A 72,089-nucleotide genomic window follows, 5' to 3' on the forward strand; every position below is an offset into this window, starting at 1 on the left:
TAGAATACAATAGATGGTTTTCATTTTGTATTATAAAGTCACACACTATTTTGGGATTTGACCCAACTATTCAGATTTTTTTACTTTTCCAATAAAGACAAACAGGGACTTTTTCTATTATCAACACAGGTTTACACTTCCAAAATTGATTAAACATTTCATTCCTTATACTAAGCTAAATAAGTAAAGATTTCTTTTATGTTTTCCTATTTTTCTCAGGAACACTTTACATTTTTTTTCATCATGTCACAACAGAAAAGTTAGTGTTTTATCAGGTTGTAAGCAATCAGTGACTATACCTTAAAACCCTGGAGAGTTCTATGTTCAAAAATCTTTTATAATAGTTGCAGAAAAATGAGTCTGATGCTATATCAATATACAAATGCCTTTGACCCAGTGCTTTCCCTTTTATACTTGTCTTCTGAAATTGCTCAGTTGACACTGTAGAAATGCGTATGTCATAGAGCAAACAAGCATTTTAAGCAATCACAATAATGTGCAAATGTTAAACTCTACAGACCTATTAAAAACTGCATTGCCTTTCTGTTTTCCTTCTATAGTGCACAAATGAAGGCTTGAACTTCCTCTCAGTTGTTTTGGCAACAACAAAATAAAGGTAATAAAACATTTAGGCTAACTTTGAGTGTCTTCACTTGCAAAATTATTGGGCAGATCTGAAAAGACCATTCAAGTTCATTGCTGTTTCAAGTACTGACATTTAATACAAACGTATGTTGTATCTCGAAACCAAACCTACCAAGAAATTCATTGCAATATTTCATGTTCACTACAACATGAACTTACTATGTAAGCATTATTTAAATCCATCTTTCTATAATGATTTTAATTTAAGAACTTCAGAGTATACAGTCTAAATGACACGTAAGTTATACATCACTTCTGAAGACATTTTATGTATTTCTTAGCAAATACTGCTTATTAAATTTTGCATATCCTTTTCAGGGAAATATTCTGACTGTAAAATCTCTTGCAAGTTTACAGTAAGCATTTAATGTAGAATCTGATAGTCAAAATTAGTTGAACTACAGGGCTGCTACAGAATTTCACTTTTCTAAGTGACCTTCTCTAATCACCAGTATTTTTGTTGGTGCCTCATCATAATAAAATTTGAATAAGGAGGCTAAGAAATGTCTTATTTCTCCTTCAATTTTTGCACACATTTTTTGGTGTCCAACATTGTCAGAAAAATACCACTCTATTCCAAAGGCACATTTAAAGTTTCTGGGGGTGTTTTTTGTGCAACTATTGCTTTCATTTTACATACAACTCTTTCTATCCATAGAGAAGGAATTAAATTTTATAGTAAGACATACGGTTATAAAAAAAGATATTTGCTAGTTTGAATCAATATTTTCTATTTATATAATTCACACAGCTCATTTCACATCAGTAAAATCCTTACAGTTTTACATTGTTTATTCTTAAAATTGGTTTTTGAATTTTCTTAAGTGGTTTCATTTTCCAGCAAGAAATTCTTAGTGTTCTTCAAATTTATTCACCTTGCCAATCTTTTCATTTTTCAAAGGCTGGGTTACCTTTATAGACTATCCTAGAGCGAGTGCTAATCTCAATCCACAAATATTATGAGAATAATTAATGACAGCTCTTGGATTCTAATTAAATTCTTAAAAAAATTCCAATCCTCTGTTGCCTGTATTGCTTCAATTGTCTAAATAGTGAAATTAATACCAACTTCCAATTTAATGTACATTTTACCTAACTGTCCTAGAATCTTTGGAAAATACTCCCTATAAAGGATGCTGTTGTAAAAGATGAAGATTCTGTAAACTCTTTCCGGAAAGGATTGATGGTAAATATTTCAGGCTCATTAGGACACACAGTCTGTCACAACTATTCAGCTCCACACTGTTTCGCACAGAAATAGTCATAGATAATATGAAAATGCACTAGCTTGTCTGCATTCCAATAAAATTTAAAGACAATGATGTTTTCATATCATCTACTTTTTGCATGTCACAAAATATGACTTCTTCTCTTATTTTCATCCATTTAGAAATGCAAAACCCCTCTTAGAAGCTGACCCACCTAACAACCAGTTGAGTCCAAAAGCTCTACTTTGCTAACATAAAAAGAATCAGTATTTTGTAACAAATACAGAAGAAAAGATATGTAGACCAAACAGTAGACAACACCACTATGAGAAAGTAGCATAAAAATTTCAGTATTCAGGAAAAACAAATAAAATTTATAAATAATTATGTGGCTACATCTGATGACAAATTTCAATGGAATATTTCTATTAAAGTAAAACATTGTAGAGTTGTGTTAAAATAACTTATACTTACAATAACTACAGTCTCACAAATTACAATCACCAAAAAAGTTTCAAGTCTATTAATTAGAAAGACACAGTCTGAATAAACAAAGCAGGAACAACAGAAACAACTGAAAAGAATGCCATGTAAGAGCAGGCAGAATAGGAAGTGCTAGTAAACACACATCAGGAAATAACTCCTGAGTCTATCACTCTCAAGCAAGAAAAGAGTATCAGAATAGTATTAGGATAACAAACAGGTAAAATGCAATACAAATCAGTAGAAAAATATTTAAACAAAGATTAATGACCCCTCTTAGTACCCATAAACAATAACACTGTGCCCATTTCCCTGCACCTAAATATTGCCCATACTTTGTTGAAAAAATGCATTAATACAGAGATCAACTCAGACAACCCAAGATGGATTGGTATCACCATGTTGCTTATTAAGGTGCCCCTTGGGATATTTGTATAACCTATCGGAGTCCTGGTTTGACTTCCAGCTGCTCTGCTTCTGATGCAGCTTCCAGCTAATACATCTCAGGAGCCTGTGGTAATGGCCGGGACTTGGGCTCTGCTACTGACATAGAAGACCAAGATGTAATTCCTGCTTCCTACCTATTGAAGGCATTTTGAGAAGCAGAGGATAAAGGATGCATTTTCTTCTCTCTTACTCAGTCTCATTGTCCTTATCTCTCCTGTTTCAGTAACACAAAGTAAGATGGATGTCTAATACTGTCAAAAGAAACCATGCTCAGGAGAAAAGGTGTGAATTATTTAGGTAAACAACCGAGTCAAAAATCAGTCCAGACACGATTTTCTTTTTGATATAATACATCTCTTGGCTGATTCTCAGTGGTACTGTGGAGACATCATTAATGAGCAATTTATTTATGTATGTGATTATCTGCTCTATTAAAAATATCTTTAGGGCTAATCAAGGATCGTTTCCATTTATTATAAATGACACTAAAATGCCACTGGAAATTTTAAGCAAAAGAAAAAAAATCAGATTGGCTTTTATAAGCCAGAATTTTGACTTTCTTTCGGTTTGCAGTGGATCTTTGGTTTGACATTTCCTCATCCCAAACCATCCATAGACTCCTGAGGCTGGAAATCGTCTTCTATTTTAGTGCAAAAAAAAAAAATGTAGTCACATTTGTGAATTCAGTACTTCCAAGTTTGGCCTATAGCAGGGAATAGCTAGTTCTGTTTGCTTCCCTGTTCCCCAAATTCACAATGTACTGTAGCTGAAATCCAGAAGAGCGACCTGACTTTTCTTCAGATGAAATAAACTTTCACACAGTAAAAACAGAAAACACCTAACAAGCGTAATTAGCTGTCAATTAGATGTTATCAAAGCCTAATTAGGGTGAACGAATTTTAACATGTGACCTAATTTTTAAGAGATTAATTGGGAGAAAAACATTGTGTCCCAGTAAATGTAACTATTTGCAAAATCTTGAATGTTAATTCTGCATAAGTACCACCTTTTAAACCACTCTCTGTAGAAGTTGGCAATTTAAAAAAAAATGAAACAGGCCTTTTTCTTTGGTCTCTAAATATCATCAGCTATTTTGTTATGGTTTTTGATTACATGAATTTGGGTTGGATATCAAAGCTAATAAAATTCTTGAATCTTACAGGTATTTCCATGTAAAAGCTTATTCTCTTTACGAGGTAGTTATTTAGAAAATCAAATTTCAAGAAAACTTTAGTCAACAACTCAGCACATCCTAAATAAACTTCACAGTGAAGCCACTGAAACAAAAGGGAGAAAGAAAAGGATATAGCATTTGTTGTATTGCTACAAAATCTTAGAACCTGTAATTTTGGTGCTTCATGTATGATTCACTATTTGATATTTTCAGCCCCATTAGACAGGGGCTATTACTATTTTACAGACAAGCAGAGATTGATTTTCTAGTTATTCAGCTTCTCACTGGCAGGACGATTTCCCATCTACAAGCTTTCCACTACCAAAACACTGTTCTGCTTATTAAATTAAAGGATTAAAAATAAGATGAACATCGAGTAAAAAGTTTTTCTTTGCAAAACGTATCTTTAACATCCCATCCAACCTTCCAAGCCTACATGAAATACCTCTGCATCTGTTCTCTTTTCTTTAGCTGATTCACTTACAAGAAATGATCTCTCGCTTTTGAATGCTCCAAATATTTTCAGTCTGACCAAATCATCATAGGTCCTGCTCATTGCACAGCACTAAATGCCATATGGCACTCTTATAGCCCCTCCCTTCTCACAATTCCTTCTTTAGTTCAGTGATCTTAATGTCCATTGGTCAATGTTCAGGAATCCTGTAGTCCAGGCTCAGTATCATCTATGCTTGTTCTCATCCTTTAGTCCTCTTTTCTATCCTCCCCACCCCCTCAAAAAAATGGAATGAGTTTTGCAAAATGGTAGAAATTCGATAAATTTAATAGCACTTATGTTTCTATTTCTAAACATGTTCTACAAATTGAATCCATAATCCATCATGTTTAACACATAAGCTGCCTGTTAGATTTGTGGAGTCAGAAATTTTAGTGTATTCCTGAGTCCACTTAGGTGGAGAGAACCTGACACCACAGCATGCCTGCAGCAGGAATGGGGGAAACAGACTCTGCACAAAGGGAGCCCCAAGCAGCCACAGGACTTCTCTGAATGTCCAAGGATATCTGACATGTCTCAGATGACCTAGAAGGTGAAGACAAGTCGCTTGATGCAGTTAATCTCAGTAATCAGTGTTTGGGCAAACACACTTAAATTCAGATCTGCTGTGCTCAGCACCCTTGACCAAAGTCCTAACACTCTAAATTCTTGAATATAAACTCTTTCCTAAGATGAAGGAACAAGGAAAATCCTGACTGGATCACATGAAGCATTGGCTAAAAGACTAAATTTCGTTTAACAGAAAAACAAAACAAAAAGCAAGTATTAAATTATTGTATTTTAAATCATGTATATGAATTCAACCAATGGATCTTCAAACAAAACTACCATTTCATTGCCAGTTTACCATATGTGCATAGCATAATTTTATAGAATAGGAAACAGTCAAATAACATCCAAGGTCTCACAGCAAAATGTGATCTATTAGTGTGACTATTACTAGTATTAATAACAAAATACTTAACTGCCACCTTTTGTACATATTAACACACAGCATTATCTGTGTACATTGACAATAATTTCCTAGTTCTTTTAACTTAAAAATATATAGTAACAAATAAGTTTATGGAACTAATAAATTGGTTGGTGGAGTATTTCTCTCCTAAATGAATTTAATTAGCAGCATATTCATATGAAGCAAAGCAATCATTAACAACTACTACAGCCAAGCAAAATTCATGTTATTGATGTGTTCAATAGTATTTTATAATTTAATACTACCAGTTTTACTTTTTAATTACATAAATAAAACTACTATTAATGTCAATTTTTATTACAACTTTTCAGTCATCTACATGGGATTATATTTGAAAAGGTAGTTTTGCATTTCAGGACAAGAAAATGATGTCCTTCAATTAAAAGTCTATTTTTCAAATGAAGCTCTTGTCACTGCCTATCTTTTTTCGAAAGGAAAAAAGAAAATCCAACATTGCTATTGTTATCATTATTACTACTTAAGAGACAGAAACTGAACATTCTTATCTCCTGATTCACTGTCCAAATTCCTACAATAGTGGTTCCAGGACAGACCGAAGCCAAGAGCTGGGAACTTCATTCTGGTCTCCCATAGGGTAACAGGAGACTAACTGCTTCAACCATCACTTACTGTCCCCTACAGCCCAGATGAGCAGGAAACTGGAATCAGGAACTGGAGCCAACACTTCTTCCAGGCACTCTATTTTTGGGATGCAGGCATCTTTAGATAGTGCTGCATTGCCTTCAACTTTATATAACCATTACTTGCTATATCTAAATGGAAATAAAATATTTTCTGAATCATTGGTCTCTAGCAATACAAAAGACAAGCAGAATAAAATACTGTTTCTTATAAACTTAACAAAAACATGTTTTGTTTTCACCAAACTGAGTTAGAATTGCTGATTGTAGGAGAAATAGAAATTTCAATTTACCTTAAATATTTTCAACTCTCTCACTTTTTCTTAACTTTTTCATAAATAATAATTCACAAGGTCCATATTGGTTTCACAAAATAAAATGAATATGCAAGAATACCATCAAAGATAAAGGAGTTTAAATTTGGCTATTATTTAACTTAAAGCACGTTTCATACTGAACAAGATGGACACATCTCAACAACAGGAACCCAACCTTCTCTTTCATGACCTCGATTTCTTCTGTTAACTGACAGACTAAAAGTTCTCATAGCAGGAAAAAGAGGGAAAAAATGAAAAATCCAGACAGAACGTAGATCTGTGAAGTATGGTGTAAGCTGGATTAGGTGGCACAGAGCCAGTTACAGAGAACCACTGTAGCAAAGCACTCCCCTGGGACCTTGAGGAAAACAACAGTGATGTGCACCGGATTGCTTAGAAGTGTTGCAGAAATACGTGAAAGCAGATGTCACCTCTCTCTCTGCCATTAATGTATATTTCATGTATGTCTCCTACGGAGGCTTAAAACTCCCAAATGAAATGTTTCAGCACTCCATATGTTATAAACAGACTTCCATTCTAAACAGGTTTTATTTGGATTTAGGGATTTGTTTTCTCACAGAAATATTGATATAAGCCTATAAACTTATAAATATTCAATTTAAAGTATTACAGAAATGCGATACTGATGATGTGCAACATAAATTTTTTAAAATATTCAATATTATCAAACTTACTACAGAATGTACCAAACTCTTACGTATTTCTTGTGATAATGCAGTAGTAATTAAATAAAAATATGTGAAAATATATTTATGTTCTTTCAATTACACTGGAGAAAGCAATATAAGAGGCAAAATGAGGCTTCAATTTGGCATAAACAGAAAAGAGAAGCCAAGCATTTTAAAGCGTCTTAAATGTTCTACTCCTATTTCAGTAAGTACTTTGAAAATGCTCATTAAAAGCAGAGTTCTTGGCTGGATTTGCTATGTACTACGCAGGCAGCTAGGTAGCTGTTTGGCACAAGCCCCTACCCAAAGTGTAATTTAGCCTCCAATTTTTCAATCCCTCATTTCCAAGATGCATCTCCTCCATCAGGGTCCTGGGAGGCAGGGGTCACGCAAAAGCCATCACGCTTTCAACATAACAGATGCTGACACCTGGGAAGCTCTCCTGCACTGGTGACCATGATGGGAGGAAGTAGTGAGGGCCTTGCTCTCCACCCACCCAACTAACCCCTTTTCTCCCTCAGGATCACTGCCCACCCATGACGGGCATCTCTCAGTCAAACAACTCATGTTCCTGTGTGTGTGCTTTCTCAACTTCAGAATAAAATTTCTTTTCTATATTCCAGCATTAAGAATTCCTCTTTTATGCATGGTAAGGATCTGGAACAAAAATGGAACTCCACTCCCCAACTTCATATTCTATCATAATACCAATTGCTAAGGAACTCAGTTGTTTCAAATTGTTTCAGAATAATATCCATAATAATGTCAGTGGAGTATTAAACTAGCAAAAAGCTAAACTGGTTGTTACAAGATCTTTTAATTCTATGTCCAAGTTACTTTGTATTTCTACCATAATGCTCTGAAATGACCTACCATTAAACACAGTAATAACTTTCTCAAAAATAAACAAATGCTACCTGAATTTAAAATGTGTTGACTGACAGAGTCATTAAAATTTGCTAACAGAATTTGTTAGGGAAAATGGCCTGGGTGTACTGCTTAACTTTCTTTTTATACATTTCTGCTGTGTGACTTTAAATAATGAGTAGATGACTCATAATTTAAGGACCTCTACTAAAGAAAAACAAAACCGGATCTCTTAAGGCAGGAAATCACCCATCCTCTATATTGAATCCAGTGCCGCCCACAGCCAACTACCCTGTCACTCAGACCAGGAGGACTGCAGGAACATGTAACCAAAATAAGATTTGGGCTTTACATTTAGGGCAACTTCTATTTTTTTCTCATAATTTTCAATCTTTTAAAAGTTTCCATTTTTGCGCTACTATAAATTTACATACGTAAGCAACTGTCAGCACTTAATCTACCATAGTAAATCCCTTGTTGCTTAAAATGCCAGATCACTTCTTACTTTCGTCTTAAAATAGCTCCAAGCTTCACTCTATTTCACTAACTCTGTATTTATTAGTCTTGCAATAGTATGATTTTAAACTTCAGAGTATGTCATTTTTCTTTACAAAAATTTTTAAGTTTATTTTCATTTTACTTGAAAGGCATAAAGACATACATAAAGAGAGGGACAGAGAAATCTTTTATTCAAAGATAAGTATAAATTATAACAAATTCTCATCTTGATAAGCACAATCTTTCTTAAGAAGAATGTTTTCCTTAACCTGCAGTAAGTTCTGGGCTAGAATATTCTGACCCATAAATAGTGTAATGTACTATTACCTAACCAACACTGATTTAGAATTTGACTTCATGGACCCAGTTGGTGGCATAGTGGTTAAACCTTGCCTTGAATGAACCTGGATCCCATACAGGCACCAGATTGTGTCCCTGCTGTTCCACCTCTCATCCAGCTCCCTACTTGTGGCCCAGGAAAGCAGAAGAGCATAGCCCAAAGTCTTGGGACCCTGCATCCACGTGGGAGACTCGGATGAAGTTCCTTGCTCCTGGCTTTGGACTGGCTCAGCTCCAGCTGTTGTGGCTACTTGGGGAGTCAACCAGTGAGAAAAGGATCTTTCTCTCCATCTCCTAACCTCTGTAGAATTGCCTTTCCAATAAAAAAAAACTTCAGAAAAAAAAAAAAAAAAGAATTTCACCTAGTACTATACAAAGAATTAAAAGTGCAATGTAAAGGCTATCTTTCTGTACCCATGGGGAGGGCAATGGACCTGTGTGGGCATGGGGGTACGGGATTGTGGGTGGTCTGAGGGATGGAGCTCTGGGAGTGTGCTGGGATGTGGGGGCTCAGGCCCAGGTAGGAGGAGTGAGCATGGGGATTCCCCGTGTCCTGATCCCAGGCAAGGTTGAAGAGAGGGGAGAGACCTAGGTTAACATGTTGGCATGGTGTGCTGGTGGACAAGGCTTAGTGAATTTTGATGGGGCCTGGGCCTGGGCCTTGGGGTGTGGAGGGTAGGGTCCCAGGTCAGCACATTGGTCCAGAGCTTGGGACCCTGGTGGGCACACAGAGCTCTAGGCCAGCATGCTACCCCAGCAGAAGATCCAGCTTTAGAAAGCTAGGCTGGGAAATGCAAGAATGCCTGGGCACAGAACTGTGGATTGATAAGGGGAGGGAGATAGGGGGATGTGTGGGACCACTGAGGGAGCATGTTGCAGGTAAGGAGTGATTTTTGAGGCAGCATGTACAGGAGCCAGGATGGAGTGCGGGTCATGTGGGCTAGACTATCACACTTACAAGTTGCATTAGCTATAAACTGGAGCAGACTGGGCAGGGCTGAGCTGTAGCACCCACCAGCGAGAGCTTGGACTACAGCAGGCTGGATATGTGTTTGTGTTTGCATGTTAGTCTATTTTGATTCCTAGTTGTTTATAAGATTACATTCAAATAATATCGGTAATATAATGTATAGGCAACATAATTTAGAGGAAAAGAATGTTTCCAAAATCAAATATCATGGGTTTATATACCTAGCTATTGGACTTACCAACCTCAAGGATCTGGATTACTTAATCTCCATGGGTTTCTTTTCCTCGAGTACAAATTATGGATGTTAGTAGAGTTGAATGGATTAAATAAATTACCACATTAAACATTTAACAGAATGCTGGGCTCACAGTAAGCACACGATAAATGGTAGCAATTATGACGTTGTAGTATATATAACATACTGACAATATTTACACACCATCTATAGCACAGGCTCCTAATAAACTTCCTGTTGGAAACTAAAACTCAGGCCTGAATCAAGACAGATAGAAAAAAAAAACAAAAACAGGGTGAGGGAGGAAGAGGTTAAGGGAGGGATAGAGGGGGGAGGGAGAAAGAAAGAGAGAAAGAGAGAGAGAGAGAGAAGGGAGGGAGAGAGAAAGCAACAACAAATCCCTTCTTATTAGGTAAGGTTGGCTTCTTTGCCCTGACCTGCAACGCAACACCTAGTTTAGTTGAGTAACCTCTACCAATTCCCATTATTCCCTCACAGTCAGAAAATACGTGATAGAAATTACACAAGCATCTATTTTCAAATCTGTTTAAAATCCACTTATTTACAATGCTCTAACTCATCTCCCATCTTTAAAGAAAACAGAATTCACACAAACTGAATGGGTAAAGTCACTGAAAAATAATGTTCCTTATACTTTCCCCATGCATCTTTTCTGTTTAAGAAATGAGTTCTTCCCATCCTTGGAAAGTTTTCAGAAGCACAGTGACTTGAATAAAATCAATTTTCTAGATCAAATATTGAAATCTGGAAGAACACATAGCCATGATTTTTAATTTTCTACCTAGGTACAAAGGCATATAACACCCTATTAGTGTTATTTTTAAAGTCATTGAATAAAATTATCATTAATATATTCAAGGTAAAAGAACATACAAAGAATGATTCTAAAACATAACTGTCCACAATAAAAGCCTGGAGAGAAAAGGAGAGGTGTAGTATGCCTTTAGAAACATTGTACATTTAGCATCTGGGGCTGGCACTGTGGAACAGCAAATTAAGCCATGGTTTGCAGAGCTAGCATCCCACACGGGCGCTGGATTGAGTCCCGGATGCTCTACTCTCCATCCCTGTGGTGTGCCTGGGCACATCAGGCAGCAGAGAACGGCATAAGCTCTTGGGGCCCCTGTAATCATGAGAAACACCCAGAGGAAGTGCCTGGGTCTTAGTGCCCAGCCTGGGCCACTGAAGCTAACTGAGGAGTACACCAACAGATAAAAGATCTCTCAATCTTTCTCTCTTCTGTCCCCTGTTCCTTCTCTGTTAACTCTAACATTCAAATAAATAAGTACATCTGAAAAATTCAGAATCTTGCAAGTTTGTTTTCTTTTTACCTCTCATTTTTGTCTTATACTTTCCATATGTGAAAAACGGCCCTTCTATGCTTCGGTTGTTTCTATCAGCTCCACTGGGTTCTGGGAATTGGGTAGAGTGTGTTTACACAAACAGAATTTAAGCAGTATCTATTTTATTTCCAAACTATTAATATAATCTTTAAATTATTGGAGAAATTTTGAATCTGCACATAATACTGATATGAGTTCTGAAACACTTTGCAAAATTTCTTTCCCCAAACCACAATTACATTCTCTTTAAGCTTTTCTAATATACATTCACTAGTTTATTCTAAACCCCTCAAGTCTTTAGAAACTCTTGAACCAAAACTATTATCAAAACCAAATATTTTTAAATATTTCCACAAATAAAATCAAAATATAAATCACTAAATTCAATGTACTTGAAGTACACTGAATTACAATGTTTATCACTGTGTTCAGTTTCCTTATACAGTTTCCCTACAAAAATTTCTCCACAATTTGAAAATAAGGACAGATGTCTACACTGTACAACCACACACCCACATTCAACTTTTTATTTATTGCTGCTCCTGGAAGAAAGTTCTACATAGAGGTAACAGCATTATTTTCCAATTAGAAACCACAGAATAAAAGTCTTAAAGAACAATGATTTCACCTTCACTAAATGATTCTTCAGCTAACATATAAGTCTATCCATTCATGAATGTACTCCAATGTTATTTGCTTCAGATGCCTATAACGTATTCACTAAATACTGTTATTGTAACAAACTTTCTCTGAGAGTGCTTGACAATCAGATTAGTCCAACATTAGCATTTATGCATAAAGATGTCTGAATAGCACGGAACAGACTAACATTTCAAGGCCTTTGAATTCCTCAGAGGTTCCACGTTTAGCAACGTGTACGAAAGGTCAGGGCAGTGTTTTAAGATCCTCCCCTTGAAAACACCTGGATTGGTGGAAGGGTGTGCCTAAGTACAGAGATGACCACAGAGGTGAAGAATGCTTTGGCTTCTCTCTATTTCACACACTTACAGACATGATCGTTCTGGAAGTCAGGCTAATTGCCACCTTTGTTCTCTTACTCAGCCTTTGTCCATCACCTTATCTTTCTTTCGTTTACAATGTGGGAAGCTAGGCAATTTTGTCAGATTGTCCCTGTACGCATAAGTTGAAGAAGACTGAAAAGCTTCATTGTCTTTAACCATTTTATTTTCTTTCATACAAAGAAAATGAAATGCCTGATCAGTTTTTTTGTTTGATTTTATTTTGGCAAATGCTATAATTGAAAGTGTGAAACCAATCAATGACACCTCTGGTTAAAATTTATTTCTGAGAAATATCCCAAAGGAGTGATTTCAGAGGAATAATATGCAGCCTTCAATTTACTTTATCACAGCTGGATATGAAGTTAAATCCCTGGCTGGAATTTAACCATCCAGAACCAAGTGCCAGATGGCTTATCTGCACCTCAACCCAACAGCTGTGTCCTGATATGCACAGCTGGTCTTCACATTTGAATGACAATATTTAAATGATAACATTATGTAATGTAGAAAAATGTGTTTGGGTAGCATGGGTCTTGAAAAACTAGATTGCACAGTTGCTCTTAATAGTAACTGCACAGCTCAACAGCTAATTCACATTCCTTCTATTTCTGTTGATGGGTCTTGGCTGGAGAAAACAGTTTATTGCCACATGGAAACATTCCAGTGACATTGTATTATGCTACTATCTGTCCATAATGACTCTCCTGGGTACTCACATGTAGATCTTCCCTTCCCATAAAAAATAAGTGCAACATAGTTTCCACTGCGAAGCAGGAGACTTCTAAAACTTTGTCATAATTAATAGATATTGCATTGTGCCAAGATAGACAAATTAAAAGGTACTTGGTAGAATGCAGCTCCTATAGAAATTCTTCAATAGCACCAGGATATTACTACTCATTTTTTCTTTGAGTCACAAATATCATCAGGTCACCAAACATAACAAAGTTAACATCAAAATCTAGCACTCTAAATAATAATAATAAAGCTACATGAAGGGCAACTCAAGGAAAATATATTTGAACATATTTCAAACATGACTGAAAATTAACAAGTTTCAGAAGTGAGATGTCTGAACAAATGTTCAAGGTTTTAATAGAATATGTTGTGGCAAGTTTCCTATTTTCATAATTTGACAGAGGGCGTTGCCTATGTTTCTGTTCAAACTCTGATAAATATATGTATTACCCCAGTGATATAAACAAAATTATCCATTATATATATATCCAAAGCAGTTATGAATATGAAACCATTATAGAAATTAGATTTGGTATCTCATTGCTGATAGTAGCCATGTCACTTAACACCCAAATTTCAATTTTTCACCTGTAAACTGAGTGCCATAGACAACACTACATGTGTGAATGTGCTCTATAAACTGCTATCAAACAGAAGGTTATGTGACTATTGTTTATGATTTATTTATTTATTTATTGGAAATATGCAGCGATAAACAGAAATTTCCCATTTGCTAGTTCGCAAACGGCCACAACAGCTGCGGCTGGGCCCAGGTGAAGCTGGAGAAAAATACATCCAAGTCTTAGCTGTTACACATGGTGGCAGCAATTGAGCTGTCACCTTCGGCTTCCCAGGTGCATTATCAGGGTGTTAGAGCAGAAGCCAAGGAGCCAGGACTGAGGCAGCAGTCTGAAAACAGATGCAGGCTTTCCAAGCAACAGCTTCACCTCTTTGGCTATAAGGCCTGCACCCAAAAAAGGTGTGACTATTATTGCTGTTAGTTTTTCTAAAAGACTCAATAAATAGTTCTCTTCACCAGGGATCTGATTAACTGAAATATAAAACAAGGAAGGGTATACAGAGACCTGAAGAGCACTCTTGTAATTAACATAAAGGCTAAAGCAGAGACCATTATTCCTGTATATAAAAAGTTCCATAGATTTCCCAGTTTTGAACCCTGTAATTGGACAGACTCACACAATGAACCCTTACGAAGCTGACAAAACAGGGGCAACAAACCTACTCCTTCTTGAGTAGTTCAACCTCAAGAGGTGAGGATCAGTCAGGTAAGATGAGCCTTTACACAGTGATCAGATAAACAACTTGGAGTGAAGGAGTAGAAAGACTGGGGTTCAGTAGGTGCGCTCAACAGGAAAGGAAAGAGTTGAGAAAAATGTCTTCTAACATTCCTCAGCATTTTGCTATCTACCTCCAGATCACTTAAAAATTAATGCTTGGTCAACATGATCATTCTTCCTCGAGCAAAGGCAGTAATTGCACACTAGTCCTATTTCACATAATTACTTCGTCACAGTAATCATTCTGGGAGTTTTCTCATGAGAACACTGAGCAATGTAGGAGTTTGCCCTATTCAACAAGACATGTTAGAAACCAATAGTAATTAAATCACACAAACATCACCATGAACCCAAAGCCAAAAGAGTATCCTTAGTCCACTTCCTATAAATTGTATATTCACATTGTATAATACAATTACTCAAATATAAGTGCCAGAAGTAACTCCTCTCTCTTGTACCATATTTTTAAGTCATTGCACATCCCATAGTTGCATCCTTTGTAACCTCTTCCCACTTCTTCCCCCATTTTCCTCCATGGCATCTACTACTCTAAAACACTTGACATGTTTGCTTGGTTGTTCAGTAAGTTCCATCAGAGTAGGAATTGTGTCTGATTTGTTCACTACTCTATTTATAGCACACAAAAACCATTGCTGATGCCTTGCAGGCAATCAAAATATATTTTGAAGAGATGAGTTTAAGGAAGAGCAGAGGGAGAAGAGGAAGAAAGAAAGAAAGGAAACAAACAAAAATGGAAGGTGACACTTGTGACAGTTTCTAAGGCAAAGGTCATGCTAACCGTAAGATCCCCTTCCTCAAGCTGGTGATTAAACACGCCTCTGAAGTCTAGAATAAGGCAGTCAGCAGTAGAAGGGAAACACTGCTATCATTTATTACATCTTTATTTTTCAAGGCTCCATAGGAACTGCGCCATTATCAGCAATACTAATAAATTTCCCATCAGCAGCAGGGAATAACTCCCACTTTTAATGTTATAAATTAGATGCTTTAAAATGATATTTGAGAAAAACTGGACTATAAGCAAGCAGGATTCAGCAATATCAGGCAGTCTGATCTCACAGGCATATTCTCTAGTATTCCACTCTCTTTTCTGTTCAATGATTGCTCATTTTTATGAGGCTGCATAATAAGTCTTCTAAAATTCCAAACCCATTTCTAGTCACCAATTCCATTCCAAGCCTGCTGCAATCTTGGCAGGTGACTTTTACTATTCCTGAGAAGATCAAGATTATCAGGCATTAATTCCTCCAATTCCTTTAATCTCTTCTTCTCAAAAATAACCATCTTTTTATCCCAGGGGGAGTGCTAGCATTTTCCTTTCAGACTCCCACTGAGCACCACAGTCATAATTCTGATGTTGAGTAGGGCTTCTTTGATCCCTGAAATCTAAATAGCATTGGTTTACACTCCAAATTTACACTCCAATGAAGTCCAAAGTTCTTTTAAAAGTTTCTAAGAATTTACATATATCTCAAATGTTCAAAATCGCCTAACAATTTGAGCTCCTATTTCCGTCTGTGCCTTCCTGTTACATACCATGTTGATCCAGAAGTGAAGTCCAAAGAAGGAAACACAAGAACATGCTGTGAGTGTTATAAGCTTTAGTGAAAAGGTCAAGCGACATCATTCCAACCAACAAGAATAAAGCAGTATTCTTCAGGGAGTACCTGCGAACATTTTTGTTTTTCTGCTAAACAGGAAAAGATGTGGCTGAGAACAGATTTTCTCCCATTCCCGGGCCTTTAGTTGTGTAGGAATGTCTGCAGCAATGGTAGCTGTCTTGATATCATAAAGTAACAAAAAGTTCTGACATTTGAACTACTGATTCAGTGCCAGCAGCTTTCAACTTCTTGTCAGGTACAAAAACAGCGAATTCCTATTAACTTTAAATCACGGTGGGCTGCAGGAGGGAGCGACTAGCTCAGATCCCAATTCCAGGGACCATGTGCTCAGGGTGAGCTGGCCGAGCTCTGGGATATTGGTTGTCTGAATCGTTGCTTACGTAGTTCCAGGCTGACAGCACTGTTTCTGGGATCTGAGTCAATTCTAAAGATTCCCAATGCCAGTAACTCTTCCTTTGAAGAACTTCTAATCACTTAACAATGCTGAGATATGAAATTGGTAATGGAACGGAATGTACTGGGCAGGACTAAGCAAACCTTAGCCTACAAGCAAAACTAGAAACCAGCATGGAGCACAGGTCATACCGAGCTAGGCTCTTGCACCTACTGGTCCTCAGAACAACCACGGGCAGGTGCGCAATTTACGGCTAGGAACAGGCCCAAATGGGGAGGTAAGGGGACACCTTAACTGGGTTGAGGTTCCCACCAAGGGGTGCGTGTGCTGGAATGGGGGCTGCGTTCTATCTAGGAAACAGTCGTAGTCACCCAAGGCACTAATGTGGGCTGGCATTGGATGCACCAGGCCAGTTCAGACCCCAACACCATCTGGTGTCATGGAGAACCAGGGTAGACGTGGGACTGACTAGGCTGGGTCTCAACCCCCTACTAAGTCATGTGTGAGCTGTATGTGGGTACGGACAAGCCATGGCTGGGCTGAAACATCCAACAAGAACCAGAATGGGGTGAAAGCCAGCCAGGAAAAGCCACTGTTCCTGCTAGGACAGGAGGTGAACTGGGTAGGGTTGGCTCAAGGACCCCCTGTTATGCGCAAAATCTGACATTGGGAGGGGTTCTGATGGAGGAGCCTGGGCAACTCCTCTGGTAGGACACAGTCCCTGCAGGTTAGCGCAAGAAGCATGATAGGAAACAGCCCAGAATAGGTCATGGAAAGTTTCCCACTGGCACACATTCAGCATGGGTCAGGAGCAGACCAGGCTGAATCAGTTCATGTCATCCACTGGCAAATCCGAACACCAGAACAGAGTGTGGGTTGAGCTGGGTTTGGTCGCGACAAAAACCAGTACACATTATGGAATGCCAGGGCGTGGTTGCCTGTACTGGATTTGACTGCAGCACCCAACCAGCAAACGTGAGATCCAGGAAGGGAGGGGCAGAGCTGGCAGGGGGATTAAGGGGCTGGTCCCCTCGCCAGACAGCTACTCCCCCTGGAGAACGTGGGCTGGGATGGGGACAGACCAGACTAAGCAAGGCTGCAACACCTGTGCAATGCATGTAGACTAGATCAGGGAAAAGCCAGGCTGGGCTGATTATTCCTGCTGGTGCAAGCATAAATTAGAGTGGGTGAGGGATGTTTGGGCTTAGCCACAGCATCAGCTGGCACTGGGGACTAATTCTGTCAAGTCAAATCACAGAACCACCTAAAGAGTGCATAAACTGGGAGTGAGAGAGACCTGGGAGGGAAAAAGAGGGTTCCCCCTTCTTGGGTTACTACTCCCGTGGGAGGGCATGAAAAATAGGACGGGGGCTGGGGTGGCTAGACAGAGAGGCACTCAACAACATCCGTGAGGGCTGGATGGTTGAGTTGGTTAGATGGAACTAAGCTTTAATACCCAGTGACAAGTACAAGAGCCCAATGGGATGGGGAACAGTATGGTCTACTGCTACACATACTGGCAACCCAGAGTAGGGGGCGGGCCTGGTGGGGGTTATTGTGGGTCGCCCCAACTAGGCTGCAGCTCCCACTGGTTGATGTAAGGGCCGAGTATGTGCTGGGCAGAACCAGACTGGACTGCAACACCCATTGGTTCCAGTGCAACTCGGGACTGAAAACAGAACCAACCCAGCAATTGAAACCACCAGCTGATCGGGGTGATGGACTGTGCCGGGCCCTGTGCTTTCTAGAACATACAAGAATCTAGTCTGGGAATACCTCAAAGTTTCTTTGGAGATCTCCCTAATCAAACTGCTGGACTCAGAACTCTAACCAAGAAAAGACAGAAGACAGAACAGGTCATTCATTCATCTCAGCTGTATATTGTTGGCAGCAAAATATGGGGCGAACGGAGACTTTATGATGGACCATATCAATCAGTGGACAACCTCATCGAGCAAAACTGGCAGCAATTCATAACTGGAGAACTATTAAAACCACTTGAGCAAATATATCAGAGCATGCCCCACATCCGGGACTTGGGGTGGGCGTGAAACCAGGTGAGGCTTCTCCCTCAATATCCCCCTTTACCTCAGATACATGATGGAAACAAAATGGACATAATAGTATTACCCACTTCCCTATACCCCCCCCCCCCTGAACCTTTTTTTTTAACCGTAATTAACTATGTAACCATTGTCAACAAAAATACAATAAAATAAATTTAAAAAAAACTTTAAATCACAAATTTTTGTCATTTGTAACTAAAAACCACTTAGGAGCTGAAACAAAATTTCAGCTCTGGGTTTATTTACAACCAGTAGTCTAGGAAGTTCCAAAAGTTTAAAGATTTGTGATCTGTCTTTACTTCGAAGGCCATCTAAAAAATCAGGGCATCTGAATTTCAAATCGCCAGAAGGCCTTTAGGTATGCAAGTGAAAGCCAGTGGGTTCAGTTACTCAATGTTGTATAGCAGAAAATCTGGAGGGCATTAAGAAGGATGTCAACCAGAATGAAACTCCTCAAACTGCCTGATACCCTGATTTTGGATATCATTATCTGAATCTGATTTTTCAGTATTACAGCTAATTCTGCCTGCAAGGGCCCAGGAGTCTTGAATCCCTAACAATGACCTTCACTCACAATCTGGCAGAATACTATTTTAATTTCTCCACAATTATGCTATCATATTAATTCAATGAGAGGATAAATGTGCTGTGGTACATCTGGATAATGGAGTATTATTAAGCACTGCAATGAACTATCAAGCAAGAAAAGGTACAGAAAAAAATTTAATATATAATACTAAGTGATATAAACCAATGAAATAGTTATAGATCATGATTGAAACTGTAAGACATTCTAAAATAGGCAACTCTCTGGAGTCAGTAACAAGATTAGGAGTTGCCAGTGGCCCTGGAAGCGGAAGGCTGAGAGGGCACAGCAAAGAGGACTCGGGGGGGGGCAATGAAAACCCCCCGTAAAACAGTGGAGGTGGACACAGGCTATTCTCCATGTGCTAAAACCCACAGGACTGAGGACAACAAGTGAACCTTCTTGTAATCTATGACCTTTGTGCAATAATGATGCAACACTGGGGAATAGGGATGCTATCGTAGGTTCAGGAAGTGGAGCCAGTAATCACTTACTACCTGCAGTTTCATTTTCACAAGTCCAATTATTTAATTACCCTCCAAAAATATTATATGAAAAAATCAAGAAGTAAATATGTTTTTAAATTGCCTATGATACACAGTGGTGTGAGGAAATTTTTTTTTGGTGTACTCTATTCAACCTGGGACATGACTCTTCCTTTCATCTGCTGCATCCACAATGGAGTGCTGTATGTGGGACATATTAGTGCTCTTGCTCAATATTACTATTACATACAAAGTCCTCTAAAAACTGGAACTTTTGTCACAATAAAAATGTATTTAAAAGCATGCATTTTATACCCCAACATCTGTATATGATAGAACCCAGTCCTCCATCACTATACATTTCCATAATTGAGAAGCCATGAAACAAGGTCAACAACTGGTATGAGTTAGAACAGCCACAACATCAACAACAAATCACAGCATCATGAAAAAACGCGCCACAGAGTAACCAATACATGAGTGACAAAAGGAAACACAAAAGTCTCCTGGGAAAAATGATGCCATGGTGTAATCCATGAGCCAGTGATGAATTTGACAAAAGTAATTATTTGGAATAAACAAAACTGAAATAAACATCCCTGCTTCCAGACAAAAGATGGATTCCCAGTGAAACTGTTGGACACGTGTAGACAATGGGATGCTGGACTGTCTGACATCGGCTGTACCAACAATGTCAGGGTACACTTAAATAAGACTGAAAATTATGATTCCTTATGAAGGACTACACCATTGTAGTAAAATGGGGAAAATCTGTCAGGGGGGTGGGAGTTTGGCAGGGAATCCCAGCCTATATGAAATTGTACCACATAATTCAAAATAAAAAATATATTAAAAAATAAATAAAAACATGCATTTTAATGGCATGCAAAGACGTAAAAGATATATTAAATTAAAAAGCAAGTTATATAAGTTGGTTCCATGTCTTAGCTATTGTGAATTGTGGTTCTATATCAACAAATGGCTAAAAAAAAAAAAAAACAAAACCCTGATGTATTTACTCCAAGGAATACTACTCATCCATAAAAAAGAATGAAATCTTACCATTTGCAACAAATTGGACACAATTTAGTTAGTAAAATAAGCCAGTCCCTAAAAGACACTTATGTTCTCTGATATGTGACAGCCAATACAAGGAGTACACACACACACAAACTAAAGTCTGTAACAGACATTAGCATATTGGGAAATAATGGATGACTACAGAATGCACCTTTACCCTTGAGTAATATGATTCCCATTTTATTTTTAATTGTATTTTCCACTATTTCATTTTCTTCCTTTTCTAACACTTGCTATGCCTTGATTCATTTATATATCAGAAATTTAAGCTTATCACAGTGAAATGAATAAATATTTCCACTGTGATAACTTTGTAACGAATAGTAAGAAGGTGACAAGGGGAGAGAGAGAGGGGGTCGACTGGGGACCTAGACTCATACATCTGCATTGTGGAAGCAAGTTGAACAATACTGTAATACCAAGATTTTGCAACAGATAGAACAAAATGTTATTGTCAGTAAGACATTTAGAGAACACACAAGCTTTTCTAAAAAATGAACAGCTGGCAGAATCTTTCCTTTTCTATGACCCACTAAAAATAACAAATTATTTGCAAAGTTAACACACAGAATGTGTTCATTGCTAGAACACTTTTTCATTTAAATCAGGATAAACCAAATGAAACTTTAAATGGATTACTTACAAGTTATCTTTAGAATTTTGCTTTCATTGCTGAATTTACTTACTAAAATAAAGCAGGGCACTAATTCACAATGTCAAAGTGATTTTTAAAATGGAGGAAGGTTTCATGGAGTTGGTTCTATTGCTCCAGGCCTTTATTATTGTAGTGGATTATGTTTATGAAGACATCACGATATTATAAACAATCGTCTTAAAAAGCAAGGTCCACATAAATGATCTACCACATACTTGTCATGAAACCTTCATTATAGCAGCGGCCTCATATTACAATTACCAATTGGAAACACTTGTTCATAATTTATTTTTAGGAAAAAAATCACTTAACAAGCCAACATTATTCTATGTCATCTTGGTCTTTATAACTCACTGATATTATTTTTAAAGGTTAAAAAGTCAAAAAAGTTTGATTTCAATCTGCTACTGGTTTGACAAATGGTTTGGGGGCATGACCCAGGAAAATTATTCAGAAAGAATGCTCTATTTTCTCATTTAGGAATAATAAGATGACAGTTATTCCAATGTAATGATTCTAATTACATCCAGAATGTATAACCAGGTAGTAAAATCAAGTGTTCCTGGATTAAAGTAAAAATTGATTGAAATGAAAAACAGGTGCCACAATGCTGGAACCTCCGCAAAAATCATTACTTACAGTTGTGGAACTGACAGCAGCAAATGCCAATCAAACAAATAGCCTGTATTTAGATAACCCAGGTAATAGTTCAGTGGGGAGATTTGAAAAAAAAAGAATTATTATTTCAATGCCAAGTCACGCTTACAGCTTTGAACAAGTAGCAAAACATGGGCATGTTTCTCAAATGGATTTCACAGCATCAGTGCAAAAGCCGGAGGGGATGGCTTAGTTTTTTAAGCCTCAGATTTGAAATACCTAGACTCCCTGCAACTACAGTGCTAAATCCTCTGTGGAACCACAGCTTCAAATGCTATCAGGAGAGACTCAACTCTTCATCCTTCTGAGACTGATAAATTGAAAGCCATAAAGTTTAGAGGGAATAGGAGGGTGCTCACAGCTGCCTACGATCACTGCTCCCCTGTTTTCACCCCCAACTCCCAACTGCCCCTCTAACACACACACACGTCTAACATCATTTAAAGCTTCATTTGAGACTTTGTCCTTGGTAAGATTTGAAGCTTCTGTTTCTAAGATATGCAAAAATCGCACAAGCCTATCATGCACTATCTTTACAAACATTTAAGCCAAATTAATGCAGCTCAAGTAGACCGAAAACATTAATTTTTAACTCTCGCTTAATATAGCTAAGAAAATTCTGAAGCACTAACTTTAAATGCACCACAGATATCTCACTAAGACTTTCTCATTACTCTGGAAATTTTGGTACCACAAATTGATTGCTTTTTGCTGTTGGTATGTTTTTAGACTGCTCCCTCCCTGTTAAGCTATTGAAGGGTATTTCACAAATGCTATTTGTGTGTCTCAGCTGTGAGTTAATCATAGCTAATAGCTTGCGATCCTAAGTTTTAAAATTCAGGTATTGAGAATCTTCTTGAAGTACTGGTAGTCACAACTAACTACTGAATAGGAACATAAATATTTTACCAAGCAAACCTGTACAATGTGTTATAAATTTAAATTAAAATATTTAGATTAGTTGCTTTGATCCACTTACCTCTGCAATATAGTATTAATGATTTAAAAGAAGGAAAATTGGACAGGATGCTAGAAAAACTATAGACCAGTTTTTCAAAACTGACTAGGTAACTGTTAAAGATGTCTACTTGCATTTAGATTTACTCTGACATAAAGCAATGTCCAGTTATATTTAGGCTCAAGTGAAATGCTAAATGAGAGTAACACAAGAAAACTTAAAGGCACTAGAATTCAAAGTACTCTCCAAGTGTCAGAAAAACAGGAATAATCCAGAAGGAATCCAAATATCAAAACCAATTTAAGCTCTTTTAAGACATAGCTACTGAAAGGACTTTAAGCTTGGGCAAACAGGATTTTGGACCTACTACAAAAATACCAATGCTAAGCCTATTGTTTACAACACCTGTGCCTGTGTCAGAGCACTTGCTCCCACTCCAAACTCCATCCTCCTGTTGGTTCAAACCTGAGAAAACACTATGGCTTCAAGTAATTGGGTCCCTACCACCTAAAGGGGAGGTTCAGATGGAGTCCTTGACTGCCACCTTCCAGTTTCAGCCTGGCCCATCCCTAAACCTTACAGACATTTAGAGAATGAAGCAGTCTCTAATTCTCAAATAACTTTTTTAAGAGCCACCAAATAGAATACATTCCCTTGAAACCACAAATTATTTTAAATATATTCGCGGGTTTTGACATACTGAGACATTCTCACTAGTTTGTAAGCCATTTTCCTCCAACCAAGAGATGAGACAAAATTCTCTGACAAGATCTTTGGTTTCAAGTAACAGGAGAGCATTTTTAGGATTCAGGAGGTGGGAGTCGATGATTTTCAGCCAGAAGACACAAGCAGCACGAAGGAGCAGGAAAAGGCGAGGACAACAAGAGGCACTAAGGCTGACTTTCCATGTACTGTAATTTATACATTTCACTGAAGGCTTGTCCTAGTTTCCCAAGCTGTGCAAGCAATACTCAGCTCCCGTGCTAAGGAAAATCCATTCAGGAGACAATGCATGCTTTCCCTTCTTTCTTAACCTGTTTCAGCCATCTTTCAAATTTCACCTGGCGCTAGTTTCGGCTGCTAACTCCAACACAGATGATTAGTTTTTCTCTCAAATCCCACAGAATAAACTTACATTTCTCTTTAATTACATGTAACTTTTTAATGGCACCTCCTTGCCTTGAGATAATTCTTCTAGGGCTGCTTAAATTACGTATCTAATTCCCTAGCTACAGGAGCCTGGAAGGTTTCTGTAAGCCTCACAACTCAATCCACCACCGCTCCTTGGGTTCATATTTCTGCAGTCTGGATAGATTCATAGATGCTCTTTGAAATTGTCTTCCAACATTGGCAGGCATTACAGAGTCCAAGAGGGATTACTGCTTCATGGTCACACATCTGTCTAGCAACCAAATTTTCTAGATGAGCTGACTCTACCTTGCATGTGAAGGTGCTCTGCCTCGGACTCAAGCATTGCTTTTGCACGTACTGGCACTAGGCACGAAGGTGAAATACGTGCGGAAACCAATGGCAGCAGCCTGTTCCGCCTGGAGGTGCACTGCAGTGGGCTATGTGGTGGGCAGATTTGTACTTCACCAGACTCTTCCCTTATTTTCCAGCTTAGGGACTCAGAATGAAGGACGTCCTACAAAACTCTTTCGTGCGAAAAGGCAAAAAAAAAAAAAAAAAAATTTTAAAAACCCAAAAAACCAAAAACACAAAAAACCAACTTAACCCTATCTGGTGATAAGTAAGCACGCTTCACTTCTGTTCAACAACCATTCCAGACCCCTGAAGCCGGGAAAGCCACAATTACCTGCAGCCTGCCAAACTTGGCAAGTTTTCATAGAACACATAATTAGTCAAAACCAAAGTACAGCCATGAATTACCTTAAGTTCCTGAGGGTCATACAACCCAGGGTTGCACAATTTCATGCTGATTTTCCAATATGAAGCTCAAGTTGCCTTTGACAAATCAGAAAACAACTATTTGGTTGCTCTTAAAAAAAAAAAAAAAGCTGAGCGCTGGGGCTGGCGGCCAGGGTGGCGGAGCTCGCGAGGGTGGAGAGTGCACTGGCCGCGCCCCCGGGAGCCGGCGTGGCCTCGGGGGCGGCGCCTGGCGGGACGGGCGCCCGGCGACCGCGGGCCTGCGCTCGGGGCTCGGTTCCAGTCGGCCGGCCGGCGAGCGCCGCCATGGCGCCCAAGTGGATCCGGCCTTTGATTGTAGTGCAGCTGCTGCTCGGCCCAGCCCCAGTGCGCAGCGGCGGCCTTTTACCCTTGGTCCTCAACACCTGGCCTTTTAAGAATGCAACCGAAGCAGGTGCGGAGCGGCGGGTGGGCGAGCCACGGGCCACTGGCACCGTTCAAATGAGGAAAGCTGGGAGGGCAGAAAAGGGCCAGCTGGGGCCGGGCCTTTGCAGTCCTGACTTGCAGCGGTTTCTGTACCTGCCACTGCTGCGTTGTAGCTCTATTCCTGTCGCCCCGCACGAGCGCAATTCCCCGCTCTGCTGCTGACCTAGGGCCTCTCAGCGCTGTTCCCCGGCTGTCTCGGCCTTCCTCCCCACCTCTCCTTTCTAATCTTTTGCTTCTCCCCAGCACCCCGTGCTTGAGTTTTACTGAGGGCTAGTAACTGCCAAATACTATCTAGCTTCCTGTTTGCATTTGTACTGGCCTGTGTTGGTCTTGTCACCTAAAGCACAAAGTTCCTGAAATGGCTGCACATTAAAAGTTACTGCCTGGCTTCTCAAGAACTCGTCGTGCTTGGGCCACTTCTGCGAATTTTCATTCAACTGCTAGATTCATGACATCTGTTTAGCTTTTGCTTTTCGTGTTTGAAAGCTTCCCAGGTGATTCTGAGTTGTATTCAGGGTTGAGAACTGCAAAGTGAAGAAAAGGCCCCTTCCAGGAAGCCTTCCCTGACTCGCTGCCCTAAAGCCCAGTCTCGGTTTAGGTTCCTGCGCCCCTAGGTATCCATACCATTATTTTGACGTTTTCACATTGAGTGTTTGTGTTTCTTTCACTTACTTCAAGACCCACGGGAGTGATTTCAGACTTCCCCCCCCTCACCCGAGGTTGCTAATGTTAATTTTTGGAGCAGGACTGGACTCCACAGTGTGCTGGAGTTCAATTCGTATGTTATAGGCAGAACATAAAATTCAGAGAGAAATGAGTAAATAGGCTGTAAGATTCCCAGTGATAACGGGAACAAAGCAAACTCCAGGCTGACTGGGGAGCAAACCCACTGACCAGGGAGCGAGATGCTGTGTGGAACGGGGGCGCTCTGAGGTGTTCACACCTGTGTGTCTAGAATTGTGGAAGGAAGTGTTTACCAATGGTGCTCCTACCCTTCAAGGAATCTTCTTTTTATTTAATTTCTTTTGTTAATTTTTTTTAACCTCTCCTCCACCATGTATGGGATCTGCAGATCATAGGGTACTCCTCAGTGCGGCTGAAGACTTACTCTACAGTGTCGCCTCAGAACCTGTTAATGAAGATTAAACGTATTAATCCATGTGAAATCACTTTGTAACTACCTCCATGCTATTACAGTGTTGTTGAGCCTTGCTGCTATAGGTGTTACCTCCATAGATGTATTATGCATATTCTTAATGATGATACATGCAGGAGAAATGAAGGCTGTGATTGATTTTCAATGCAATCACCTTTTACTAGTTTACTTTTGAATTACAGGATTTTTAAAAATTTTTCTCACACATAGAAATTGATATTAAAAGTGAAAGTCTTTACTTGGCACCAGTGGCTAAGCGTTTGGATCCTTTTTTGCCGTTAGTAATATAATGTTGTCTATTATCCTGACTCCTCTGTCCTACTTGATAAACGGGATTCTTGATCAATTAAGTTTATACATGACAAAAACTACCTGTACGGAAGCTTTGTTGGGATGTCATTCACAGCCTGGAGGGCCTTGGCCTCTGGTGGCTCCGCTCTGGATGCGGTGGAGAGCGGCTGCGGTGAGTGCGAGGAGGAGCAGTGTGACGGCACTGTGGGCTTTGGAGGAAGTCCCGATGAACTTGGAGAAACCACCCTGGACGCCATGATCATGGATGGGTACGAGCACCCTCAGCGTTGGTCTCTGCACCTTCGCTTCCTCCTGTTTGTTTGTAGAGTTGTTCTACTGAGACAGAAGAATAGGAGGGCTTTTTTAAAAAAATTTTTTATAAGTGAAAATGCCCTGACTTATTGTAATTGACCTTTAAAAATACAGTGAGATTCCCTGTAAACCGAAACGTGAGAAAAAAATTGTAATAAAAATGTCACATGGATGAGGTGGTAGGGGCATGTGGCACAGTGCATAAGACAGCTGCATGCCATGCCAAAGCGCCTGGGTTCAGGAGCAGGCTCGTCTGTGGTTTCTAGCTTCCCACTAGTGTTGACACTGGGAAGCATCAGGTGGTGGCCCAAAGAATTGGACTCTGCTCCTGGCTCCTGGCTCCTGGTGTCATTTTGACAAAGGCCCAGCTATTGTGGGCATTTAAAAGTGAACCAGCAGGAGGCACCATTTTCTTTTTCTGTCTGCCTTCCAAATGAATAAAATCTACTTAAAAATATCTTGCATGGAAGTAAGTAAGCTCCTTCGTACTGGAAAAATCTCAAACTACAGAAATACAAAGGTTCTTCAAAGAGCTCATGGGAAAATGAAAATGAAACTCAGTATGTTTTGATATGAACGATTTTTAAAATTCATGCATAGTGTTTTTCATAATATGCACTTTCCATGATTTTTTTTTGTAGATCCTTTTAATATGTCTTTGGCCTTATAAATAATCATTTACCTACCATCTACAAATGCTGTGGCTTGGTTAATTTAAAGTCTAAAAACCTCTTCAAAAATCAAATTTAAAATAAGCTAGGAGAAATTGAGGATTTAGTGCTAGTGCAGTGAGTATATGGTAAATTGATTTTCTGTTTTTTTCTTAATTTGTCAGATTTGGGGCTTCTATATGAATTTCATGGCTGTGCTATGACTTTTGAATTAAGATAGTGAATTTAATACTACAAAACACTGCATGAAGCAAAGCAATTTATTTTATCTATGAATTTTATGAGGATACTTTAATAAATCTTACTGCATTCTTTTTCTTGCAGCACTGCTATGAATGTAGGAGCGGTAGGAGATCTTAGACGAATTAAAAATGCTATTGGTGTGGCACGGAAAGTCCTAGAGCATACAACACACACATTTTTAGTAGGAGAATCAGGTATTTTTTTAACTGTACTGATTTTTTTTTCCCTTGTCTTTTGTTGATAGTCTTCACTGTGGGAAGACGGGACTCAGTGTAAAGTACAAGGGTGGATAACAGGAGACCTAAATTCAATTTCCAGCTGTTTCACTTAATACCTATTGAACTAAATACACTATTTTAGCTTCTAAATCTCTATCTTTAAGATAAGATTGAAATAGTTCATTATCTATAAATACTTGCTGGACTGAAAGAGGACTCAGCATCAGCTGTCTTTTTTACAGGGTAAGACACAAGAAGCATTACTAGAAATAAGATAGGATCAGAAGGAGTTTGCTAGGCCAGTGTCACTTATTCAAATGCCTCATTAGACACCAGAAATCATACAGTGACCTATAACCAAAAATTATTCTTTGTGATATATCATGTAACAACTCAGTAGGCTTCCTTCAGTTTTCTTCAAGTGCAGAATTGCAAACGACCTGACCTGGCCAGCAAAAGGATCTGCCGCATTTGCCCCTTCATTTGGTATTGCACATTTAGCTACAGCAGGGACATTCTGCATTGGTCAAAGGGTCCCTTTTCTTCTGTAAGGTTGAAGGAGGGAAACTGTGGACGCATGCTGGGAAGGATGACAAAGCACATCCCCAAGGTCTCAGCCAGATTAGGACGAGCATGTAGAAGCTGACATGTACAGATGAATTTGCTTAAAGCTGTTCCTGTCTAGTCTCTGTGCACCTCACTTAAAAAAACAGCTAACATAGATCACCTCTAATACATTTTAAGATATTTGATTAACTTACCATTTTCTTCTCAATTTGCAGCTACCAAGTTTGCGGAAAGTATGGGATTTGCGAATGAGGATTTATCTACCAGTGTTTCTCGAGCCCTTCATTCAGACTGGCATGCCCGGAATTGCCAGCCAAACTACTGGAGGGTATGTATTCATATTTCATTTTAAAAGGTAAATTATTTAAAAATAATAAAGAGCATCCTCCGCTTTTGGTTACTTGTGATCTAAGGTGCTAGTTGGCCTTGTGGCTGCATATTAGAACTAACTATATAAGTTTACTCTCCAGGCATGGATGTTCCTAGGACTCCCTAGTAGGCTTTGTTGCACATCCAGGATTGAGATCTACTGGGCTGAGGCCAGGATTTCAAAGTGAAGTTTCTGCTTTAGCAAAAGGTTTACCTCAGTCAGAACTCTGCATTAGTTTACTTGCAACAAAGTATATCTGACATGTTGACCTTAACTTGAGGAGTTATTCTATTAGGGGGTCTAGTGTATTCCTGGTGGGATAATTTGTCTTTCAATTTCATGATAAATCATTTACCTTTGCCATACAGAGTCTTTGTGTCAGATTTCTTAGCTTCATCTTTCTCTTCCCAAAGTCCTAATTACCTTTCAATAACCAAGGATTGTGGGGTAAGAACCAGACAAAGAATAGCCATTAAACCAGAATAGGGAAGGTGCCTAGTATCTAGTGTACAAGTATAATGTATAACACACAGGTGGAGCATCTCTAGTCCAAAACACAAAATACTCAACAATAGGCACCAAACTAAGGTCACAAATAGAAAATTCTACCACTAGCCTTGTGAGATGGTCACAGGCAAAATCCAGGCACTCTAAAATTATTGTATAAAATTACCTTCAGTTAACCATATACATACACACAGACACACATAGGGTTGTATGAACCATAACTGATTTCATGTTTTACACTTAGAACCCATCCCCAAGATGGATTGGTATATGCAAGTATTCAAAAAACCAAAACTTGAAACAGCTCTGATCCCAGGCATTTCAGAATTTTCAAGTACAGATTGGAAAACATTCACATAAACCTAGCTTTGGGGAAAAAAATTTAAAACAGATTGTGCTTTAAGAGTTCTTTGACCAGGAAATAGTTAGGAAGTAGTTCTTGTACCTAATTAGGTTGTTTACCTTGAAATTAGGTTGTATCCCTAGTACGTTGAGGATTAATATCTAATGCAAAGTTTCACATGTGTTGCCATTGTATTAAGAATTTTAGCCATATACAGAAAAAAAATCAAACACCTATTCCATAACATACAGATATCTAAACCAAATTATAGAAATCTGAGACTAAACTGGACATTCAGTCAAATTATACATCCATCTGTTTTCATGTAAGACTTAACTCATCTTAAATGTTTTAATTTTTTGAATAAACAGATGACTTTTTGGTTCTTTGGTAATGTTTAGTGATTTTACATAACTACTTGTGAATTTAAAAAACATCCTTTCTAAAAAATAGACTTAAATCTTATTTATAGAATGTTATACCAGATCCTTCAAAATCCTGTGGACCATACAAGCCATCTAGGATCTCCAAGCAGGAGGCTTCCACCTGTAAAGATCCAGGAGCTGACTGTGGTCATGATACAATTGGTAATTTGCATTTTACAGTTTCCAGGGTTAAAGATTACTGCCTTCCTGTGCTCACTTTTATCACTGTTCATGTACCAGAAGTTTATTTCAGTTGTTCTAAAACCAAAAGTACATCCATTTCTCCATTTTTCTTACATCTAAGTGTGTGTTTTATGGGGATACCTCCAGAAGTTCGTGGAAACAGCTTTAAGGTGAACAGACTCACCTTAAAAAAAATGAAATAAATAAATAAGCTTTGTTTATGAGGTAATGCTGTGGTATTAGAGGTTAGGCTTCTGCCTGCAGTGACAGTATATCATAGGGGCCCAGGTTTGGTTCCCACTGTCCCACTTCTGATCCATCTCCCTGTGTATGGCCTAGGAAAGCTTGGAGGATGGTTCAAGTTGTATCTGCACTCACAGAAAAGACACAAAGCAAACTCCAAACTCCTAGTTTTGCATCAGGCTAGCTCTGACTGTTGCAGTCATTTGGGGAGTAAACCACAGATTGAAGGGGTGCGTGTGTGTGTGTGTGTTCTCTGTACCCTGCATTTCAGCGATGGAAGAGGGGTGTGTGTGTGTGTGTGCGTGCGTGTGCGCACTCTGTATTCTGCATTTCAAGAAAAAATAAATATTTTTTAAAAAGTGTCTGAAGAACAGAGAAAGAGAACTCCCATCTTCTGATTCTGAATCACTCTCCACATGCCTGCCGTGTGACCGAGAGTGAGTTAAAACAAAGAAGTAGGTCTGATTCCAGTGCTCGCACACGGGTGTTAAGAATCAAATTCCTAAGCCATCAGCACTGCTTCCAGGATTTTCATTAGCTAGAAAATGAAGTCAAGAACCAGAGCCAGTTATTGAACTCAGTACCTTTACCACCATTTTACAAATTTGTTTTTGCCATCTTCAACTGACCTTGAATGATTTTCTCCAAGCTCTAACGTTGAAAATTTCTACTAGTCTTTATCAGTGTTTTTCTTTAGAATTACTTTTGAAAACATAGTGAAGCATAATTGAGCAATTAGAAGAGTTGATATTGGATGTCTACCAAATGATCTGTGAAACCAGTTCATTGAGTATCACAAATTATACTAGTGGTATATTTTTCAGTATTCTCAAATGTTCTGTTATTCTTCCACCTATAATTATAGAAAGAAAATATTTGTATTGTTTTCTTAATTGGTCAGGCTGTCATCAAATATCATAGACTAAGTGGCTTACAATCAATAACACACACATACACGTGATATTATGAATACATATCACACACACACACACACACGTATATATTCTTACAGTGTGAAAGCTGAGAAGTCCAAAGCTGAGGCACTGACAGATTTAATGTATGTGGAAAGCTCACTTGATACCTCATACATGACATTTACTCTGTGTCCTCACATGGTAGAAGAAGCTAGCAGGCTTCCTGATGTCTCATTTTAAGGGTTCTAATGTGATTAATGGAGGCTTTGCCCTCATAACCTAATCATCACTCAGAGCCCCACCTCTGCATGTCATGTAGATTAGAATTGAAACATGAGTTTGGAGGACACAAATATTCAGATGTTAGCAAATACAACCTGTTGAATTGTCTGGTTTTATTTCTGGGAAACTTCAGATATCTATCAGTCTGTATGCATATTTTTTTTCTTTTACTTCTAGGCATGATTGTAATCCATAAGAAGGGATACACTGCTGCTGGTACATCTACTAATGGTATAAAATTCAAAATACCAGGGTTAGTGTTTTCCAAAGGAACAAATCTCTTAAGTGTATGTTGAACATATAGCAGTCTCTGCCATGAAGGATGCACAACACAAAACAGAGCCCAAGGCTCATAGCTGAGATAAGTGTCAATGAAGGCACAGCCATTGCTTTGAAGTTCAGGGATGGCAGATGGGATATGAAAGCCAGCAGAGCAATGATTGGAGCCCTAAGTCCACTGAAAGGAAAGTGGAACATCTAAGCAAATATGCAAGCAAACACAAAATAGTGCACAATTCAGGTGCAGGGCTTCCACTGGTTAGAAAGAAGTTATATGTGTGTCTACACCCACACTGGTGTAAGAGAAAGAAAGGAGGAGGGAGGTGGTTGGGGAAGCCTGGGACCATGCTTCAAGAAGTCTTAAGTTATCTAAAGGAATTCTAGATGTTGAAAGTAGAAAAACATTCAGCTTTTTTAATGAAAAAAAATTTGATAAAATATACAGATTAAGAGAAATAAAAAGATAAAAGAACAGATTAAGAGAAAATAATTTTGAACCTGTTGAGATCATCTAAGATTTAGATAATAAAAGATGGTAATAGAATAGTTACTGTAAGTGTGTGCCATCTTGGCATAAAACTGGATGATAAGCACATTTTTAAATTATGCTTTTTAATTGGAAAGTAAAACACGTTTATGACATACAATATGATATTTTAAAATATTTACACTACATAATTGTTAAATCAACTATCATATATTATCTCACATACTTTGTGTTGAAAACAGTCTGCTGTCTTTAGCACAAATATAAAATATTGTTATTTACTGTAGCCATCATGATGTCTTGAACTTTTGCCTCCAGTATAACAAATTGTTCTGATGAGAATTTCCTTTACCTTATCCATTGCTCTCTGGTAAAAGTCATTTTAATCTCTGTTTCTATGAGTTCAACATTTTACAATCCACATCTCTTAGCAGATCCTCTTAATAATTGGCTTATGAAAGTCTAACTTGAAAAACTGGAAATCTTTTCTTGATCTGGCGAATAATTTACTTAAAACAGTAATCAATTGCCAAGTAGAAATATCCAGTATTGTTGTAACACAACATAATAAAATTCAGTTAACACTTTTCTCTGGTCCTAATTATTACACTTTTCCCTTGCAAAGTCGTGTAGGAGATTCCCCAATACCCGGAGCAGGGGCCTATGCTGATGATACTGCTGGAGCAGCTGCAGCCACTGGGGATGGAGATATATTAATGCGCTTTCTGCCAAGGTATAACTTCCTGTGTTGGGGCATCATAAAGTTCTCTGGAGGGTATTCTTCATCAAGACAAAAAAATAATTGTGCCAGCTAATCTGAATGTGTGTGCACAAGAGCTGAGACAGAGATTGTACCTACTGATTTTTTTTTAATCTGTCATTTTGATAATGATAATCACTCAACTTCGTCAACAGCTTTGGAATAAAATAGTATTTTTTTACCCTGGTGCCCAGAGGAGAATACCTGTGATCTGTTTGAATAGTAGATGGAAGGCCCCTGATGAAAGGAACTATAATTGATAAAAGTAGGCATTAGTCATTGTAAGTAATTATCACAACTACAATGTAAGCCCCTTTTTCTTATTTAAATATAAAATCCATTTTCTATTATTTCTACTATTACTAAATTATAGTTAGTAAGTCAAAGCCAAAAATAATAGTTCTTAGCTGAAAGTAATGGGTGGGTTAGTTGATAGACAGTCCATCAAAGTTTCCTTGCTTTGGTTTTGCTTGCTTTAACAGGAGTTACTAATAATTGTTTATTTATACTTGTTGTAGAAAATGATAGCTTTTGTAATTGTAAATTTCTAACTTAAAGTAATTGAATTTGGATTTAGTATTTATTCTCTGATACTAAAGTTTAACATCTGTTGAAATTAGCTACCAAGCTGTAGAATATATGAGAAAAGGAGAAGACCCAACCACAGCTTGTCAGAAAGTGATTTCAAGAATCCAGAAACATTTTCCTAAATTCTTTGGGGCTGTTATCTGTGCCAATGTGACTGGAAGTTATGGTAAGTTGTGTTAGGATTGTGTGTGTGTGTGTGTGTGTATAAACTATCAAATGTATTAAAAATTTTAAATATTGCAGCATACAGTACATTATATACAACAGAAAAAGGGATTGTGTGGGGTTAGCACAGAGTATTAAGACCCACAAAGTGTTAAAACTGTATGTACAATAATGCTTTAGCTGACTTCTGGCATCTACAACTCTATGAATATTATTTTGTATCTTTCCACATCTGTCCTAAAGGAAATTTAGCTTTAGCTCCAGTTCATGTTGAGATGGGCTAAGCTAATCAAATGCTTTAACTAATTAGATCTAGATAGGGATAAATTATCCCCCTACTTCTATTCATTATTTAAATGTATCAGCCATTTATATCTTCTTGGGGCTGCAAAGAACAAAATGTATTACTAAGTTTAAACCAAATAAGTTAGCAGAATTATTTTTGCACTGTGTTTGAGGAATGTCTCTTGCTTCATTTACTTTCCATATGAGCTAGCACAGTTTCAAAGCATTGTAAGATCAACTACTGCTGGTTCTCATTAGTGCATCTCAGATGGGGAAGATACACAGCTTACTGATCAATATGACTTATTAGGTTAGACTGCTTATTATTGTTCTTTGATCTCTTACTTCCCACAGTTCTGTATCTGAAAAACTTGTTTGAGGAATTCCTTATTCTTTTTTAAGTACTAAGATCAAAAGTCAATAAAAGTTACAGGAGGTGGGGAAGGCTTTATGTATAAAATGAGTTAGTCTCATTGATCCCCTCTTAAAAAATAACTTTAGAAGACTTAAAGTTGGATTTATCAGGATGGCAAAATGATAATTATATAAATGTAGATGAATTTAAAATTGACTAGTTTCTTATATTTTGAAGTAATGGCAAAGGAAGGTGCAAAGGACGATGAACTTGATTAGACAAAAAGCATTTGAAGTTATTCTCGTTTTCTCAAAAGTAGAGAATAAGAAGTGATATTTGGGATGAAAGTGGGAGGTAAGTGGTGGGTGAACGATAGGAATGTTCTAATGGCTGCAGAAATAAAGTTTTTGGAAGTGTCTGAGTAATATTTACAAGAAAAGGATGTGAAAACAAGCAGAAACAATGGTGGCAATGAAAATATGTATTTGTAACAAAAACATCAGACAGTTTTCTAGCACTTTCTGATAGTTTTCTGACCCACTTCATTTTTCTTTCCTTTCATGCACTGTTAACTACTCAGAAGCAAAGAGAGTGACCCTTGTGTAACGTCCATAAGGCTTAGATTACATAATGAATACAATAGCCCATGTCCCAGCAAATAAACAACATCTATATTGGTTGTAAATATATGCATCATATATTTAAACAAACTTCTCCTTTTATCCCTAGGTGCTGCATGCAATAAACTTCCAACATTTGCACAGTTTCATTTCATGGTTTATAATCCTCTAAAAAATCATCCAGCTGAGGAAAAAGTAGACTGCATCTAATCCATCTTTTCTGTCAACATCTATATTTAAAGAAGAAAGAAACAAAGGCTGAAAAGGTTACTCACTATCCCTGTACTGCGTTCCTCACAGATTCTCTTTGTATAAAATAAGCACAAATTCTTGCTGAAATAGCACTTGTTCAGTGTCTGAAACTTTTGCTATCTGTTTTTATTTAAGCGTCATATGTTCAGGACAAAGAGTATATGTATATATTTTGTATATGTTTAAATCTTCAGTGATATTTAGATTTCTGACCAAGAGTGCAAGAAATTGTTACTTCAACGATTTTTCTGCACAGTGATATTAAGGCTAAAAATAAATCATGTATATTTGGATAATGAAAATAATTAAAGTGCGTAAGGTTTTTATACCCAAAGGAAAGAGTGACAGTAAAAGTCTCAGAGTTTGGGTACTAATGGAATTTCAGTGTGTTAAAGTGACATGTTTCTTCTAACTGATTATTCATTTTACCTAATAGCTTGAAGAATGTTATTAATACAGATGCTTTTTGATTTCCATATATTAGAAAATACAAAAAATCTTCTAATAGATGAATGTGTTTTGTTATTTTCTCCCCTCTTAGGAAGCTTTTAAGTTCTCAGTGTATAAAGGAACTTAAGCTGTAAATGTCTCTGATCTTTCAGTTCGAGATATTTATTATGGATCTCTACTTTTGAAAATGATTTTGGGGACCTTACACTGCAGTCTCACTGAGTTCTTGTTCAGAGAGATAAGATTTGTGTTTTGAAATAAATCGATAAGTTGTAGCTCAACTGGGCATTCCTGCCCCCACCTGCTGAACCTGCTGAATGACTGACAGCTACCAGGAGGGTGGAGAGGTGCTTTGTCAGCATCCTCTTCTCCTTCACAGTCATCTTTTTAAACAGGAGTCAACAGTACAAGTACATACAGTATTGTCCAACGTTAGTATTCTGCTGTATTCTTTATTACAAACGTTGTAATGTGTGATTTGCACAGGAGGAAGAGTGGAAAAGAGTAGTGAACAGGGGTGGGAGTGGTGGCAAGTAGGGGAGAGAGCTCTAGCTTCTGGAATGGTAGAGGTCACTTTTCAGAACTGGCTAGGGATCTAAGTTTTCCAGGGAGCCTCTTTAAAGATTCCCTCTGCTCTCCATCTCTAATCAGATTGCATGCATGAGTCCAAAATCTGGAATTAGCAAATAATGCTGATAATGGTTTGACAGCTAATCAGGAAACACTCCCAGAGCTTCACAGAGGGTAAAAGAAAATGTCTTTTACAAGTTACCAAGAGCTTTCACAAAAACTGGATAACAAGCCTTGAAGAAGGGAGAAAAAGCTAGACTTAAACATGCAATATGTTTATATTAAGACATTACTCTTATTTGGGGTGGCTGTTCTTTGTTAATGAGCTGGGCAATAGTTTACCTCCAGAAAAAGAGTGATGAAGGTAGTCGTGGCCTGCCGCTCCCTGACAGATTGGCAGATTATGCTGATAAAAATAACCCACATGCTTTTAAATTTCTTCTTTTTAACTCACGTTCTTCTTAATGGATATAATGTCCCTGTATATCTTAGGTTAAAAAAGAAAAAAGAAAAGAAAAAAAAAAGAAACTGAATTGGCTTTGGAAATGTATTTTTTAAGTTCTATATCTGACTATAATATTTGAACACCATAGATGTGTTTCCTCTTCTTTTGAAAACAAATTTTGGAATCCCTAGTGATGTGTACACACTGTTTAAGCATGTTTTGGTAACAGTGTGTAGTGGGATTGTGAGAAGACATGTTGGAAAATAGCTGAAGAGCACAGTTTTGATAAAGAAAAATTTAAGTTAACCACAAATAAGTTAAACTAATAAATGGTTGAATAAAACTTGGAAAAAGCCAAAAATGGAGAGTAGGAAGGAAACCATAGAAAATGCAATGACAATCTAACACTTCACAGTAGTTGGCAGTTCGCTGCACATGTCCTGGATGTATCATTGTACAGACCACATGGCTGTTACACAGCACAGGGTAAAGTCGATGATGATTCAGAGCTTTGACCTCATTCTGCCAATATCTTTTCCTTTGAATAGAAAACATCTGTCACTTGTGTACTACTTAGGTGAAATCAAATCGTCCTTACCAAAAACTATGGATTAAGCAACTTTCCTAAGTGATTCTCTGAATATTAATATTGTCACTTAGGTTATCAGCTTTTCCATTTCTGTGTCAGAAATAGAGGTGTGCGCATTTATGTGTTTCTGTATAAATTGAGTATGCAGGTAGAAAATGGAAAAGAATATATGTGCAAAGAGGTATAAAACATGAGGTCACAAGTAGAATGTGGTACTAAATATTCTTTTCAGTTCATAACTTTGATTTCATAGAACATTACTAGCATAGAAGAGGATTACTGGACTGAAATTTGAGTATTATCTTAATTCAGTTTAAACCAACACTTAGGATAAGGAAGTAATTTTGGTATCGGCAATAGCAAAATTTCCTGATTATTGCCCCGGAGATTGCAGATGAATTTCTCTCAAGTGTTTTGTATCTTAGTGCATGGAACAAGCAAAAAGAAAAACGTTAATCATGAGAGATAATAAAAACTTGATAATTTCATGTGCTTCATTTTTAATTGCTTTGGCTAGTCCTTGGAACAAACTTTTAAAACTTTTTTTTGGCTGCTGAGAGTGGCCCTTACATCCTCGCTTCCGACTTTCCGCAGGTGCAAGAAGAAAAAAGGAAATTGGAAGCAATTGTCTCATCCACTTTCTCCCATTCCTTACTGTTGCTACCCTAATCATGGGTTTACGAGGTCAGGCATCCTTCTCCATTATGCAAACATCATCAAAAATAAAATCAATTTATCATTAAATAAACTTTTTCACTTCCTTTGTTTAAATGGGGCATCAATCATTTGTGACTTGATTCTAGTTTATACTAGCTACAATATAACTAGTAGTCATGAATCCTATTCATTAAATGTTCCCAGCTCCACATACCTGGCACGTGGTTGTACTGCTGTTCCTCACTCCATTGTGATTGGGTGTAGCCATGTGACGAGTTGAGGTAATAAATTTTTAGCAAAAGTGGAGACAGAGACTTTCTTGAGCTTTCTTTTCAGAGTTAGCAATATAATGTTGGCTGTTCCTATCAGCTATGTCCTTCAGTGACTATGAAGTGCAGACTTCTTGATAATACATATACACCTGGAGTGTGAACAAGAAATAAGCCTTTACTACTGTGATCTAATACAAAGCAAAGTGCAGAGTTTTTTGGTTTTGCTTTAGATTTTTTTTTAATGGGAAAGGCAGATCTACAGAGAGAAGGAGAGACAGAAAAAGTTCTGTCTGCTGGTTCACTCCCCAAGTGGCTTCAGCAGTCAGAGCTGAGCTGATCAGAAACCAGGAGCTTCTTCTGGGCCTCCCATATGGATGTAGGGTCCCAAGGCTTTGGACTATCCTCCACTACTTTCTCAGGCCACAAGCGGGGAGCTGGATGGGGAGTGGAGCTGCCAGGATACAGACCCGCGCCCCTATGGGATTCTGGTAGATGCAAGGCACGGATTTAACCACGAGGCTATCACACTGATCCACAAAGTGCTCTTTCATGACATACATAAAATATGTTTAAATTATTAAAAAGTTGGGGCTGGAACAGTGGCACATGAAACTAATTTCAACCCTCTGGTGCTGGCATCCCATATGCACACTGGTTCATGTACCAGCTGCTCTGCTTCCAATGCTGCTCTCTTGATGGCCTGGGAAAGCAGCAGAGAATGGTTCAAGTTCATTGGCCCCTGTACCCATGTGGGAGACCCAGAAGAGGGTGTAGGTTCCCAGTTTCAGATCAATACAGGTAGGTCATTGAAGCCATTTGGGGAAGAACCATGGGATGCAAGATCTTCTCTCCATATCTCCCTCTCTCTGTAAAATCTGCCTTTTAAATAGAAATATTTTTAAAGTTTCCCAGATGTTATTAAACTCGTGACAAGAAAAATGATAGGAGACAATGTTTTTTAAAAAAATAAGCACACTTAAACTGATACCCATAGGAAATTTTTTAAAAGTTAGTACTGAGTGGAAAAGTTTTGATCACTTTTTTTTGAAAGAATACCTTTATGTTTTGTGAAAGACTCATATATCCTTTTTGATGCCGACCATATTACATCCTCGAAAAAGGTAAAAAGATCAATGCCAGCCAGGTATTAGAGGAGACAGGAGGGATGAACAGGCAAACCAAAATTATTTATTGGGCAGGGAAGCTGTGTTCTATTATACTTCAATTGTGGATAGGAGTCATTCCACATCATGTTATCTGTGAGCCTTTGGTGATAAGCATTAGTGCAGGCTGAAACAGATGTACCACAGTGGTGAGAGAAGCTGATAGTAGGGAGACCATGAATGTGTGGGACAGGAGAAATTCCAATGCCTTCCTCTCAATTTTGCTGTGACCATAAAACTGGTCTTTGAAAAGTAAAGTATTTTAAAGAAGAAAATTATACATAAGGAAAACCGGAATAGTGACTATTTTACAGGTTCATATGTGCTAATATGTTATGTAATAGTAGCAGCGGCTACTATTGGTTGAATACTTAATACTTAGCATTTTCAAATGTATTCTCACTTAATTTAACCAAACCCCAGTGAGGAAGGTAATAGCCTTAGTTTAGAAATTTTAACTGCAATTCCTTTAAAAACTAGTGGGATTTTTAAAAACTGTTCAGGATTATTTTTCCCAAAATAGTTTCTATAGTAAAGGCCTGGAGGCTTGGCATAGCTTCTTAATCCTGGGCAAGGGACATAATTGCTGTCTGATACAATTAAGATATTGCCTCCCTTTGATGTTGGGGCTCAACAGGTTCTCTTGTAGCCCCCTTTTGAACAATTAGCATTTTCTAAGCTTGAAGTCCCTCAGCTTTAAGCAAGCTTACTCTGTGTGTTGTGTATCTAAACCTTCCTGACATAACCCACCATGGAACTTAGTGGGGACCAAGCACAAAGGTTATATTACTTGCTGTGTTATGATAACATCTTGACTCTGACCCAGATGTATCATGCTTTCAGCCAATTACCGTGAAACTGTAGTAGGCTCACTTGGTAGCTGGAAAATAAATTAAAATGTTTAACTCTTGACACTGTCAACAGTAATTAATAAGAAAACTTAATTTTCTGTTCCTTGTAACAAATATTTATGTGTGTGTTTGAAGTGAAGCAATGTATTCCTGCAATAACAAAGACTACAGTTTCATAAGTTCGGAGCCAAAGGATGTAATAATTTAGATTATCTTAAAGTTTACACAGTGGAAACTGAATTATAGAATTTCCAAAAGGTCCATTCTAATATCCAAGAATCCTATCTAAATCACTTAAAAATTAACCCTTGTATCTTTTAATAAGGTAGTCAAGTACTGACTAATATAGTTCAGATTTTACCAGGTTGCATTTAAAATGCTGTATATCAAGTAACTGAAATATATTTTACAATACCTCAATGCTCTTGCTTTGTTCACACAGTCTATATACACAGAAACAAAAACATGTTTATTTCTAAAAACAGCACATAAATGATTCCTTTTGGTTTCAGAAATTAAACAATAGGCATAAAATGTTTTTAATTACTACAATATGATGTACTTCAAAGCCCATAATTTTTAATTGTTCAATTTCTTTTTAAAGTGTCATTACTTTTGATGCTCTGCGATTGAATTTGGAACCAAGAACATAACTGAACTCATTTAGTATCTCTAATAGTATAATTAAATTTATTTGAATAAAAACTGAAGACATAAATATATATATATCTTAATTGGATACTAATTATGAAGAAAAATTAGGATCTATTTATATCACTCCACTGGTCAATGTTTTGTTAAGATTTCTAGACCTCTAAAAAACATCAAAAAGGCATATTTAAAATATTTGTTCTCTTATATATTATGTTTTTCATATGTTGGCATGCTTTCACCTGCTATCTTATGATATTAAAAGGAGCAGATAATGAGCTCTACAAAAATATGAGTTATTTGATTGTAGTTAATGTGTAATGGATGTTGTCATATACAACCCAGGGTCAACCAGTAAAGAAGTATCATATCTCAATATTTGGAGACAGCATACTCATTTGAAGGGTAAATTAATTGGTACTTTCAACGTGGTCATAATAGAAGTTGAAGTTGCTTTGTTCTACATGTTTACTTCTGAGTAAAAGGGAAAGGGACTTATTTATACTTCTCAAACATGGAGAATGAACTAAAGGATTTGTCAAATTATTTAAGCTTGTAATCTTCCTATGCTTGCATTACATGTATTTCTTACTCTGTTTTCTTTAATTAAAATTCCATTACTTTAATGTGAATTATTCCACATAATATTTCTAGAAAAATCAGATCTTAGAATAGATATGGATAAACAGAGGTCCTTTCTAGCAATCTATATCTTTTCAAACTTGTGCAAAATCTGTAAGCACAATAAGGGTCAAAAGTTATTTTCATTCCTAAATAAAACCAGCATTACTTATCTTACATTCCTGATCTGTTCATTATAATTAAAGCCAATGGAAAAGTAAACCAAAGAATATTTCAGATTTAAAGAAATGTCCCATAATCCAAACTCACTCAATTTAGTTTGAAAGACTAAAGTAATGTTGTATAGGAACCATTTTTACCCCACATAGCTAACTGCTAAATTCATTATTCCTTGAAATCAGTCATAGTTGGAGTGTTTACACTGTACACATTATGAAACATTTTGAAGTAGTACTCTTCTCTCTAGATAGGAAATTTTGAGATAGTATAAAAGTTACACACACACACACACACACACACACACACACACTTGCCTGTTTTTGAATCTTGATTTTGTCAATTAACTATCTGTCCTTCAGCAATTAACTTACTTTGTGCCTCGGTTTTCTATAAAATGAGAATAACTGTGATACAATGCAATGATCTGAATGTTGATGTCCCTCCCACACCAAATTCTGCATTTGAATCTAATACCCAGTGTGATAGTAGTAGTGATTAAGTCATACGGGCTCCACTCTCATCAATGAAGTTAACTTCCCCTGTGAAAAAAAGGTTTGAGCAAATTCCCTACCATTATGTAAGCACATAGCCAGAAGCATCTATGAACCAGAGAGCCCACATCCAGCACCTAACTTTTAGGTGTCATGTTTCAGACTTCTCAGCAATCCAAAGCTGTGAGCAATGCATTTATATGTTGACTGTTTATGTGTTTATATGTTAACTGTCTGAACCTAGGCTGGGACAACCTTGTGTTTCCAATCCCAGTTTCTTCTTATTTATTTGCATATGAGAGGCAGATTTATAGAGAAGAGAGAAAGAGAGAGAAAGGTCTTCAATCTGCTGCCTCACACCCAAAAGGACCTCAGGGGCTGGAGATGAGCCATTCTGAAGCCAGGGGTCAGGAGCTTTCTCTGGATCTCTCACAGTTTACTAAGGACTTGAGCCATTTCCTGTTTTTCCAGGAAAATTAGCAGCGTGCTGGATCTGAGGTGGAGCAGCTGGTGCTTACACTGGCACCCATGTGGATGCTAGCACCACAGGTTGAGATTCAGCCCACTATGCCAGGGTGCCCATCCACTCTGGAGCCCAATTTCTTTTCATTTTGGAATACTTACTTAATGTGCTTGAGAAAGTAAAGACAAACTTGAAAATACTTGAAAAAATAAAGTACTTATTTTACTTGACAGAGTAAAATAAGCTCTCTAAATGGTCCCAAAGAACAGAGCTGTTCTGATTCCAAGCTGGGAGCCAGGAGCTTCTTCCTGGCCTCCCATGTGAGTGCAGGGGTCCAAAGCCTTAGACCATCCTCTTGTGCTTTCCCAGGCAATCAGCATGTTGCTAGATAGGAAGTGAAACAACTAGGCTTGAACTGGCACCCATATGGGGTGTCAGAGTGACAGGTAGAGGATTAGCCTAAACACCACCACTCTAGCCTCTGGAGCCCAATTTCTAATTACTGACTTACGCAAGGTATGTCATCTCACAAACCTTTTCAGAATCTTGCAAGTCAAGATGATACATACATGTGCTTATTGCTCTACTGCTTTAATATTAGTTTAAAAGAAAGGATTTTCAAAAATAGTTCATGATATCAAAGGCAATCCAAACAGACCAGTAGAACACAAGAGAATTTTGGGGTTAGGCATTGGGACTTACTGGTCAAGACATTGGTGGTACCGGCGTGATAGCTTGTTTGCTGAAGTCCTCTTTTTGCATCTACTGAGATCCCAAATAAGTGCCTATTCCTATCCCGGATGCTCCACTTCCCTTTCAGCTCTCTGCTTACAGCCTGGGAAAGCAGTGGAGTTCAGCCCCAAACCTTCAGATCCTGCACCCACATGGGAGACATGGAAAAAGCTCCTGGATCCTGGCTTTGAATCAGCTCAGCTCCAGTCCTTGCAGCCACTTGACCCAATAGATGATGATCTTTTTCTCTGTCTCTCCTTCTCTCTATAAATCTTATTTTCCAATAAAAATAAATAAATCTTTTATTTTAAAAAACATTGGTCAATATACCCAGGAGTCTGGGAGTGCCTGGGTTCAATTCTCAACTCCCCCTCTTTAGACGAGGAGCTTCCTGCTAAAGCAGACTCTGAGAAGCAGTAGGGAATGGTTCGAGCAGTTGGGGTCCTACCACCTACATGGGAGACCTATGCTCATTTGCCTATTGTACTCTCTCTTCCTTTCAAGTAAATAAAAACTTAAATTTATTTTTTTAAATAGAAGGGAAGTTTAAAAAGCCAAGTGAAGAAGGTTATAACTTGAAGCATGAAAAGGGACTGATATGCTTAGAAAAGATATCAGAGATTTCAGTAATATAAGAAACTAGTAGAATAATAGATCGGGGGTCAGTGGTGTGGTGCAGCATGTTAAGCCCCCATCCACAGCATCTTCATCCCATTTAGGTGTCTGTTCAGGGCCCAGGTAGTCTACTTCCAATCCAGCTCCATGCTAAAGTGTCAGACCTATGAACTCACATGGGAAACCAGGAAGATCTTGGCTCCTGGGGTGGGGGATGTGGGCGCCTGGGGGGCTCATGCCCAGGCAGGCAGAGCGAGCCTGGGGATTTCCCCATGTGCTTGATCCCAGGTAGGATGAAAGAAGGAGAGGGAAGAGACCTAGGATAGCATTTTGGCATGTTGGGATGGTGGACCAGGCTTGGGAACTTTGAATATGCTTGGATTTGGGGTGGGAGGAGGGGTAGGGTCCCAGGCCATCACACATGCCAAGAGCTTGAGATCTGGTGGGTGGGCAGAGCTCTAGATGAGCACAGCACCCCACTGAAAGACTTGGCTTTGGAAGACTGGGCTGGGGAACCCATGTGCTTTCAGGTGCAGGGAGTGTGGATTGTTCAGGGAAGGGGGTAAGGGGATGTGTGGGAAGGAGTGTGTTGCAAGTGAGGAATAACTTCTAAGGGACTTCCATCAAAAAGGCCACTGGAGTTGCAGGTAAGTGAGGTGGCTGAGACAGAGTGATTTGGATGGGGGAAAGTAGAAGACCTTTATGAGTCAGACCAATGCACCTGCCACATGGGAGACCTGAGATGGGCTCAGTAGCATGGATCACAGCGCACACTAAAGTGACTCATAGATCACAGAACAGCATGATTTTACACAAGAAGCTTTTGTGTCTTCTTTTTCATTCCTTCATCAAGATGTTGGTTATTCAGTAGCATGTTGTTTAACACCATGGTGCTGTAATTTTTTTTCTTTTAACTTCATTCCTGTTGTTGAAATTGTTTCATGGCTTCTCGTTTGACTGAAAATATAATGATGGTATAATGGAGGCTATCATATCCAGATGTGAAGATACAATGCAGTATTTATCTCTACTTCCAAATCAAAGATGGACTCAAGATGACACTGTTGGATGTATCTTCACAATAGGATGCTGGACTATCTAGCATTGTTTGTACCAGCAATGTCAGGACAAACTTAAATAACAGACTGATGGACATATGACTGCTTATGAAGGACTATACTATTGTAATGATATGGGGAAAATCAGCCAGGGGTTGGGAATTTGGGGAGGGGTAGGGAAATCCCAGACAGCATGCAATTGTACCATAATTTTTTTTAAATAATAAAGTTAAAAATTCTAAAAATAATAAAGTTGGAATTGGGTGCCAGCCTGGCAGGGCTAGATCACAGTACCTGCCAATGAATGTCATGACAGCGGGTGGGTAATGTTAGGCTTGGCCATGACACTAATCAGCATGCAAGAGAACCAGCTCGGGGGGAAGATTTTGTAGGGGATGTAGGCTCACCCCTGTGGAACTGCAATATTTGCTGTTTTTCTCAAGATCTGGGGGTAGTGACAGACTGAGCTAGACATGGCCATGAAAAGCAGAGCTGGGGGTGGATCTGGCTAGACAGGCAGTAGAACCCATCAGCATGTGGGCTGGATAGTGGGTCAGTTGGGCTGAACCAAATGGGATGCCGAATAGGTCAGGCCAATCTACTGTACTTTCTGGCATACACAGAAACCAGGGCTGGAGGTAGGCCTGATAGGGTCTTGAGGATTGCTCTGACTGCAGTGCCCACTGATGTACATGAGGGCTGAATATGTGGCAGGCAGGGATGGGCTCAGTTGCAGTATCCATCGGTTTGTGTAAGAGATGGAGCTGAATACAGAACAGATCTGACATGTATGTAGGCTGACATAGGTGACAGAGTGTGCTGAACCCTATAAAAATTATACCATTTGCAAGAAAATAATTCCAACTGGAAGCCATTACGCTCAGTGAAGTAATCCAATCCTAAAATGAAAAATATCACATGTTCTTTCTAATTTAAGGCAACATACATGCAAGATACAAGATAAATAAATATATAGGTGAACCAGTATATACATATGTTCCTAAGCAAAAAAGCAAGCAAGCACATAGACTAAATATTTTGCACAGACATGCAATATTAAAAAAATTTATTTCCCATACATTTTACAAAATTAATCTAGCATAAAGTTTGGGAAGGAGGAAAGGTGAAGCACAGAGGGCAGATTCCAGGAAATGGAGGATGGGCAAATGGCAGAAGGGTACCTGGACACCCTTAAACAGGGAAGCAGTGGAGATAACAGAGCAGCGTTGCATGACCAGATAACCCAGCAGTGGTTGGCAAGTGGCCATCTGAGCTCCACCAGTAGTCAGAGCTCCAGTGGCAGTCAGATGGGAAAGGGAGTTCATTTGAAACTCAGGAAGTAAATATAGGCAAAGATCTACCTATCCTGATGATTTATTTGATTTGACCAGGAGCAGAAACAGAGCAGCAGACTCCAAGGGCCAGTACAGGAACAGGGTGGATTTTACAACCCAGACCTCCATCAGTGCCAAATCTGGTGCCATTTTGTATAGTGGGGCAAAGGCTGTGGGACTGGAGTGACAGCTTGGGGCAGGCTCATGTCTGTCCCAGCACATTGCACTGATCCCACAGGGAAAGCAGTGCTGACTGCATCATGCAGGTTCCACTCAAGATTTGTCTAGGTTACTCCCAGATAATGAACACCAGACCCAAACCTCCACCAGTGACACATCAGGTGCCATTTTGTGTAGTGTTGCAAAGACTGTGGAACTGCAGGGACAACAGTGAGTTGTGCACGTGCTAGGCTAGCAGCAAAATTACTTCTGGCTCAGTGCATTGCATTGGTTCCCTAGGGAAAACAGTTCTAACGTGGCACCATACAGGTTCCAGCTACTTATACACTTTACGTTACCCTATTGTAAACTACACTCACCCACTGTGCTATGGAACAAAATAACCCAGGACTTCCATCTGTGTTTTAGCAACACTTATTGAACCTCCTAGATGCTCATTCTGTCCAACCTTTTTAGCCCGTGGCAATCAATATTCTAACATCAGAATCACCTTCTTAAAAACTGTCACATTTTAAAAAAAGCATGCTACATGTGTGTTACTGTATCCAGCTTGCTTTACTTACATAAGGATTTCTAGTTTAGTCCTTTTTTTTTTCTGAAAATTTCCAGATTTGTTTCTTTTTATCCTTTGGATAATATTGCATTATGTATATTTTCTTTTATGTTTTCATCCTCAATGGATACCTAGATTGATTCCATATTGCCTTTGTGTATAGTGTTCTAATAAATAAGGAACACAAGATCTCCTTTTCTTATATTAGTGTCATTTCCAATGGCTAAAAACCACAAACGGGTACCAAAATTATATGACAGACCCATTTTCAGTTTTCTAAGGAACCTCTACACTGTTATCATGTTGGCTATACTAACTTGCGTTTCTATGAACAGTGTATAAAGGTTCCCTTTCTTCCACAGCCTTACCACATTTCTTGTCTTTTTGAAATAACCATTATAATCAGAGAATGATATCTGATTGCCCATATATTTCTTTTTGATTTGTGAGAAAGAGGGAATATGGGGCAAGAACAACTTTCATTTAGTGCTGGTGAGAATGAAAAATGGTACATGAGAAACAGAATGAGAAGTAAACTGTGGTAGTTACTTACAAAATTAAACCCTAGAAGCCAGTTGTCATACTTTGTGGTATGTATACAAGTAGGAAGAAAACTACATCCATATAAAAGCTTATTACAAGATCTTATACTGCTGAATTCACAATTAGCCACAGGTTGGCAATTACCATGGCATCCTTCTGAAGGTTAGTAGATGAATAAATTATGGCAAATTCAGATATTGTGTCAAGAAGAAATGAGATTTTGCGTAGGCACTTGACTCAGTGTTTAAGGTATCATTTGGGATGCCTACTTCCTTTGTCAGAGTCCCTGGCTTTACTTCTGTTGAAGTTTCTGTTACTGTACACCCTGGGAAGCAACAGGCAATGGCTGTTCCCTGCCGCTTCTGTGTAGAAACCTAGATGGAATCACCAGCTCCCAGTTTTGGCCTGGTGTAGTTCTAGTTGTTTTAGATATTTGGGTAGTGAATTAATGGATGGGCGATCTCTCTGTCTCCCTGGCCTTTCAAATAAATTAGTAAATTTTAAGAGAGTGGTGTATTTCATTGAAATAAATATTTTTTTAAAGTTAGTTTTAAAGCCATGAGAAGACATAGAGGAAACTTCAATGCACATTACAAAGTGTATGAAACAAATCCAAAAAGGATACATATTCTATGACTCCAAGAATATGACATTCTACAAAAGCAAAGTTATGAAGACAGCAAAAATCTCAGTAGTTGCCATGTTAGCAGAGAAAGAGGGATAAATATACAGAACACAGAGGAGTTTTAGAGCAGCAAGCTACTCATTACAATACAACAATGATGAATATAAGCAATTATATATTTGTCAAAACCCATAGGATAAACAGCACAAAGAATACACCTTTAGATACACAATGGGATTTGAGTCACTATGACATTTCTATGTAGCTCCTTGAGTTGTAACGAATAAACTAGTTGGAATGGGATGACAGTAAGGGAGACAGAGAGAAGGGGGCTGCTGGGATCAGGCCAAAACCAGGAGCCCGGAATTCCATTCAGTTCAGTCTGGGTGGCAGGGGCCCAGGTTCTTGTGCTACCTTCCACTAATTGCCCAGGATAATCAGAGAGAGAGCTAATTCCAAATAGGAGGTAGGAGAGCAACCCAGTAGAAAAGGGGATGGAGGTAGGGTGGAGAATGGGTATACTTGCAACTGAGTTTCAACAACAAGTATACAAATGTATACATATCTTTGATTTGGAGTACTAAAGGAAAACAAAGGAGCAACACCCAGAACTAATTTTTGGCCTTGACACTGATTCAAACTCATCTCTGTCACTAGCTAACTACAATGTGAACTTAGGATTTCACAAACGAAGCCAAGAAGGTAAACTAGAAGTTAGTTACTTTAAGTGCTCAAGCTAACATCAGAAGCAGCATCTCAGAGTTTATTAAATATAAGAATTACAAGTGCAGGTCCCTCCCCAAAACCTACAGCATCAGAATCTACATTTCCTAAGATTCAGATGATTCACACACACATTAAAAGTTTAGCACCACCGAGCTAGGTGATGCCAAGTTCTGTTCCTGATGGGTCAGCCTAATGTATTGAAGAAAATATAACAGACTCCAGGAATTCGACAGACTTAATTCTTAATTATTTTTCTGCTACATCATCTTTAATGTACTTGGCTTCTCTGAACCTGTTTTATATCCATCTGATTAGAGATCATATTACATGTTCTATGAGGTAATTTTGACAATTATAAATTATAACGTACCTGCTATAATGCCCAACATGCACAGGAATAGATTGTATTTGAATTCTACTCCTTTGCTCACTCCTTCCTACAGAATCAACTTTCTATTATTCCCATTTTCATCCACTGAGTTCATTCCTGCTATCATTGTCCCTAACTTAAAAAGAAAATGTACATAAAATACCAGATCTTGCCAAAATAACATCAAAAAACTGATATGGCAACAACCGGAATTAACCCAGACTTTGATGTGCACAGTGTTTTAGAAGTAAATATACTGGATTTTCTGCCACCAGTGTCAGTTCAGTTAAACACAATCAAACTAACATTTTTGTTTTGCAAATTATCAAATTGTTGTGTTTGGTTGAGGGCAAAATATATGTATCCCTGGAGTGTTGTCTCCAAGCAGGGTGATTGTTAACCCAATTACCTATTAAGTGTTATAGTCTTCCAAAGTAACTCTGAAGAAATCTATTTATTCTAAAGAGTTATTAAGGGAGAGAAATGTCTCCCAAGATATCTTTTTAAATACTGTTCCATTGTATTTTGAGGTGATATGTTTTGTCTTTTACTGAATATGCTATTATTCAAAAATTGTGCACTTATCTCTACACTCTTCATTTTGAATTCAACTACACTGTGACTTTTCTGTAAATCTTTTATGAACAGGTCTCTGGTGGGCCCTCCTTAATTGGGTAAGGATTATCAGCAGAGAACACTGTCAAAACTCTACATTATTTCTTTTAAAAACTCATAGCACAAACTTTTCTAGGGATAAGGTGTCTGGATGCAGATAAAAACAAACCATGTTCTCAAGCCCACAAATACTATTTGAACTTTGCTTGTCAAAATAAGAAGGGCTTTCAAGTGCTCCATTAGTAGTCATATTCTAGAACAGCTTTGTTTTTTAAAACTGAGTTATTTGTCTTAGGATTTTGACAAAACTGGTTGAAATAAAGGATACTAGGGATCTTTGCTGATAAAATATTCCTGTAGATATTCTTTCAGTACATAGGCTTATAGAATGTATCAAATTGAAGAGCCTCTGAAGAGTTTTCTTCTGTCATCTTGCAAATCTAGACAATAATTTTATTATCGAGTGTGAACAAAAAATATAAGCCCAAGCATACTTGTCACATAGACACTGCTTCCTGCTTCCCCACCTCTCCTGAGTTTTCTTATCCAGTCATGCCTAGGCTTATACCAGTCTTGTTAAAAATCTGTATCCATCTCCTCCTTTTTTTTTTCATTGCTTCTCCATTCTTATAAAGCAGTTTATTAATTTTTCCTCAATGGTCATATCACCAAATATATCAGTGTTTCTTTGATTTTTCCTGGATTCTTGGATGGTATTACTAGCAAATGTGACTGGTACTGTATTTTAAACACTGTGTTAGATTTAAAATAATACTAGAAGCAATTACATTTTTATCTTTTCAACTGCAAATTTGTCATTGCTATTGTGCATCACGGGGGCCATTTTACAGTTTTTAAGCAAAGTAAAAGTTGTTTTACTTAAAATAAGGTTTTATGTAAAACTGGAATCAAAATAAAGATGACATTCAAAATTAAAACACAGGTGATATTGGAAAGTCAAATCAATTCTCTTATTATGCACTTATCATTTAAAATAAAAATTCTGCCACAGTGATATAAGGCACCCCAAAAAATGCATCATCAAGTTTTGTTTATCTACTATTTTCAACTTATCATTCTCTTTCCCTAAACCTTTTTACTCCATTGGGCATAATGGCCCTCTGTTATTTAGGATATAAGTAAAATTCTTGCCAGCCTTGAGAATTTGTTTTGCACTGCTATTATGAAAACTGGAAATAAACAATCATATTACCTCAAAATTGTGTTTTCATTCATTTATCTTTCGTTTGAAATGTGTTTAAAGACTTATTTATATCTGTTGTGTAGATTTTAGGAAAAAATCATTCCCAGCATTTGCATATTCATGAAACTCATTTATCAAAGCATATCTGTATTTGGGCTTTTCCTCAAGCCTGCTTCACTCAGAAGCTTCTACTCAGTAGTTAAAGGGGGAGGCTTTTGCCTCCACTTAAGCCACATGAGAGGTAAGTTTTCACCAGGCTAAGGGACAGGTGCCACTGCTCCAAACACAAATGTCTTTCCTTCCCTTTGAGATTCCGATTTGCTTTGGGAGAATGGCTCAAAGGGTCATTGATAGTTGAAAGAACTTACCTAGGCTACAAATTTTATATTTTCTCTTTCACCTGGGAGATTTTTCATAAGCCAGTTCAGAACCTCTCTGCTTGGTATGCGCTATAGAAATAACAGGATAAGTCTCTCACAAATTGAATTGAACTGACCATGGATTTGAAGTTACTGCCTTTCCCACTGAGTTAAAGCCAAATAGAGTTGCCACCCTGGGCCAGGCTTTGATCAGTAGCACAGTACTTTGCTCTTCCTGACTTAAATGCATCCAGTCCCAAGCACTGGTTTTATTTAATGTTCTTGTTCACTTCACTGGAAATGCTTTAACTCCAGCACCTGCTGGCTGTGAAAGTGATTAGGATTTCATGGAACCAGAGCATTTCATTTCTCGTAAGCCACACCATGGCCCATAAATTAATACAGGATTATGCTTCAGCATTTACTCTGCAGGCTTGTTTTGAACTAAAAAGAAAAGGCAATTGAAGGATGAAGAAAGAGAAGGAAATGATGAGATGAAAAGTGAACAGTTGTATAAAACCTGACAGTGTGTATTAACATAAGCACTTCTTTATGAGAAAACTTAAAAACTTATACTAGTACACCATTCTACTTTGTTAATGTTGATAAGCGTAAATTCTTACCTGCAAAACTTGACTCATTTATATGCAGAAATATTTTATCTTCCATCAAAAGGTATATCAACAAACCTAAGTCTCTCTGAAAGCTAGTTCAGCAATTAAGTTACAATCTGAGCTGAATTCTGCTTGTAGACATTATCATCAAATGCCATAAATATGAATCAAAATGTCTTGGACCCTCCAGGACAATGCAAAGACAAGTGTCATCATGTGACCTCTGCCAGCATCAAGAAGATCAAATAGAACAAGGAAATCATCCCTCTATCCTCTGTTTTAAATCTCATATCCCCAAATAAATGTTGTTGTCAGTCAACTGTGACCTGTGAGTCAAATCCAGCCAATCCCTTGAATTTTTGTGGCCCATAAATTTAGAATAATTACTACATTATGAAAATATTGAAAATAAATAAAAATATCAATAATATTTGCAACACAAGAAAATAATCAGAATTTCAATTTTCAATGTGCATCAGTAAAGTGTTAAAACACAATCAAGCTTAATTCATTATGCATTGTGACACCTGCTTTTAGGTTCATTGACAGTGTGAAATAGTTGCAGATATTTCCATGATATACACTGCATGACTCTACAAAAAGTTTGTCAACTCCTACTTCAAACCATTGTGTTTTGGGTTGATTTTTAATATAACAGATACACTTTAGTACAAATAAAAATTGAACACTAATTTTGCAAATGGAATGCTCTAACAAACACATGTTAATACAATGATTTTTTAAAAGATCTACTTATTTATTTGAAAGGCAAGGTTACAGACATAAAGTCAGAGACAGAGACAGATCTTCCATTCATTGGTTCACTCCTAAAGTTCTCTCAATGGTCAAGGCTGGGCCAAGCTGAAGCCAGGAGACAGGAGATTCTTCCAGGTCTCCCCAGTGGGTCTAAGGGTTCAAGCAATTAGGCCATCCTCTGCTACTTTCCAAGGGACATTAGCAGGGAGCTGGATCAAAGGTGGAACAGTCAATATTCAAATTAGTGCCCATGTTGGATGCTGGTACCACAGGACAGAGCTTAACCCACTATACCATAATGCTGACCCAACAGTTAACACTCTCAAGTAAGTATTAACAACTGAAAAAGTTTAATATTGAACTTGTCAATTTTTTTCTTATTTGTTGAGTACCATATTAACCATTTCTTTTGATAGGAAACAGATGACTGTAACTGGCTTTTAATTATTACTACAAGGCTGTTGCTGAAAGCAATGGTAAATTCAAACATGCAAAGATCCTTTCCTCTTGGAATTTACAGATAAATGGAAAAGCTGGACAGCCATCAAATAATTTCAAAACACATTCTGTGGTAAACCTATATGTATGAAAAAATATGTACAATGTTCTGCTATTTATGCCATAAAATTGTGACTTATGTGACATTTCCTTGAATACATGACACATGAGCCAAAGTCCTAATGAAAGTAAGAAAGTACTAGGCAAAATCATGTTGGGGAATTCAGAAGATGAGAGAATTTTCTTTTGATAGTATGGTATATTTAAGAAACTGCAAAGTTAGTGAGTCCAGAAACAATGGTTTGAGATAAAGTGAGAGACATATCTAACTCATCATATTGGTTTAAATTTCTATCCTAAGGGTTGGGATAGTAGCATGGGGAAACGGACAGTGGGTTCTAGGCAATCTTATTCCTATTTTGAAAAATCGTTTGCTATATGGAAGAAAAAAAAATTGGTAGACAGGCTGAAAGTGTTATACAAATGGAATACAAGAAATGTTGGTGATAACATTTTCATGGAAATAGCAGTACAATTTGAAATACTATTTCCCAACCTAGAAACTTTCCCCACAATAGAAGGGAAAGAAAACATTCTTTATCATTGAACAAACAAACCAAAATGTGAAGCGTTTCTTAGGCAGCCTTATAAGAGATTACAAAGACAAAAAAATCTCACCTATTTATACAACCAAGTAGCTTCAATCCATTTAAAAGGTATTCTTAACATAAACAGTAACTTGGGCCTGGCACAGCAGCCTAGTGGCTAAAGCACTCACCTTGAACAAACCAGGCTCCCATATAGGTGCCAGCTCATGTCCTGGTGGCCCCACTTCCCATCCAGCTCTGTGCTTGTGGTGTGGGAAAGCAATAAAGGATGGCGCAAAGCCTTGAGACCCTGCAGTCACCTGGGAATCTCAGAAGAAGCTCCAGGCTTTTGGCTTTGGATCATCTCAGCTCTGGCAATTGCAGCCATTTGGGGAGTGAATCAGCGGATGGAAGATCTTCCTCTCTGTCTCTCCTCCTCTTTGTATGTCTGACTTTCCAATTAAATAAATAAATGAATCTTTTTTTAAAAAGGTAAACAATAACTAGCCTTTGAGAAATAGGAATTAACAGTATCATTTGTCACATATAACTAAGCCTAACTTAACTTTACCTGATAATTGGGATGATCAACTGTGCTAGATAATTTAATGCAGAGGGAAAACAAACTTGCTATATTGTTATGATAGGAGATGGTTTTGCAACTTGGATACGGGCACCCACTACCCACAGAAGTTAAGCTTGTACTCTAACACAGGAACTGGGAGATAAGGTTGCTATCTCCCCCAGATGTTTACATTTCAAAGAGATGGCTCCCAGTACCTGAGAAAGCTATTGCTGGGTCATAAAGCTGACAGAAAGCCTATCTCATCTTCAAAAGGATTTATATACATTTCAAAGAAAGGAGAAAGTGCTTACAAGTTTTCTAAGTAAATGCCCCAGAGAAAGAAGGGGGAAGAGGAAACTCTTATTTTCAGCAAGCAGAATTAAGCCTCTTATTTACAATTTGTATTTGTCCTTACAGCTTCCAGAGGGAAAACAGGATGTATTTCAAAAAGAATGGAGTGTTGGGGATGATTAACATCCATTGAATTTAGTGGCACAGAAATCATTGATGACATTAATGAGGACGGCTTCAGAGATGTACTTAGAGCAAAGACCAGATGGAATCAGTTAAAGATGACTGTATGTGGGGAATAAAAACAATAAATAAAAATCACTGCAATGGTTTAATGAAGCTGCCTAGGATGAAAGGATAGGACACTACCTGGAGGGGAGTGAAGAGAGTCTAAGATTGGCTAGTTCTCCTTGAGAAGGCCGGCACTTGAGCATGTTCTAAGCCAACGATATGCATCCAGCAGTAAGGAGAGTAAAAAATTCAGTATGGGGAAAGAATAATTAATAGCCTGACATTTTCTAGAAATGTGGGATTTAAAACTTGAGTAATAGGACCGAGGCCTTGCAAAAAGGGAATGTTGATACACAACTTTATAATGTGTTGTTGTAATGAAGGAACTTCTTACAGAAGTATTAGCAGGTGAGACAGACAACTATCGAAGAACTCCTCAAATATGGGTCCACTTGCCCAACATACAGCAAGCTTTCCCAGCAGTGACATCTAGGCGGTAAGAGAAAGTAGGTATTTACTGCAAGGTTACAGAGCCATGAACCAGGAAGCTATCCATTCCCCTGCCCTTCAGGGATTGGAGGTAAAGGAGAACAGAGATGGAAACTGGGGCTGAGAGGCACATATTCAACTTCTTTTGCATAAATGATTCCACCATTGGCCTATCTGATCTCCTTATCTTCAGTGACCCAGTCTCTAAACTTCATCCAGAAAAAAAAAATGTAACCTAAATGTGATAACAGATACGATTTTAATAATTACATTGGTCTTAAGATTCAGGAATATTGCTTAATATAGTTTGGAAACATGTCATGATATGGCCTTTGTTGACACTGCCAACCCTATGTCTTACAGCTCACTACTGTTCACATTCTACCTCCAGCCACATCTTCTCTGCCATAATAATGACACATCTTCCATCTCCTACTTTAAATTTAATCACTGTTACTTCTTGCTTTTTCTGACTCCATTATCCCAGCTCATATCCCTCCTAAGTGTTCCCTTGGCAACTATTCCACAGCTGTATCATAACACCACACTAAATTATGCCTGTAACGGTCTTTCCTAGATGCTAAGACAAAGAACTATTCCTATGTTAAGCACTGTCTCCCAAGTTCCACGTTGCAAAATAGGAAATCAGTTGGTATTTCTGCAAGAATGAAGCAGCAGTGAAACACTTTCCGAAACAATGATGGTATCAGTCACAGAAAATTTTGCAAAAGTACAGGGTGTTCTCTGGACCCCCACTCTCCCTCACAATGACCATCGGGATCGTTCCGAAAACCCCTCATAGCAAACAAACAATCATACAAACTAAAAACAAAAACCTAAAATAAATAGACAAACAACAAAAAGTAGAGCTTGGAATCTGACAGGAAAGAGCTGGCATGGATTGGCTCATGCCTCGCTGGGTGGGACACAAAGATTAGTCGCTCCTCACCGTGGTGTTGGGGATTTCCCTGCACACCCCCCCAAAAACAAACAAAAAAAATGTTCTGCACCTTAATTGTCAACAAATGTCTTGTTAGAGTTACAAGCCAGTCTAGATTATCCTAAAATCTGCCAAGATCAGCAAAATTATACTTCAACACAACAAATGGCTAAATACTAAAATGAAATAGACACGAGACAGCTGAATGGTACCTTATAGCCATTTTAAGGTATATAGCAGCCGGACCTTGTATATAAACTAAAATTGAAATGTCAATGAGCTAATCAGAGGTTGTGGTTAAGAACTTGTTTTTTTTTTTTTTTTTTTTTTAACATACTGGCTACTCAAAACCATGTCAATTCCATAATGTTGCAAATTGCTGTTGATGTTATATTGGGACTCTTAATTGACTGTGATGATATTCTACCAGCTCTAACTACGGACCAGAAATGGTCTCCCCAAGAAACTGTTCAACCCATCTGGACAATAAGTAGCTGGACTCTATGCTTGGTATACGTTTGCAAGGAAAGAATCTTGATTGAATTTGAACTGTAATACTGCATCAAAGTGGAGGAATCCACCAGGGGGAGGGGCGTGGGGAGGGGTAGGAGGATTCCCAGAGCCTATGAAACTGTCACATAATGCAAAATAATTAATAATGAAAAAAAAAAGTACAGGGTGTTCTAGGGCCCAGTGCTGTGGTCTAGTGGCTAAAGTCCTCACCTTGAACGCCTGGGATCCCATATGGGCACCGGTTCTAATCCCAGCTGCTCCACTTCCCATCCAGCTCCCTGCTTGTGGCCTGGGAAAGCAGTCGAGGATGGCCCAATGCCTTGGGACCCTGCACCCGTGTGGGAGGCCCGGAAGAGGTTCCTGGCTCCTTGCTTTGAATCGGCGCAGCACTGGCCATTGCGGTCACTTGGGGAGTGAATCATCGGACGGAAGATCTTCCTCTCTCTCTCCTCCTCTGTATATATCTGACTTTGTAATAAAAACACATAAATCTTAAAATGTACAGGGTGTTCTAGTAGCTAAGAACACTGATAGGTGTTTAAAGAATAGTGGAGGGAAAGCTTATATCTGCAAGGAAATAGATTTTGCTTTCTTGAACTTGAAGTTAGAGGTGGAATTAGATTAATGCTTTCATAGTAAAAAAACACATTTTATACAGACAAAAATGGTTTGTTTTTACCAGTATATGACAATTTAAGTAGTAAGATGTGAGAAGTTGTAAATTTACAATAATTCATGCCTTGGCTGTTTTCCATTGACATCCTATGATATTAGGATGTCAATTTAATGATAGGCAGGATTCCAAACTGACTGAATAAATTTTAAATTTCAAGTTTCCACATAAAAATCCTATTCTATACTATTATGCAAGTTTACTAAAGAGAGTATACTATTCTTTACAGTATTTTAATGTAGAAATGGAAAATAAAATATTTTAATTAATTGCATTTTTCTTTAATTTCTGGAGTTTCATCAAATGATTTTAGAATCTGCATGTTTCTTTAGAAGCGAAGAAAATTGTGGTCTCACAAAGGTCACAACTGGTGGTCAACCTCAGCACCCCACTGAAGTGTACTGCCACCTTTCAGAAGGAATTGCTTCATACAGTGACTATGGGCCCAGTAGATATTTAGATATCCTCTCTCCTATAAGAGAAGAGTCTTCAGCTTTTGGAATAGAATGTACAGTATCTTGCTAAGGTGGGTAGATACTGCTATGTCAGGGACTTCCTGAAAAAAGGGAAGCATTGACAGACAAAGAAAGGAAGGAAGGAAGGAAGGAAGGAAGGAAGGAAGGAAGGAAGGAAAGAATGTCTTTGCACTGTCCTTGAGAAAGAATTTATATTTTTAAAGACCCATTTCCTGACATAACTTTCATAAAAACAACGCATTTATCAAATCATATATTTTTTTTTCTGACTAGGGAAATTTCTAAATCAGCATGTTTGCTTTTGCGTAATGCAAAAGAATCTTTGCTTTAGGGCATAAGGAAGATGAAGATGTGTCATATCATTGTGTCAAGATTTACCTGCATCCATTTTGCTTTCCCATTAGCTTTGTGGACAAGTGACATGCTTTCCCAGGATAATATGTGGAAATTATGCTCTTTTGTGCACTTGGGATTGCATTCCTGAAACTTTTAGACCAAAGAGCTAGTTGTATATTTTAACTCAGCTATATGTGTTGGATAATATACACTCTTGCTTACTTGAAGGTTGGGGCAAAGGGTTTGTCACATCTGTCTTTGCTACAACTTTAATTCAAGCTAGCTATGAAAGCATATTATGCCATTGAATACTAGATGTAGCAGATTCTTACAGCTTTCTGAAAAGATTTGCCATTTTTGTTTGGGTTGTTGAGTCAGGAAATTGACATTCTACTGTTGTGCTTTTAAAAGTATTTGCTGTGACTTCAACTTACTTTCCCCCTCTGACAGTTGAAGCAGAAAGGTGGATTAGCTTTCTTGATTCCAATTATCTTCCCTGTACTATATTGCTGATACACTCTTGTGTCAGATAAGTTATGTGAAGTGGAAGAAAATGTCACCTGGTAAATGTAACAGTGTTTGAGGGAGGGCTTGAAAGGTATTTGTAGTTGATGGGTCTCCAAGAACATGTTTTAAAAAGATAGATAGAAATCTTTTGAAATATTGGAAATGAATTTTTTTCTGCAAAATTTACTGAAAGATTACCATGCAAATGCCAACTTTTGTTTTTAGATAAGATATAAATTGAGATAGCCCTAGTAGTATTCTTTCAGATTTCATTCTCATTTGACAGATGGAAAGGTGTTCTTCAAGGCACTATTCCTCCTTCTTTGTCCAGATTCTCAGACAGTAGGTTGTATTTCAGAATGACCACATTGTCACTGACACAGGAGAGAGGAATGTGACACCATGATTTGGATATCTTGTGAAAATATGTCTACGTGTATCCTCCTGCTGGTTTTTTGGGGGGGGTTCAAGGTGTGAAAAAAATCAGATATTTTGTGTGTCTCTATACTCATTGAAAGCTTTTCGATTACACTAAAGTGTTCAAGGCTTCTGACATCTGGTAAAGTTTAATTTTCTTTTACCTTTCTTATGGGTTTTTTAATTGTGCTTTATTTTTTAAATGTTCCACTTTCTTATTTTTTTTCCAGTGAATCACCTGTACCTTTTTTTTAAAACCACTACAGAAGAATTTAAATCATAGTTTTAATGCTATCCTTTAATTTTGATACAGGATTACATCCCTCAAATCTTTGTAAGATGAAGGAACTGCTTACAGAGGAAAGACTAAAACAGAGATTGGATGGTTCATTATATGGACAAGGCAGAAAGTGACTTCTGGGTATTAAACTTGAGTTCTCTGCATAGTAGTTTATGTTGTCATGTTTTTGTTGGATTAATCAAGGTATAATGTGAGGGGAGTATACAAAATAGGGTTTTCTGGCTTAATCCAGGTCTGTCTTAATTTTTCACAGAAAGGAAACTAAAGACTGTGTTTCTAAACTAGTACCATACATATCTGATTATTTGATTTGCTCATATTTTTCAGTGAAAAATAAGCATTATAAGTCATTTTCAGCACCAGGTTCAGTTCACTTATTTTTTACTTGACACAATTCTTATTAAAAGAAATAATCTTAGGTCCTATGTCTCATTAATTTTATTATTAGGATTTCAGTGAAACTACATCACTCAATGAGAGCTCCTGTCCAGCCTTTCTTTGAGTGTTGATTTGGTCTATACCAATTAAATACGGATGGATCAGCTCTTCTGATCCACGATCTTCTTCAACTCAGGACTCGAGCATTTCTAGAATAAGAAACCTCTCCTAATCATTCTCTAGTTGTCTTTTCATCCTCAACCCAACCTCCTCCATCTAACGAGCAATCAGCACAACATTTATAGTAGCCATGTGGGGATTGTATAGGAATTTCATGATATTAAATTTAGTGAACAGTACAGGGAGATCAAGCTAGATTATTAGAAAAAGGCAAAACAGAGCCAGAAAACAAGCAGTACTTTCTTTCATGCAGGAAATAGAAACAAAGAGAAATAATGTAGAAAACAGGAAAACATGCAGGGAAATGAAGATTTGGAGATGCAAAGTAATTTTTTTTTCTGTATGAGTTGCAGACACTCTCCTCAAACACGATCTTGTCTGTCCTTCACAAATACACTGTCAGCTCTGAGTAACCATGGTTGATATGCAAGATGGATTAGGAAAACCCTAGGGACACACAGAGAAACAGACAGTTATCTACAGAGAGATGGATGACACTGCTAAGTTGAAATGTTCAGCTCCTTCCTAGGTCAATTCCTGTGCTAACAGCAGTAGCTAGCTCCCTGATTTTTGCTACAGGAAATTTGCTTCTGCATAAAGTGTGAAATGAACAGAATTTTAGGAACAGGTGAGGGAGATGGGTGAATGGAAATGTGGTTTGTATTAGAAACACTAGAAATGGCATATATTCTTCCAAGGTTGATAGTGAGAGGCATATTCACATTTTTTTCACCCAGCAAATTTTTACTGGAATTCTGTCTCAGCTCAGAAAGGCAGATGAATATGAAATGTGTATGAATTAAATGATATGAAATTTCACGTGGCTCAAATCTTATAGGACCTGGTCTAATTACCAGAAAAAAGGAGTTTTATTTTGTGAGATTTCCTGTATAAATTAGTATTTGCTTTTAAAGGACAAAATCTGTAGTCCCATATTCTCTCTTGTGCTTCACCATATTTCTGAGCATTTTATGCATTGTGTTAGAATAAAAATATGCTTAACAAGTGCCATACATCCAATTGATCCTTCACATCCACTACACCAGATTACAATTGGCTGATTCCTCTAGAAGATTGCTTTATAGTTTTATTATCACATTTTAATTTGTAAAATCCAAATCAGAATGTAGTTCTGCAGTTCCTGCATATCTGCAGAATCTGCATCCATAAACTAACAGAAGGTTGGAAATTTCAAAAAAGAATGTCAATACTAAATATGTATGCTCTATTGTCATGCCTTAGGCAATGCAGCATTATAGCTACACATAAAGCATGTACATTTTTCTACTAATTGATAATCTAGTTAAGACTTAAAGCATTTAGAATGTATACATGCACACACATACACCAACATTTTACAAAAGTGACTTGAACATCTTGGAATTTTGATATCCACTGGAATCTTGGGACCAGTATAGCCATTGATTTGGGGTTTATTGAATATGTACATGTGTCTAATATACACCAGGCTTGGTGCAATAGCCTAGTGGCTAAAAGCCACTTACACATACCAGATTTCATATGAGCACCAGTTCGTGCCCTGGTTGCTCCACTTCCCATTCAGCTCCCTGCTTGTGGCGAGGGAAAGCAATAGAGGACGGCCTAAAGCCTTGGGACCCTGCACCCGCGTGGGAGACTCGCAAGAAACTCCAGATTCCTGTTCAGTTCAGCTCTGGCTATTGCAGCCACTTGGGGAGTGAACCAGCAGAAGAAGATCTTTCTCTCTGTATCTCCTTCTCTCTGTAAATCTGCCTTTCATTTTTTATTAAAAAGCAAATAAATCTTTTTTAAAAATCACCTACGAATTATTGGAGGCTGTAAGGTGTGGTAGGGAAGAGCAGTGGAGGGAAGATGGTCTGTGGAATAGGTGAACTAAAACATCCCAGTGTTCCCCACAATGGTTCACTGTACACTTGGAAAAAAATAATCTTACAAATTTCAAAGAGGACAGATATCATGAGAAAATAGAAATCACAGTAACTGTGGGGAAAAAAGATGAAAGAGCATTCTTATTTAATCAACCATGAGTATTTTACCTGTTTCTGAGTTTTCATTAAGCAAATTTGACTAGAACACTGCTAAGAACAGTTGACAACTAACAAGGAAATTATGGCTGCTATGAGGGTCTAAAGTTCAATATCCAGATGTGATCCTAAAACAGTAAACAATTGATTCATACTATTCATTAATTATTTGTTGAATCTTCCTGTCTAAAACACGGTTTTAGGAACAGGGGATATAGCTATAAGAAACAAAGGAGACCCCTGCTTTCCTTAATCTTGTGTGCTGGCTTACTTCTCCTAAAGGACTTGGTTTTCTTGAACAAATTGCCTTCCTCCATAATGCAGTCTGGTGCTTATGTAAACACCATCAGAACTTTTTTGTATTACTCTGTGGGAAATGAAATTTAGAAGACTGATTCCCACGCCAACATTATAACTACTTGCTGTAATTTTCTGTCATAAGCTCAGGAGTTTCATGTCTTCTGCTCGCACTCATGAATATACTAGGCAACCATAATAGATAACACCATGATAAAATCTCAGGCCTGTCACAATTCCTGACAATCAATACTCTGTCCATTTTAAGTTTTCAAACAGCATACAATGAATGATAAAGCTGAAAGTTAGCTATGGATGTAAGTATTAAGAAATTGTCATGAAGATATGCCTAAGGGGCAGCCAATCTTGTTGAAGATTAGAAATTAGGACTTGAGAACAGCATTGAAGAAAAAAATGGGGTTTCAGTGATTGAAATGGCAGAGAAAAGTATTTCTAGTAGTTGGAACTGTTAGAATACATTTAAGTTGAAATGACTGGCAAGGACACTCTGACTCTATTGGCTGAGAAAAGAGAGAAATAAGCCAGGAAAGTAGAGAGCATCAATAAGGGTTGGCTTTGGTCATTTCTAGGCAAAAGATTGGCTTTATCTCCTTTTTATTCTTTGTTTTAAACAAGGCATACATGCTAGGGCTACGGACACAATGAACTGTATACCACTAACTTGAATGTAACATATGTGTTTATCACTGAGACCATAAGAATTCAGGACATCTACTCTTCATCCTATGGAGTCCATGCCTCTTCTAAAAAAATGGTGAGGACTGTCCTGTATGGAAAGCACAACTTTCCTGTCCACACAGCTTCCAAGCTGGCCTTCCAATTCTTAGCACAGCAAGACTCCCCCTTGCACCAAAAGGAAACTCTAATTATGTAGAGACGTGCCAGAAATACTGTCTGCAGCTTCATTTTTTGAAAGATCTTAGTCTCACTGCTTTCAAAAGATTATGCCAATGCTACAGTAAGGATATATTCACTTGAAACAGCCCATTTATAATCTGAGGAAAATAGATGTAAATGTAGGAATTTGTCTCTTATAATACCTCAGCAGTTGATTTTTGGTAAGACTGGTGTTAAAAAGTTCTAGCATTAATTATATTTACCACAGTAGCACATGAGAGCATCAAAATCACTTTCCAACTTTCTTTTGCTATTTTGCTTTCCCAAAGTGTAAATATGACCATGTGCCTAGAAGCTGCCTCACTGTGGTTTTATCATAAATTTTGAATGATAAATGACTTTCAGACACCTCTAAGTATCCCAGACTGGGTTCTAATAATACTGAGAGAAAATTTTATGATGAATACAAATCACCCCTAAAATCCATATAATGCATCATGCTGAGTAATATCACAGTAAGAATGGGAAAGAAAATGAAGCTTTACAAAGCCATATGCTTTTACAGACTTTGATTTGAACCTCCTTCAACCTAATAATAAATACTATTCTGGAAAATAAGAAGGTATCTTATTTGATTTGTAAAAAAAAAAAGTAGAAAATTTAAATATAAGTTATAATTTTTATTTAATTTTTAGACAGTTCTCACTGGTGGTCACATACATGTAGTCCTAGGGAGATGTCCCCTGGGCCTGTATTCACCTGGAGACTTAGCCAAGCTGGTATCCTGTATTTCATTCACAGCTTCAGTAGTGACAAGCAGTTGGCTGCCAGCTCAGCTAGGCCACTCCCCGGAACTCCTAGAAGAGTCCTCTCCATTATGGTATGTCATAGAACTTCTTGGATATGCCCAGCCTCCATTAAAGAATCTGAAGAGAATAGGACATAGTGCATAAGCTTTCATGATCTAGCTTGTGCCACTCTCTATTGGTTAAAGCAGTTTCAAACTCTTTTAGAAGTTAGGAGCATCAAATAATGTGCACCCTTTTATTTTTTAACTATCATGGTCATGAAAGTCATGTTCCCTCTCTTACTGCATCTGAGCTAAATAAAACATTTATTAACATATCTGACCTCTTTATGTACATTTTCTAATGGAAATCAAAAGAATATGAAACCAGTTCATTTTTTTCTAGGCAAGATAAGTGAGACGTAATTTCTTCAAATGATTTTAAGGTGAGAGATGCTTGATTATTAAATAGTCAGCTCAGTGCTTTTTCTGTGAGTACATCTTAATTTCTGTGTAGTATCTCTAAAAAGGCAATGGGGTAAAATTCTCTAAAGTTTATAACATAATTTTTGTTTTACAAGTAATGGCAATTCATAACATTTTCCTTAACAGAGTGGAAAGTACAACCACATAATTGCATTTAAAGTGTTTCCTCTAACCAATGGTACATAAATGATTTTTTCACAGTATGTGTGTTTCATGAATTTTAAAATGAATCCTGTATGTTCATACACGTTACTGCCTAAACAACTATTGGTAAACTTTGCACTACTTCTTTTCCTTGTGATCTCATACAACAAATATCTCTTGTCTGAGTGTATTCGATGGCCAGAATGTCATCATTTTATATTTCAATTGTTTTTAAATTCAGCTGAGGTGCTTATAAATGTAGACATGAAATCCAATACATCTTAGGTACACAATTTGGTTTTGTGCAGTTTACAGTTGTGGTCTATGCAAAATTTGTTAATTATTTTCAGATTTGATTTCTTTGGTCTTCACAACACTGTGAAGCAGATAAGGTCAGTGCTAGCAATTCATATTTTAATTATGTGAAGGCCTAATGAATGGCCTACAGAACAAAAAGTAAGTGAAAGAACTAAAACCAAGGTCCAAATCAACTACCATTCTTCCTGTCAACCTGCAATCCAGGGAACTGCAAATGTGACAACACAAAGGAATACTTTTGTACATTGGACTATTTGGCCAGCGTAAGTCTGAGTTCTTTACAAAATTCAAGTTCTTTGGAAAACCTAATGTATATTCTCATAAGCATCCGTGTTTAATGATAACTGATGAGTTTTGTTCTACTTTGCGATTATTTATAAGCAGATTATAGAAGACTTTATGAGGCTATAAAGCTGATTTTTGTTACATAAAATTAGAAAAAAATATTTGTTTTATTTGAAGGCTGTCCTAACCAGACAGAATTCTCTGTCGACTGATTTGCTAATGATTATCTGCAAGAGCTAGGGCTGGCTCAGGCAAAACCCTGGAGCAAGGAACTCATTTTAGGAACTGCATGTAGATGGCAGGGGACACCAACTTGCATTATCATCCATAACCTCCCAAATTGATGGAAGGTAGATTGGATGTGGAAGATTCCTTACTTGTATCGGGCTCTCTGATATGGGATGTGACAAAAAGCTAGGAAATGCTCTTTATTTGAAGAGATATTGAATTAGTTTCTGAGTACCAGAAACCTATTGTAGCTGTGTAGTAGAAAATTCATTCTTAGCCCTTATGGAATGCTTCTGTTTAGGGAACGCAAAGTTCTTTGGGTGTAGAAAGACTTATCTAGAGATGACCATATGGAGACTTGTGTCATCAAGTCTACCTGGACTTGAGTGTGTTCATATTCCAGTCTCACATTTATCCCCTATGGTTCACCTTTGTTTCTTCTGTGTCGCTCAAAGCATTTGACAAAACCCAGGGTCTTTGGGTAGAATCCAGTCTCTAAATGCTACCCTGTAATGGTTTCAGGCACTACACTTGAGTGCTGGTCTCTTTACCTTCTGTTCTAGAAAAAATACTTTAAAGTTTTGAAGATTCTTACAAAGCCTAGGAAGGAACACTGCCTGTTAACTGCTCTTCTGCATAGATCTTCTCTGGTACAATGGAACACAAAAACCTGGCAAGCTGTTTTTAAAAAGTAGGAAAAGGCCAAGGAGACCATTTAGTGTGTTTACTGTGCACTGTAGATGAATTATACCTCTAGTAAATTCCACTTTTTGGTCTTCTTAAAAAGCAACCAGGAGGTCCTACAATGTATAAGATCTGGTTATTTATCAGTACACCATTTGTTGGTTTTTTGAAATAGCATTAAATGTAAATTGTCTCTTAAGGAATTAAAGCTAACTCGTTCTTTAGTGAGGATAGTCTAGTCATATTAATGCTTTTCTTAATTATGGAGTAGACATTTGATTGGAGTAGAGGAAGAGAGAAGCGGAATGACAAGGGCAGAGAATAGGAAAGGTCTGGGTACAGGGATTAACAGAAGACAAATGGGAAGCTGTAGACAGTGCTGATCTGGAAGTGCAAATCTTCAGTTTTCCAATTTACAGACTCTTACTCCAGACAGCTCTAGTTTGCTTTGCTTTTTCCCTATATCTTTCCTGTGTGAGGATCTCAACTTCAACTCTATAACTCCTGTTTGAGTATTGTCATTAACATCTTTATTTAGAGTAACACCATATTCTTGATTTTACTATTTGCATTACAGTGGTAAGGATTTAGTGTCTGGATAGTATTCTGTAGTTTTAATAGAAACATTGAAATAGCCTTGAAAATACTTGGACATTTTGTTTCTCAGCTTCTTAAATGATTTTCACTTGTTCTAAAGGGAACACATTGCATTGCAGTATGCCTTCAACTTCTTTAACTTCTCTTTGATGAGAAATTAACTTCTCTTTAACTTCTCTTTGATTCTACCAGCTCACTCTTTAACATGGTCCCTTGTTAAGTAAATGGCATGCTTACTCACCCAATGCTTAAAGCCATAGAGTTTCTAATTATTCCTGACTATAAGAAAACTGTAAGTTGTCTCATTTTACTTTCTGCTGAAATACTTCTTTTGTCTCCATCTTCACTGCCATCAGGTTGGTGGAGACCATCATCATCTCTTTTCTGGATGATCATTAGTGCTGACTTCCTTCTCCAATGTTGCTTTTGTCCCTGCATCTTCTCATTGAAGACCTTACAAAAATGACTTGTATTAGGCCATTTTCCCACTCAGAACTTTCAGCAGCATCCCACTGCCCATACAATAGTCTGCATTTAATGACTTACAAAGCTGTCCATGATGTTCTGATAATGATTCTCCTACCACATAATTTGTCCCATTCCCTTGCAAGTTCTGCTTAACTTTCATTTTTTTTCATCAGACTATGGAGTCAAGCCTGCCTTCTTGCTCCTGGGATCTTCAGTCTTAACCATAGTGAACACTAGCTGGTACTCAATAATTTTGTACAGTGAACAAATGAATTATGAATTAACTTTAAGTTCTTACGTAAAAGTCACACTTTTAAGTCACCAAGATGAAATGTTGTGGCTAGAATACAATAGCTTAAGCTATCAAATTGAATTTTGATATATATGAGCTTGACATGATAGATTTAATGTTAGTCATGTGTATTCTTTCTTTAAGTTATTTATCTACGTATTTGTTTGTTTGTTTGTTTGAGAGGCGGAGACATACATTAAGATCCAATCCACTGGTTCACTTCCAAAACGCCCACATTAACTGGGAACACAATCCAGACCTCTCATCTGTTGCCACAAACCCCAACATGTGAGCCATCACTGCTGCTGTCTCCCAGGGTCTACACTGGCAAGAAGCCACCACGAGGAGCTGGGATGAGAATCATATCTGCACCTTTGGATTTGGGCTATGGGTATCTTAACTGCTAAGCTAAATATTGGCACCTAATTGGTGATTCTTGAAGCCGAACATCTAGCTTCAAACCTTGCGTCTATCACTTCTCTGGAGTTACTTTAGTCTGTATAGGCTTCATTTTTCTCACCTGCAAAGTTAAGATAATAACTACTCCATAGGGCTGCTGAAAGGACTAAATGGGTTAACACATAAAATTTCAGAAGTACTTTACAGAACATAAAATTTGTTGTCATCTTAACAAACTTATTCTTAATATTTATGTATTTATTTGAAAGACAATGTGTGAGAGAGAATGAGAAAGAGAGAGAGGAAAAAAAAAAGCTATTCACTAGTTTACTCCACAAATGGCCAGAATGGCCTAAGCTGAAGCCAAGAGCCAGAAACTTCATCAAGATCTCCCATGTGACTGCAGGGGTCAAAGCGCTTGGTCATCTTCCTCTGTTTTAACAGGTATATTACCAGGGAGCTGGATTAGATATAAAGCAGCCAGGGCTTGAATCAGAGACCATATGGGATTGCTGGCATTGCAAATGGTGGCTTAATGTGTTACACTACAATGTCAGCCCTCTTAAATTTTAAAGTACTTAATTTACAGAGGTAGTAAGTGATGTCCATAAGTTTTATTTTAAAAAGAGTGATTTATTTATTTGAAAGGCAGATCAACAGAAAGAGATGTAGGAAAGAGACAGAGAGACGTTTCATCTAATGGTTTATATTTCAAGGCCACAATAGCTAGGCCTTTGCTAGTTGAAAAAGCCAGCAACTCAGTTGGTATTTCCACATAGGTGGCCCATCTTCCACTACCTTCCCAATTGTATTAGCAGAAGCTGGATTGGAAGCAGAGCAGTTGGAACCCAAACCAACACTCTGATATGGAATGCTGACATGGCAAGTGGTAGTTTAACCCATATTCCAGCCCCTATCCATAAGTGCTTAATTAATGTTGTATAATATATATTTATATGTAACATTTTCAATATTTAAATGTGTAGTTTATTTGATTAATCTTGGGAGAATAAACAAAAACTGCAGTTTTTAAAGCAAACCTAAAGTGCTTGCATTTGGGAGAGTGACATTATTTGTGGCATCCTAATTAGTGCTGGTTAACATGGTAGCAAAGGATCTCAGAATATAATTATGCTTCCTGCCTGTATTTAAACTATTATGAATTTGGCAGTAAGTAGCTATTAACCTATGTTGCCCACTGAGGTAGGTATTTGGTAATGAGTAACAAAAAAGTATTTTAGAGAAAGAAAAAAAAACCTTTGGAACAAACCCAATCTGCCAGGTAAAAGCCAGGAAGATAACTTTTCCTCTTAAAGCTGAGGACATACATCTGCAACTGTCACATCCCAGAAGTGACAGAATCACGGAAGCCCTCAGAATGCCATTCACAGGACATGTTGACTTGTGTTATGATAAAGGAAAAAGAGGAAAACAAGGATTTTGTCTTAAACTACTGTAGCAAATGCAAAATACACTAATTTTTTTTTCATTGAAATAAAAAGTATAAAAGGACTAATGAACTAACACTAATGATATTTTGAAATCCCACTCGAGAAAATTAATTGTAACTATCATTAACATGTAATCACATGAACATTACTCAGTATACAAGCAACATAATATCATAGAAGTTCACCTTGAACTATAGAATAAAATGGGATGTATTTCTTAAAACTATTGACTCTTTCATTACATTCAGTTCTCCAGGGGATATTGTACAATTTTATCATTTTGAATTTGTCCCAAATTTAAAATTTATGAGCATGAATGAGAAAAGGGATATATTGGAAAAGATATCAGGGCTGTATTTCTTATTTCTTTAGAATTATCTCTTTTTAACTGCCTTTGGTTTCCATAGCTGAGCAATCACCAACTACAGTTAACATTTTTCTTTGTAATATGTCTTGACTCCCATTATTTTTACTACTAAGTAGCCACTCTAATCTAGAACCTTATTAGTGCCTTATGACTGAATTATTCTGAATCCTCCTGTTTTCTCTAATTCCAATAAATATAGCAAACTGTTTATGGCCTACTCATCATACAGCCCTTCTTCCGTACTGTAACATCTCAGTAGTTTTTTAATGGGGTTAAATCCAGATCCTTAAATGATTGTATTTCATCCCCAAATCTCAGGTCCTCCATTAATTGATCTCTTACTATATACTGTGATGTCTCACTCTCCTCCAATTATGGTGTGTATCTATGTAGGTAGGCTTCCTCCCTATACTCTGCACATATGCCATGGGAAGCCCAATTCTTGCATCTTTTCTCTTTTTCCAGATCAACTACATTATTAAACTAGAGATTTTATTTTCTTTAGGTCTCTCCAGTATCTTATTATGTGAAGATTATATGTAAAATTCTAGATCATACCAAAGTCTTTTTTTTCTGAATCCTATAGAACTTCTGGCAACACAGTTAACACTAAATCTTCATACTCATCTACAGTTGTTTACTTAAAATAAAACCTGGGGCTGGCACAGTGGCCCAACCAGCTAATCTTCTGCCTAGAGCACCAGCATCACATATGGTCACCGGTTCTAGTCCAGACTAGCCCACTTCTAATCCACCTCCCTGCTTATGACCTGAGAAAGTAGCACAAGATTGCTGAAGTCCTTGGGCCCTGGACCCACATGGTAGAGACCTGGAAGAAGCCTGACTTCAGAGCTCAGCTCTGGCCATTGAGGCAATTTGGGGAATGAGCCAGTGGATGGCAGATCTCTCTCTACCTCTCTTTTTCTCAATTTTCCTTTCAAATAAAAATAAATAAATATTTAAAATTAATAAATAAAACATTCTAATGTTGTGGAATTTGTGATTTCTCCCAGGCTGTATGTAGATTGTGAAAATGAAAACATGATTAGTTCAAATACATGCTTATTTTAGTATGGCGCTGCAGCCAAATCAGACCCTTTCGAGTAAGTCATTCAAACAGATCACAGACATGAGAGTAAGAATAAACAAACTGAAAAGACATCCTCAACTCAACCTCTTGCACTTAGCCAAATCCCTGCAGGTAGCTCCTTATAGGTATAACATTGGTGTGACTTTGTCTCACACAGGTATTTTATTGCCACTTCTCACTTTTAATTTCAATGATAAATGTTCATCAAAAGCACTTTCATTTTGACAATGCTCAACACAGCTGAGTAATATAAAACCAAATTGTATGTTTGTTATGCTTTATGATATCAAACCTAAGAACATATTAATAATTTTTGATTACAGAATTTTGCTTATTTGTCTCAAAATTACATAGCATACTTTTATGAGATTGAAATAATCATATGGAAACACATCACAGTCACTCGGGCTTGGGAGAAATAATATGGC

At 37.7% G+C, this 72,089-nt stretch overlaps 1 protein-coding gene across 1 annotated transcript; it reads left to right on the forward strand.

Annotated features, from left to right (window-relative positions):
• The first annotated feature begins 25,068 nt into the window (after window positions 1–25,068).
• Window positions 25,069–38,359, forward strand: AGA (aspartylglucosaminidase). Its single transcript, XM_004579026.3, has 9 exons — window positions 25,069–25,269; window positions 26,864–27,017; window positions 28,056–28,168; window positions 28,975–29,087; window positions 30,452–30,566; window positions 32,204–32,279; window positions 33,418–33,525; window positions 34,173–34,306; window positions 35,675–38,359. The coding sequence occupies exons 1-9, from the start codon at window positions 25,143–25,145 to the stop codon at window positions 35,773–35,775; spliced, it is 1,041 nt and encodes a 346-aa protein (XP_004579083.1). The 5' UTR covers window positions 25,069–25,142; the 3' UTR covers window positions 35,776–38,359.
• Window positions 38,360–72,089: the final 33,730 nt, after the last annotated feature.

The sequence above is a fragment of the Ochotona princeps genome, chromosome 11 (assembly GCF_030435755.1).
Source record: "Ochotona princeps isolate mOchPri1 chromosome 11, mOchPri1.hap1, whole genome shotgun sequence".
Lineage (NCBI taxonomy): Eukaryota > Metazoa > Chordata > Mammalia > Lagomorpha > Ochotonidae > Ochotona > Ochotona princeps.

What these genes read in the sequence shown, in the direction of transcription:
- AGA (XM_004579026.3), top strand. Translation starts at nt 25,143, where the DNA reads ATGGCGCCCAAGTGGATCCGGCCTTTGATTGTAGTGCAGCTGCTGCTC. An exon ending in GACGCCATGATCATGGATGG is followed by an intron (nt 27,018 to 28,055) that starts GTACGAGCACCC and finishes TTTTTCTTGCAG; the next exon opens with CACTGCTATGAATGTAGGAG. An exon ending in ATAAAATTCAAAATACCAGG is followed by an intron (nt 32,280 to 33,417) that starts GTTAGTGTTTTC and finishes TCCCTTGCAAAG; the next exon opens with TCGTGTAGGAGATTCCCCAA.